Source organism: Vulpes lagopus, chromosome 2 (genome assembly GCF_018345385.1).
Source record: "Vulpes lagopus strain Blue_001 chromosome 2, ASM1834538v1, whole genome shotgun sequence".
NCBI classification, from domain to species: domain Eukaryota; kingdom Metazoa; phylum Chordata; class Mammalia; order Carnivora; family Canidae; genus Vulpes; species Vulpes lagopus.
In genome coordinates this window covers 168,970,376-169,036,413 of record NC_054825.1, presented here as the reverse complement: position 1 = coordinate 169,036,413, position 66,038 = coordinate 168,970,376, and the positions used below count along the sequence as shown (strand labels likewise).

The following is a 66,038-nucleotide window of genomic DNA, read 5'->3' as shown; positions in this document are numbered from 1 at the left end:
CAAGGGACCAGATTTACTTCCTTCTGATTTTGTTGCATCTCAGTGTCCTTGGGATTTATGGGAGCCTGACCTTGGGGCCTCTTGGTGCCCTGGGTTTTATGGGAGCCCAGAGATTTGTGGGAGCCTGACTCTGGGCCTTTCCCTTATCTTTCCCTGCCTAGCCCCTAGCCCCTAGCCCCTTTGTCCTTAACTCAGTGATATGTTTGTGGTATTCATTAAATTGTACTCCATAAGGACGCCTCGGTGGCTCAGTGTTTGAGCGTCTGCCTTTAGCTCAGGTTGTGATCCCATTGTCCTAGGATCGAGTCCCATATTGGGCTCCCTGCGGGGAATCTGCTTCTCTCTCTGCCTCTCTGTGTCTCTCATGAAAAAAATAAATACAATCTTAAAAAAAAAAATAAAATTGTAGTAAGAATAGATAAGGGAATGCACAGAAAATGCTTAATCTACCATAAAAGTATCTTAAGTTCCCATCTCCTCAAGTCCCCAGTTCTCAGTGGGAAGAATTAAACTGAGATCACATATGGAAATGGTGGACTCTCTTCCCTATCCCCGACCCCTACTCCCACTCAAACCACACCTAACTTGTAGACTTGCATATGCATAGTGGGATTATCTGCTTCCCCCTATGGCCATATAGAGGAATTACATTGCCCTCCTTCTAGGAACTTGGAACCTGAGCTCTGAGTGAAAACCAGCCACCGCCAGCAGCACTCCTTCTTTCCCCTTTATTTGCCAACTTACACATAAAGACAACTATTGGGCAGAGGAAAGCAGCCCAGGTCTCCAAATTTCTCAATAAAATTCCCTCTGCAGGGATGGAGATCTGCAGGGAAGGCAAGAGGAAATCTACTTTGGGCAGGTAATTTAACCTCTTAGGGTCAGTTTCTTCTTTGCAAAATACCTATCTTACTGAGGTCTTCTGGGGATCAGATGAGATCCTGTATGTAAAACCCCAGCACAAATACCAGCACAGTATCTGACACTCTCAATAAGTGATCCTATTTAAAAACCACCCTGAAAGGTGGCTTAGTTAAGCGTCTGACTTCAGCTCAGGTCATGATCTTGGGATCCTGGGATGGAGCCCGTGTTGGGATCCCCACTCAGCAGGAAGTCTGTCTCTCTCCCTCTGCCCCTCCCCCCAGCTTGTGCACGCACTTGCTCTTTCTAATAAATCCTCTGGTGGTCTCTCAAATAAATAAAATCTTCTTTAAAATCTTTTAAAAAATAAAATAAAAACCACCCTGATGAAACTCTACTTCATAAAGTCTTTCATTTTAATGGGGAGGAAATTGAGGCCCAGAAAAGGGGAGAGATTTGGCCAGAATCTCTTGAGGTGGCTGAACCTGGCTAGAGCTCAGGTCGCCAAAGGGAGGGGAAGGAGAAAAGAAATATTGGTGGGGGGGAGGGGCGTCTGGCTGGCTCAGTTGGAGGAGCATGCAACTCTTGATCTCAGGGTCATGAGTTGGGAGTCCCACATTAAGTGTAGAGGTTACTAAAAAATAATACTAATAATAAACTTCAAAGAATATTTGGGGTCCTCCTGGTTGCTGGGCATGACTGTCCCTTTGCCAGTGACCCTGGTCCCCACCCACCTCCTCCTCACTGCTCCATGCACCCTGCCTGCTGCTGCCCCTCCCCTCCACTTTTCTGGATACGTTTGGCCCCCTTCCCAACTTCCACACCTCCACCACCCTCATGGACCACAGGACAAAGCAAAAAGGCAACTCCGCGACTTTACTTGGTTACTGGAAAGGGTTTGTCCAAGGCCGGCTAGACGGTTAGTCCCTGAAGGCAAGCAGAAGACTGGAGAGGATGCTCCAAGCAGGACTATGGCTGGAGCTCTCTGCACTAGCAACCTGGGCCTTCTCTAAGATGTTGAGGACCTCAGTTACTCTGATGTTTCCAATATGGTGAAAATCTGATAAAAGTTTGTGATGTCCACGAGCACAGCCCAAGAGGAGGAAGGTGGTATTGAGAAGCCCTGTAAGCACAGCAGACGAAGAGGAGAAAGGAACACTTTCCAGATGCAAGCACACCCTCCTTCCAGACACCCCTTACAAACCAGAACATCAGCTCTCCCACCAAAAATGTGGGTACCAGCCACCTGAGTCCTTCTTCCCTGGAATTCACCCACCTGCTCCTCCCTCCCCCCACCCGCTTTGGCCCCAGTCCCCTCTCAGATTCCACTAGCCTGGGAAGGCACTAAAGCAAGCTTCTCTTCTCTCACCTGCCTGGAATTTTAAGGTGGAACTGTAACACTTAGAGGCGTCGTAGGGGCAAAAATCAGTGGTGACAAAATTTGGGAGGCAAGACTTAGAGTGTTCACCCACACAGGTGGGGCAACTGTGGGAAGAAAATGCTGTCGACTTAGGAGTGCCGGCCTTGAGTTTCACAAATGGATCCAAGTTGGTGAGGTTATTGCAGAGATATGTGCGGCAGACACGGCTATAGGAGGCAATGGACAATCCAGGTGGCGAAACAAGGTAGGAGACTTGCGGGGGGTAAGATGAGGCTGGACTGCAGCCCTTAAAACCCACAACTCCCCTTCTGGTCCCTGAAGAGCAGATAGAGAGCTCTGATCAGATCCCTTGGCCACACCCAAAGGCCACCCTCTCTCCCTGCACCCTGCTCTTTCAGCTCACTCTGCCCCATCCCCAACTGTGCCAGGATAGGTCCACTCGCTGCAGCTGCACAGATCCCAGGGTCTCCCCCTTGCTCCTCTCTCCTCTGTGTCCCTTTCTTTTCTTCTCTCCCAGATTGTCGCCCATCCATCTGTGATCTGCCTACTTCCTTTTTTTTTTTTTTTAAGATTTTATTTATTTGAGAGAGAGAGAGAGACATCATAAGTAAGCAGCGGGGAGGAGCAGAGGGAGAAGCAGACTTCCCCCTGAGCAGGGAGCCCAATGAAGGACTCGATCCCAAGACCCTGGGGTCATGACCTGAGCCAAAGGCAGACATTTAACTGACTGAGCCACTCAGGTGCCCTGCCCTCCTCCTTTCTGCCCTCCTATCCAGCCCACACCACATCCAGCCAGGTCCTGCCCCTCTCCTGCCAGTGTCTTGACATTATTCCCAAAGATATAATGGAGTAAATGTTTGGAACTCGAGTCCAGAGTCCTGGGTACTGGGAATGGAGCTGGGGGTCAGAAGAGCCATCCCCCCTAAAAGTATCAAAGCCACTTCCCTTCACCTGTCTCGATGAACACCAGCGTCTCCTCACAGCCCTCACTCAGCTTACACACCATGCTCCTCATCAGAAGCCATTTCCAGTCATGGAGAGAAACAGCTCTGAAGAGTGAGGACGTCGCTTCATAGCATAAAAGAGCCGCAGCCCCTAAAGAGAGAGTGCCCTTCCAGGCATGGGCCCCTCGCATCGCCTTCTAAGCCCCCCAAATTGCTAGTCAAGAACTCAACCTCCACAGATCCTATCCCGAGGAACCCAGATATCCAGCCCTCCTTCCCCCAGATAGGTGAATCCGGCCCCCCACCCTCCAGAGGTCCCAAAGCATCCAGCCCTGCAGGACATACGGGGAAGAGTAGAGATGGCCCCTAGGAGGCAGAGCAGCTGCGCAGGGCTCAAGTGCTGGGGTCCCATGGTCCTGGGTCTGGGTCTGGGTCCTGAATGCTAGAGGTGAATCTGGAACCGATTTCAATCCAGGTATCAAGCTCAGTTCTTGTCAGTATCTGGATTTTCTGTTCACCTGCCTCTGGGGCTCTGTTTCTAGAGCAGAAAGTTGATTGTCAGTTTTTGTGACATGGGCTCCCTGAGACCTTCAGGGACTCAGGTCTTCCCATATCCATAGTTTGCCCTCCAACCTGCCCCAAACCCACCACATTAGCTTCTCAAGTCATGACTCTCACTCTCCTGCTTAGGTTTTCTCATTGGACATGGTGCTGAGCAGAGCTGACTTAGTCATTAAAGAATCACTGTTACACAGGCTATGCTCCAGCCAGAGACAGTAAGATCAGAACAACAAAGATGTGTGTGGAGGTTAACGGAAATAATACTAAATAACTCTTGGTTCAGAAAGGATCTTTAAAAGTATTTAGAAGTGAATAATAATGAACATAGTACATCTCTCTCTCACACACCCACACAAGTGCATGTACAATCTGGTGAAAACTAATTAAGGTCTATAGTCTAGTTAGGAGTCTCGTGCCAATGTCAAGTTCATGCTTGTATACTACAGTTACAGAAGAGATCCCTGTGGGGATGTGGGAAGAAGTGTTAATGGATTTACAACTTTTGCAACTTCTTATGAGTCAATAACCACTTCAAAACCAAGGTTTGTTTTTTTTTTAAACTACACGTCAAAAGGTGGGACCCAACTAAAGCAGCAGTTACAAGTAAATTTATACTTTCAATACATTTGTCAGGAAATGGGAACATTAAAAAAAATGGTCATGAATTAACTTCAGAAGTTGTACAAGGCACAACAAAGCATCCCCTGCCCCCTCAATAAAGGATAGAAATCAACATAATTGCAGAAATCAGGGAATTAAAATAACAAAATTACAGAAAACTTAACATTCTTTGACAAAATCAATGAGATAATTCTCCAGCAAATCTAGTCAAGAGACAAACATGCAAATAAAATACCAAATTAAAAATAGGAAGTAACAGACAGTAGCAGTTAAAAAAAATAAAAAAAAGTATCTGGATGCCTGGGTGGCTCAGTGGTTGAGCGTCTGCCTTTGCCTCAGGGCGTGATCCTGGAGTTCCCGGATGGAGTCCCACACCGGGCTCCCTGCATGGAGCCTGCTTCTCCCTCTGCCTATGTTTCTGCCTCTCTCTGTGTGTCTTTCATGAATAAATAAATAAAATCCTGAAAAACAAAAAAGAAGAGTATACGCAATGCCTTAAAGCAATGAAAATGGCCAAGGATCTCTGGCAAACTGACAAGAAGGGTAATTCCAGTAGGACAATGGGCCAAGCATATGAAGAAGCAATTAGAAGGACAAACCAGAAAAACTAAGAAACATGCAAAGAGACACTCAAGCCTAAGGATAATCAGAAATGCAGCCTATCAAACTGCCCATATATCAGACTAGCAAAGGATTAGAAAGCTGGAAAAAGGTAAGTGTTGGCGCCAATGTGGTTGGTGATACAGATACAGGGACCCTTGTATACTGCTGCTCATGAGGTTGCTGAGAGGTGGGGGAAAGGATCCCCTTCCAGACTCTGAAGAACAGTTGTGAGTTCTGATCGATGTTTCAGGCCCAAAGCAGCATTGCGGGGAGGAGTCTAGCAATACTAAGTCAAATTAGGTTTACAAATACCCATTTCTAGTATATTGTAGGTGCACATAATAGAGATTTCCACCCTCTTCTACAAAAGAACATAGACCAGGATGCAGCATTACTATGGAGATGGTGAGTCGAAGGCATAATTCCCTGAGACTTAGTGGACACACAACGTGCAGAGGATGCACACCACAGAATACTGTTCAGTAATTAAGAGAAACTGATTAGATGTACACATAACATGTATATGGATGGATCAAAAAAGCACAGTGCTGATTAGCTTAATAGTAAATATCACTTGCAAAAGTTAAAACCACATGCACAGGGCCGCATTGATGGCTCAGTCGTCTGAGCGTCCAGCTCTTGATTTCAACTCACGACTCACTCACATACTAATCTCAGGTCCCTGCCTTGAGCTCTGCCTTTAGGGTGTGGAGTCTGCTTAAGACTCTCTCCCTCTCCCTTAGCCCTACCCTCCTGCCTGCTCTCTAAAATAAAAAATAAGGGGGCAGCTCCGGTGGTGCAGCGGTTTAGCGCCACCTGCGGCCCTGGGAGTCCCACGTCGGGCTCCCTGCATGGAGCCTGCTTCTCCCTCTGCCTGTGTCTCTGCCTCTCTCTCTCTCTGTGTCCCTCATGAATAAATAAATAAAATCTTAAAAAATAAATAATAAAATCTTTAAATATAATAATAAAACCACACGCACAGGGGTGCCGAGCTGGCTCAGTAGGAACAGTGTGCAACTCTTGATTTTGAGGTCATGAATTCAAGCCCCACGCTGGGTGTAGAGATTATTTAAATAAATGAATAAACATTTTTTTAAAAACCACACAGACATAAGACACTACACATCTTGCAAGAATACACATGAACCAAAAGATAGGCATTAGCCACCTGAAGTAAGGGTCTACAGGAGAGTTAGGGAATGAAAGTGGGAAATGAGGATTACTGGAAATAATAAAATGGTGTAGGTGGTACAAAAATTCATAGGTTTTAAATTCAGCCAAGTTCAAAGGCTGAAAGGTTGAGCAAGGTTAGAATCTTTATCCCTCCATTTACCAGCTGTGCAATCTTGTGTGAGTTGTTAAGCTCATTCATAAAATGGATTAATAATACATCTCATAAAGTCATTGTTGAAAATTAGTAAGGCCATTAATATAAAGTGCCAGGCAAGTGCTAAGCTCTCCATAAATGTTGGCTCTCCAGTCTCTCTCTGTCTCTCCACTATCTAAAGGATCAAGGTCAACCTCTTTAGTAGGCAGTCAAGACTCCCGCACCCCACATCCCCCATGGCTAGATTGGCCCCAAACAACCTGTCCAATTTTGTCTAGCACTGCTCCCCTGCACAGCAGTCCAGCTAGAGGTCACTTCTGCCACCCTTTACTGTCCGGAACACCTGGCACACAGGCTCCGTAACACAGAAGCCCGTGGCAAACAAAAGGGCTGAGAGTCGCAGAAAAGATGGGACACAGGACAGGGAAATGGGCTGACAAGGGATCACACAAAGGGATTGGGCCAATCAGAGAAGATGGCGTGCACCATCCTGGAATGCAAAACGACAGGACCCCAAAGTCTGAGCACGAGTGGAGGTACAATCAGCAAAGAGTGGGATGAAATTCTCAGGGGAGAAGGATGAGGAAGTGGTCAGAGGGGGTGCTACCCCTGCAAAAGAGAAACCATGCAGAGGAGGAGGAGCAAAGGGATGGACTGGAACCTTGCAAGGAGTCAGAGGTCCGGCAGCAAGAGTCCAAAAGGTAGGGCAGGAAAATGAGGCCTAGGGCACAAAAACGCAGCTGGAGAGGGGTTGGGGGAGGAGACGGGGCAGGAGGCACAGAGAAAAAGAGGACAACACAGAGAGGGTGGGAGGGAGAGGCACCGTGAGACACGGAGAAGACAGGTGACAATTACAGAGTGGAGCCCAGATGGGAGGGAGGGAGATGCACACAGGGAGTGGAAAGGGCCGAAGGGACAGAAATATTATGGCGGCTTCTCGGAAAGGAAGCAAAGAAAAGGGGGTGGGGTGGGTGGGGTGGGGGGACAGGGCCAGGCTATTCGGAAATTAGGGAATCCTGAACGTAGGGGAAGGGGTCTGGAAATCAGCAGGATGTACAGGCGGACAGCAACCCCGAGAGAACGGGAAAACCAAAGTTAGGAAAATCAGCACCTAAACGGACAGGAAGAGAGACACGGAAAAGGAGGCGCGCACCCTGAGGTGGGGTAAGCGAAGGAAACGGGGAAAATCACAGGAGGAGGAAAGCGTACAAGGAGAAGGGTAGATTGGGAGATGGGGCACAAGGAAGAGAAACACGAGCGTCCACGCAGGCAAGAGGAACCGCCAGAGCGAAGTCGCCGCCAGGGACCGAGCGGCAAGACCTGGCTGTGCAGGCTAGTAGAGGGCGAGACTGCGCGTGCGCACACCGGTCCAGGTCAACGCCTGGGCGGGGCGGGGGGGGGGGGGGGACGCGGCAGCCGTTTCTAGGGGGCAGGGCCAGTCTTATCCTGGGAGCAGTACTCGACGCCCCATTGGCCACTTCTCCCAAGAGGGCAACCACAATCTAGGAAGTCAAGCCACAGGGGGAGGGGTAAGGGGGGGGACGAGACTCAACTCGACGCGCTATTGGCTGGCCGGACAGTCTGGCGCGAGGAGAGGCGGGCTGGGGGTAAGGGGAGGGCCGTCAGTGTAGGATCTTGAAGCGCATTGGTCGCTTGCCTCTGCGGCGTGAGGCGACGCTCAAAGCTCATTGGTCCGTGTGAGAAGGGGCGGGAAAACCGGCGCGAGCGCAGCCGTTCCTCACGCCACTTCCTCACGGCGTCCTTTCGCGTCCTCCTGACTGAGTCCGGCTTTGCTCGCTCGAGGCTGTGGTAACCGCGGGCCGGGGACGCGAACACGACCCCGCCCCTCCCTGTCCCTTCTCCCCCTCTCAGTGGCGCTGGACCCCCTCCCCCGCCCCCCCCCCCGCGCTCCTCGCGCCCCTCTCCTCCCCTCCCCGACGCCGGGGCCCCTGGGCGCCCTCCCCGTGCCCCGCCCCCGCCGTGGGACCCTGGAGCGAGGCGAGGCCGCAGGCCCAGCTGCTGAAAGGGGGTGCACGCGAGTAACAGCCGCGCGAGGCGGCGGTGCGCCGTGAGGAGGTGGGCTGCGCGATGCATGATTCGTTGCTGGGAATGGGCAAAGGCCGCTCCCCACCTCGCCGAAGCGCAGGGCGCGGCGGCCACCGCGGGCGGGGTTTGCCTCGGGGTTTGGAGGGCATGTGGGTGCAAGAGGGGAATCCATGCCATGAGGGGGCCTGCGGCCGTGGTCGGGGCCTGGCACCTGGAAGGGGCTCAGTAAACGTTTGTTGAGTGAATGAAAATAATTCTTGAGTGGGGCAAGCAATCCGTGAGAATAAAGTAATCGCGGGGTGGGGGTGGGGGGGCAAGAGAGTGTTCTGGTTTAAAAGGGGGGCAAGGGGGATGTTGGTGTGCGGGAGGTACCTGACGCTAAAAATTGACCGGGGAGCAAACACGTAGTTGTAGGAATTGGATAAATGCAGGAGGGAAGGGTGGTGGTTGCTGGACAGTGGCAGGAAGAAACAAACCATCGGAACAGGGACATTGGGGGAAAGGGGGTGTAGAGTCCCTGGGGAGGGGAGCCTGAGTGCACGGCTAGGAGCATGGGACTTGTGCCCGGGAAAACACAGGCCAGGAACAGAAAACAGTGTTTGGTTGAAAGAATACATAAGAAGGGAAGGAGGAGGCAGGTGGTGGGAAGAAGGCAAGCCTTCTGGGAAGGAGGCTCCCAAAGGGAGGCAGTGAGTGAAGAAGGGAGAGAGCCGTGGGGTGGGTAGCAGGGTGAAAGCTGAGTCCACAGATGGGTACCGTGGGAACCCCTTCAGGTGTGGCCTCCTAAGGGCAGGAGGGCTGGTCAGGAGAATGCCCAGGTGGCCACCCTGACCTTCCACCCCTGCCTCTAGATCCATGGATGCCAACGAAATGCCCACTGCCCAGCACTGTGCCTCTGACTCTACCACAGGGGGTGAGACCAGAGCCCCCCCGGGCATGGAGCTTATCCCCAAGAGAGCTGTCAGCCGCTCTCCAACCTGTGCCCGCTGCCGAAACCACGGAGTCACTGCCCACCTCAAGGGCCACAAGCGCCTGTGCCTCTTTCAGGCTTGCGAGTGTCACAAATGTGTCCTCATCTTGTGAGTATGATCCAGGAAAGAGAGGAGGATGGGCCTCATCTGCACCGTGGCTGACTTTTGACCTGCAACCCCCATTTTAGGGAGCGCCGAAGGGTCATGGCTGCCCAGGTGGCCTTGCGTCGGCAACAGGAGGCACAGCTCAAGAGACATCTGGCTCAGGGCCTGATGAGGAGAAGGACAGCTCCTCCCAAAGCTCCTAGCCATGTCAAGAAGGGAGCCATTCGACCAGGGGTCCCCTGTGAGTGGCCAGGGATGCGGCAGGGTCTGGGGCGGAGAAAGCATAGTAGGAAAAAGAGCCTCAGACCTGCCGTTGGAATTGGTGTGTGACCTCGGGCAAAGCATTTCTACTCTCTGGGTCTCTGTCTCTCCAACTTTAAAATGCAATCGGGTGTTGGGAAGATGTAGTGAGATCCATGGGTAGCAAAGGGCCACAGGGAGATAAGAACTCAGTTTGCAGTTGGAGTGGGAGAGGGGTCAGGAGAAAGGGTTCATTGAAGCTCTCCCTGTTCCCTCACAGCTGGAAAGGAGAACATAGCACCCCAGCTTCAAACACCCCATGGGACAGCCCCCCTAGCACTGACGCCCCCTGGGAAGGTAAGGAGAACCTCAGTCCTGGGGAAGTGACTCCTGTGTAGCCTCTGCCCAGATCCCTTCCTCTCTGTGCCTTCAACATGTGTGTTCTGGGTCTAGCCCTGACTTGTAGTATCATCCTGGGCAAATCACTTCTCTTCTATGAGCAAAAAACAAGAGGGTGGGATTTTATAGCCCTCCCAAGGCTAAAGTTTTGAGGTCCTGCCCCCACCCTAGAACATATTCATTCTTTCCCCAGCCTTGTACCTGACTCCGACTTGTGCTCTCTGCCCTTGCAGGATAACTCCCGGGGGCCTCTGCTGCTCAGCGGTCCCCCAGAAGCCTTGCCTTTGTCTTGGACTCCAGTGCCTCCGGGCTCTTGGGCTCCTGGACACTGGCTGCCTCCAGGCCTTCCCATGCCACCTCCAGTGGTGTGCCGCTTGCTGTGCCAAGAACCTGCTATCCCTCTGCATCCCTTTCCTGGTGAGATGAATTCAACATTTGTTCAACTGATTATTTGAATGCCATTGTACCACTGTATCAGAAAAAGAAGAGGATACAGGATAGGAAGGAAGATGGAAGCCGTGGCCTTTTAACACCTGTACACTTCTGCATTCTCTTACCCTCATTAGGCTTTGACCCTGGCACTTCCCTCCTGCTGCCCACTCATGGGCCCCTCCCAACCTGCCCAGGATCTCACCCAATACTGACGGCTCCTATTTCTGGAGAATCCCAAGGGCCCTCTGCCTTGCCCCGCACGTGAGTAGGGAGGGAAGAATATATGTCTATAATGTGCCCAATCCTGTCCTGGACATCGCAGTAGATGATAGAGAACACCAGGTCCCAGGTGAATGGGTGAGGAGGAACTCTCCTAGCTCTGCCATTGCCTGACTGGGAACCTTTTTAGTATATGTGCTGCTGAAGCGAGCACAACTGGGAACCTTTGTACAAGTGTCTTTACTTCTTTGAACCTGGTTTTCTTTCAGTCATTTGGAGACACAATTACCTTTTTTTGCTTTGTCTTGAGAATTAGTGATAATATATGGAATACACCTAGCAGAGGCCCTGGTCTTGGACAAATAGTGGCTATTAAATCCTCTTAAACAGATAAGATGGAATCAGATTGCCTGCTGAAAGGGTGGGGTAGGGTGTGATGGTAAAAGACTCAGGCCTATTGTAGAGGCCATTAGAGAAAGCTTCTTAAAGGTAGGCCACGGGCAGCCCCAGCCCGGGTGGCTCAGCAGTTTAGCGCCACCTTCAGCCCATGGTGTGATCCTGGAGACCCGGGATGGAGTTCCACATCAGGCTCCTTGCATGGAGCCTGCTTCTCTCTCTGCCTGTGTCTCTGCCTCTGTGTGTGTGTGTGTGTTGCTCATGAATAAATAAATAAAATCTTAAAAAAAATGCCAAACTGCTCCTCAAGTTCCATGAGGATTGGGGACCTAGGGGAGAGAAACTAGACTATAATAGGGCAGGAATAGCCATCCCAGCCCCTTTCGCTATTTGATATGTTTTTAAAAAACTGACACCAGTGACTTCACAGTAGTTCTGGAGGAAATAAGCTGGCAGGATTTTCACTTTATAGTAAACAATGCCACCCAAGACAGGGGAAGGGACTTGCCCCATTCCACGAAGCTAATGGCCCAGCAGGCCCTGAGATTCCCATGTGTACATGTCTGTCCATGTGTTTCATCCCATTGGCATCTTCTCTCCTTGCTTCTAGATGTTCGACTCTGATACTCCAGCCCTGTGGCACTCCAGACCCTCTTCTGCTACAGCCACAGGTCCTGGGAAAAAAGTGGGATCCAGGACCCTGGGAGGAAGTTGACCATGGGGAAGAGAAAATAGGGGATAGTAAAGTACCAGAGGCTGAGAGAGTACTTGGAAGGTGGGCAGAAGTGGGGATGCCCAGTCTATTTCTTTCCTTTTGCAGGCCCCTGGAGCCTCTCGTCTGGCCTGGTCCTCTGCCCCCTCAGAACGGCAGCTGCAGCGGGAGGCAGCTGAGGCTCTTGTGGGTCTGAAAGACTCTTCCCAGGCTCCCCGCCTGACCTCTTCTGTTCCCCCCAATCCTGCGTGGATCTCCCTGCTCCACCCCTGTGGCCCACCAGGTAACCCATTCCCTGAAAGGGACAAGATGGGATAAGGATAGTTGGGAAATGGAGGTACCAGAGTAAGTAGGGACTAACCAAGGAGATCGGGATCAGATGGTTGACCATCTTCAGTGGTGTGCCGCTTGCTATGCCAAGAACCTACTGTTCCAAGCTTCTCAATCTGTCTCATGGAATTGCAGTTGAGAGTTGTTTGATAAATTAGTATTAGTAATTTTGTGCACAAAAGTAAATACCTGGTGCCCTGATGTCAAGGAAAAGGAGGCCCTGAGAGAGGCAGGAACTTGCCCAAGGGCATATGGCAACACAGTGGCAAAGCCTGATCTCCTCTGACCCTAGCCCAAGGCTGCCTAAGGTCTGGAGAGGGGCTGAAGAAGGAACAAGGGTCTGGCCTGGAAGGACATCTGATAATTACCTTCCAGGAGCTTCTATTCTACTTGGGAAAATGAGATGCCTTCACAAAGCTCAGTGACAAACCTGGAAAGAAGTAGAGGAATTTTGAGGGGGCAGAGAGGGAAGGCCAAGGATTCTCCTGTCCAAAATGGTGGATTGGACATGGTTTGTGGGTGAGGAAACCTACTTGGAAGAACTGCTGGAACAGAAGGAGATGAGACTGGAGGGACTTCTGATCCTAGAGGTCTGGCGTTCCAGGCTTAGGAGTCTAGACCAGCAACTGCACATAAAAGGGAGCCAGGGGATGTTTCTGAGCTAAGCAGGAACATATCCAGAGACCCAGAGCTTTAGATAGCCAAGAATGGTGGCTGTTATGGAAGGACTGAAAGAGATAAGACTGGAGGTGGGAACATCAGTGGCGGATAAGTGTTTGCTTTAACCCAGGTGAACAAGGATGAGGCCTGGATTGGATGGGATAAAAAAGAGGTGATTTCTGGGAGAGGAAGTGAATGTGACTTGTTCTACCCCCTTCCTTCCTGCCTATAGCTCCTGCTGGAGGAAGAGGATTCCAGCCTGTTAGCCCTTCTCTCCGACCCAGCCCAGCCGCCTCGGTGGCTTTGCATATTGGGCGTCTGGGCTCTATCTCCCTCCTAAGCTAGAAGCTCAGAGATGGAGGCCTCGCTGGGGCAAGAGGTAACAGCCTTTGGGTACTGCATATTTGGTATTTTACTTCTGGATTTATGCATGGAATTTTATTTAGTACAAGCTTCTGGCTTTTTTTTTTTTTTAACCTTTTAGGTGCCTCAGTAGATTTTGGTTCCTTTTGTAGTGTGGGCATTTCCTAGACTGAAAGTTGATTCTCTTATTCACTTGGGTCCTGGGACATTTTTAAATCCCCAACAAAATGAGAGTTGTGCAGTTTAAGCTAACCAGTGTCTAAATAATTTTTTGCATGAGTTCATGTTCCAGAATATTTATTTGACATGTGATTCTGTATAAGCCTGTGCACTCATGTCTGTCTCCATGCATGTAAAAACAGGAGAGTATTTTCATTTTGTGTCTACATTTGGGTGAATAACCAAGAAATAAACCTTTGTTGTAAGCCACTGAGATTTGGGGGTTATTTGTTGCCACAGCCTAATCTAGCCCATCCTGACTGACACAAAGGACTTGTTCAATTTATTTTTCTGTACCACAAGTAAATACAAACACATATTTCTTATAGCCAGATAAGAAAGATTGGTAGAGGAGGATAGTGGGAGATTCACTAATTTGATAATTAAAAATATGTGCCAGGCATAGACCATTTCCAACTGTATAGAGGACTACAAATTGAAATGTGAACAGAGCCAAGCACATCCTATAAATGAGTAAAGAAAGCTGGATGGGCCCTAGAAAACTGAGAATGCATGCCCTACCTAAGGGAGCAGCTTATTTTGGGCCTAGTAGATTATTGCCATTATTGTCACAACTTCTGATTCTTCCAAGAGAAGCTGGAAAACTGAATTTCTATGTAGAACATCTCAATTTTCAAGTGATGAGTCAGTTTTCTTCTTTAAATCCTACGTGAGCCGAACAAAACATATCTTCAGGCCAGCTTTGGCCAGTGGAGTGCCAATTTAATGCTAACCTAAAATAACATTGTTCAAATGGGGAAACTGAGGGCAATGAGAATAGGAAGAATCAAGTTAGCCTTTATCAAGGGTTTTTTCTTGAACTATGAACTAAGTTTTGAAGGGCCTATAAAAGGTAAGAGACAATTATTATCGTTTATTGAGTACACCACTATATATGAATCACATATATCCTCGCAGCAACTCTGTAAACCGTGCGTGATTACTCCTGTTTTACAAATAGTAAGTTTGAAGAGAAAAATCGACTTGCCCAACTATTTTTTTTAGGATTTATTTTTTTTTTTAATTTATGATAGTCACAGAGAAAGAGAGAGAGAGGCAGAGACACAGGCAGAGGGAGAAGCAGGCTCCATGCACCGGGAGCCTGACGTGGGATTCGATCCCGGGTCTCCAGGATCGTGCCCTGGGCTAAAGGCAGGCGCCAAACCGCTGCGCCACCCAGGGATCCCAAGATTTTTTTTTTTTAAGATTTTATGTATTTATTAGAATACACAGAGAGGAGAATGAGAGAGAGAGAGAGAGAGGCAGAGGGAGAAGCAGGCTCCATGCAGGGAGCCTGATGTGGGACTCTATCCTGGGTCTCCAAGATCACGCCCTGGGCTGAAGGAGGCACTAAACCCCTGAGCCACTAGGGGCTGCCTAGTGGCTCACTAGGGGATTTATTTATTTATTCGTGAGAGACAGAGAGAGAGAGAGAGGCAGAGACACGGGCAGAGGGAGAAGCAGGCTCCCCATGCGAAACCTGATGTGGGACTCGATCCTGAAACTCCAGGATCACACCCTGAGCCAAAGGCAGATGCTTAACCACTGAGCTACTCAGGTGTCCTTGTCCAACTATTTTAGGGGAAAATTTCTGGGCAAAAATAGGGGGAAGTATCTCTCTCCTTGCCAAGCCCCAAATCAACTAGGTAATTTTTATAAACAGAGTGAAAGGGATCCCTGGGTGGCGCAGCAGTTTGGCGCCTGCCTTTGGCCCAGGGCGCGATCCTGGAGACCCGGGATCGAACCCCACGTCGGGCTCCCGGTGCATGGAGCCTGCTTCTCCCTCTGCCTGTGTCTCTGCCTCTCTCTCTCTCTCTGTGACTATCATAAATTAAAAAAAAAAAAAAAAAAAAAAAACAGAGTGAAAGAGTCAGGACTCCAGAAGACAGGGACGAGCCCAGGGGTTTTTCAAAAAGTCTTTTATTTTTCTACTCAAAATATCCATAAGTGATCATGAGATCTTACCTGCATTCGTTTCTTAGTCCCCCGCTGTCAAGTTCTACTTGAACCATTACACAATATGAAGACCTCTTGAGCTATTCCAAAGATATGAAGATCCCCACCCCCATTCCCAGCCTTAGAAGGGACAGACAGCTCAAGGGACATGTCTGCTCACAGATTCTTTTTCCTGATGCTACCTACACCCCTCTTTAAAAAACAAAAAAAAGGTATTTGAGAGAGAGTGCATGTGCTTACATGAGTGTAGGCGGGGCCAGAGGGAGAGGGAAAAGCAGGCTCCCCACAACACAGGGCTTGACCCTGGGACCGTAGGATCACGACCTGAGCCAAAAGTAGACGTTTAACCAACTGAGCCACCCAGGTGCCCCTTTATGCCTCTCTGTCTTTTTTAAAAAGATTTATTTCTTCATGAGAGATAGAGAGAGGCAGAGACACAGGCAGAGAGAGAAGCAGGCCCCACATGGGGAGCCCTCTGGGGAGCCGGATGCGGTACTAGATCCCAGACCCTGGGATCATGCTCTGAGCCAAAGGCAGACGCTCAGCTGCTGAGCCCCACCCAGATATCCCTACGCCCCTCTTTTTATTCAAGCTTTTTGCTGGTGATGAAATTTAGTCATAGCTTGTTCCTTCCTGTCTGGGGCCTTGAGAAGGTAGGCTTCTTCTACTTCCTAGCATTACAGAGAGCAAATGTGCAACACTTCTCAGGACTCGGCCCAAAATAATCAAAGGAGGAAAGTCTTCACGTTTTCTTTCCTCCTCTTATAACTTAGGTATATGATTGCCCCTTAATAGACCTGCCTAAGCCTTGCCGTGCCATACTCTCTCAAGTGACAGATGATTAAGTCCACATGGTCACGGAGGAGGTTTGCAATATGAAACATGGCTGAGACCCTGCTACTCAGGGCTGACCAAAGGTCCCAATACACCAAGGTCACACAGCTGGGAAGAGTAAAAGAGAAAGTATAATTTGGGATTAAAGGATGACATGAGAAGGTGGAGGAAGAGATGAGGACTAGGCCAAGGAGCTAGGGGCAGGCCCCACTTTGCAGGCCCTTCTCATTTCTCAGCAGCCCCTTATAACTTCAGAAGCTCATTTCACATTCTGCCCTTTGGGAATCTATGCTTTCTTCACTTCAGCTCCCTTAACTCCAGGAAACCTGGTCCACTCCTGACCACACTTCTTGTCCAGTGTAGAACTAACATCATGCCACCCAACCCTAACCCGTTTCTACTCAGACTCTCATTACCTGGCCCTTATAGGCCTCATTCTGCACCCCTGTCCCATTGTGTAGCTGTCTCCGTGGACCCCAACATATGTCTTCATAGACACAGTTCTATAACCCTTGTGAGATCCTGAGCTCTTCCCAAAAGCAAGTCTCTATTTAGGGGAATCTTCTTAGTATCTCCCAGAAGCTCCTCAAGCAGAGTGCCCTACATTCCTACTTTCACAAGCCTGATCACCCTGAGCAACCCCTGGCTCTGTGCATCGGTTTCCTCCTCTGAGAATAAGCAGTCTCAGGGCGCAGGATCTACACTCAGTTCCTCTCTGGGAACTCAAGAAATAATTAAACACGTTCTGTCTGATTCCTTTGGATTTATTTTTTTCCGACAATGTTCACACACTCCAATGCTGCCTCTCCCCTTACCACAATATGAAGAACTTCCTGTCCTCAAATCATTGTTTTAAAGTTTGTTTTTTAGAGCAGTCTTGGGTTCGCAGCAAAATTGAGCAGAATGTAACTGTTCCCATGGTCTCCTTGCCTCCAGGCAAACACAGTCTCCTCCGCTATCAACATCCCACACCAGAGTGGGACATTTGGTATAGTTGATGAGCTACACCGATGTGTCACTTCCACCCCAAATCCATAGTTTACATTAGGGTTTGCTCTTAGTATTGTACATTTTGTGGGTTTGTACAAATATATAATGACATGTACTTACCATTATAGTATCACACAGAATAGTTTTCCCTGCCCTGATTTCTCTGTGCTCCACCTATTATTTATCCTTACCCCCACCAACCCATGGCAACCAATGATCTTATTACTGTTTCCATAATTTTACTTTTCCCCCCAGAACATCATATAGTTGGAATCATACAGTATGCCTTTTCAGATTGCCTTCTTTCACTTACTACCATACACCTAAGTTTGCTCTGTTTTTTCTTGGCCCAATAGTTCTTTTTAGCACTGAATAGTATTCTATTGTCTGAATGTACCACAACTTCCTATCATTTTTAAATTCTGTCTATAGAGTTCTTGGAAAACGTTGGAGAGTCATTACTTATGGATTCAAATCCCAGCCCAGGCTTTACCCTTATCTGAGCTTGGTCAAGCGACTTGACTCTCTAAAACTCAGTTGCCTGGTTTGTAGCCACCTTAAGAGTTGTTAAGATTATGAACCTGTAAAAATGAACACCAAGGACATAGTACTGAGAAACCATGTTATTTAAAATCATAGACTGTCAGAACGTTTGCTCTTTGAAAGCATAGTAATAATAAGAAGGGGACATCTTACTGTTGCCTGGAGAGTCACTTTAACACAGAGAATCAGTTATGATTTCCAACCCACGTGCAGAGCTTCAGAGGGAAGTTTCTGGAGATGACACTGCACATTTATCTTAATCTTATAATTTCCCAAAAAAACCAGGACCTTGTGTCTGCTGCTCAGCCCAGACATGATGTTGACTCCATTACATCAGATCTGCTTTGCCTTGAGTCCATCAAAGCTCTGCTTAATGCAAATTTTATCTAACCTTCATTCTTCCCCAAAACTTATATTAACCTTGTGTCTTCCTTTGTTTGGTGAGTGACACTACACAGTTCCTCTAGAGAGCTTTTTCAGAAAAAGAAATATTTAGTAAATTGACTCAAGTGAACTAAGCTTAAATGATTCAGCACTGATAGTAGAAACATATATCGAAAACGTATAAAAGTGGGATGCCTGAAGTGGCTTGGTGGTTGAGTGTCTCCCTTCGGGTCAGGGCGTGATCCTGGAGTCCCAGGATCCAGTCCCACATCGGGCTCCCTACATGGAGCCTGCTTCTCCCTCTGCCTGTGTCTCTGCCTCTGTGTGTGTGTGTGTGTGTCATGAATAAATAAGTAAAATCTTTTTAAAAAATTCGTTATCAAAAAAATAAAAAAATAAAAGTGAATATAAATTACCTAAGTATAGGATATTTATAGTTACACATGCATGCAACTTAGGTATTCAAAAACACATATATTGATTCAGGGGGAGGGGTGGAATCTGAGATACTAAAACTTAAGTTTTCAAGACAGTGTGAAATAGGTTTCAACAACATTCTGCATGAATGTGAGGTGCTCTAATCTAAATACATGATGCTAGAAACATGGTTTATGTTCTAGACTGAACATTTGTGTTACCTCCCAAAATCCCTATGTTGAAAACTAATTTCTACTTGTGATGGTATTTGGAAATGGTGCCTTTGGTAGGGATTAGTGCCCTAATAAAAAATTCCCCAAAGACCTCCCTCCCTCACCTTTCTGCAAGGTGAGGACATGGCAAAAAGATGGTTATGAGCCAGGAAGCACATCCTCACCAGACACCAGGTCTGCTGGCACCTTGATTTTGGACTTTCCCAGCCTTCAGAACTATGAGAAACAAATTTGTTGTTCATAAGCCATTACCTGTGGTATCTTGTTATAGCAGCCTGAACAAACTAAGATAGTTGGTTTTAATTTTTTAACAGTTATTGGTATAACATATTGGCTTATTAATAGCTAAGGCATTTTGCATACACAGTATCTCTGGAAAAAAATATTATTCGCTCTTATGTTTTAAACTCTGTCCTTTCAACATAATAATAGCCACATGCATTTATTATTTTTGTAATATTTTACTTATTCATGAGAGACACAGAGGGAGAGGGGCAGAGACACAGGCAGAGGGAGAAGCAGCCTCCATGCAGGGAGCCTGATGTGGGACCCGATCCCAAGACTCCAGGATCACGCCCTGGGCCGAAGGCAGGTGCTATCGGCTGAGCCACCCAGGCGTCCCAGCCACATGCATTTAAATGTCTCCTTTTGCAGCGAGTTAACAATTTTATCAGACAAGAAGTGTGTCCTTTCTATTCTCGGTTGTTGGCCTTTACAAGGATTTAACTATCAGGCATGTAACACTACATAACGTTTATCTGTGCCTCGCACAGGGTAGGAACAGACACAAAAAAATATGTTGATAGAATTAGACACACCAAGTACAGGAGCAGTCACTTAAAGGGGGCAAATAAAACAGGATTTCAGTGTATCCATTTAAATTGTATTCTTTTCTTTAATGGGGAAAGCCTGGAGTGTTGATAGGGCAGTGGACAGCTTGGACTCGCACAGGTCCGGGAGGTGGACAGATTTTAAGCGGGCAAAGTAAGCCCAAAGCGCTGAGCGAATAAGATTCAGGCACTAGGAGGCAGAGCTGCACTAACTTCCCCGAAGGTCCTGCCTCCGCCTCTTTGTCCCTGCCCGGATCTCCTCCCCGCCAGCACTGCCTCATTCCCGCTGCGGTCGCCTGGACCGTGATGAAGCAGTTTCCGCCCTAACAAGGGTGGTCCGCCTCCTCCTGCTCTCGCGAGAACCGGTGGCCGAACGCTTTCCTTCCTTGCTCCACCGCTGGGTCCCCCATCACAGTTCCGCCCTTACTGCCCCCACTTCCGGCACGAAAAGCCGCTTCCTCCCGGGGGAGGGGGGGTCGCCCCGCTGGGGGCGCGGGCAGTGGTCCCGTCCCGCTTCTCTGCCCCCCCAAGTGCCCCTCAGCTTCCGCCACCACCGTCTCCGCCGCCGCTGTTCCTTCCGCCCCGATCAACGCAAACGAAGCCACTTCGCCACCCCCAGCTCAGGACCGGAGCTCTGTTTCGCTCCGGGAGAGGAAAGGGTGGGGAGGAAGCACACCTCCACCCCCGCGTGCCCTTGGCTTTTCCTCTGCCAGCCCGCCCCCTCGCCACACACCCTCCCATCTCCACCGAGGCGAAGCCGCTTTCGCCCTGAGAGAGGCGGAGCGGCTCGTCTGGTCCCGCTCTCGCGAGCTCTCGCACCTCTCGCGAGACTCGAAGCCCGACTTGTGCGCCCGGGAAACCCCGTTGCTCCCTTTCCCCTGGCTGGCAGCGCGGAGGCCGCACGGTAAGGCGGGCGCTCCGGTTCGTGCTGGGCGCTGGGCGTCAGGGCCCGGCCCTCCAGCCGGGATCGCGTACCGGGAAGGGCTCCGAGGCGACCGCGTGGGGCCGCCCCGCCCCCTGGAGCCGCAGCCACGTGCGAGCGGCAGGCCCGGACATGCCTTGGACCGCGCGGTCCGGGAACCGAGGCTGGACCGAGTGGGCGGCGGAGATGCGGGAGGCGCCCCCGAATCGGGCCAGGGTCGTCTCCGTGTCCATAGCGGCGCCAGACCGTGCTGGTGCGACCCGCAGAGACCGTGAGGCGCGGTGAAGTGGAGCGCCCGCAGGCGCCGGGGCCTTTAGGGCCCAGTTCCGAAGTGGGGCCTTGGGAAGTAATGGGAGTGCGGCGGTTTCGGTGTCGTGGGGGCCGCACCCCGTCGCCTGTCAGTCGTCTGCCCGGGTCCTGAGCTCACATGCTTGCTCTTTTTTTCTTCCAGATGCCTGGAGTTACTGTAAAAGACGTGAACCAGCAGGAGTTCGTCAGAGCTCTGGCAGCCTTCCTCAAAAAGTGAGTGTGGGGATCGGGGCTCGCGGCCTGTGGGGGCTGTGGTCTTTCCGGGCTCCTGGGCGGGTGTTTCTCTCCCCTGGTGGAGGGAGGCTTGTGTGAGGTCTCTGGAGTCTGCTTGTCTGCCTGAGGCCTGGCTCTGGCTTGTAATTGGGTTTCAGATGCTTTGTATTCTGGGACACGTGGGGCTCCCCTTAACCTACAGTTATGCTGAGCAGAGGGGATTTGGGGGACGGAATTTGTGGAGACTCCTGAATCGTGCCTCTCTCGCTGTTGATCCCAGGTCTGGGAAGCTGAAAGTCCCTGAATGGGTGGACACTGTCAAGCTGGCCAAGCATAAAGAGCTTGCTCCCTACGATGAGAACTGGTTCTACACACGAGCTGGTGAGGAACTGGGGCCTCTGCCTGGGTAGTGGGGGCCTGGGTGACCCCTGGCACAAACCATACCTCCCCATTCTCTGAGCCCAAGATCGGCAAGAGAGGTGAAACTTTTTTAAATTATAGTTGACCTACGGTGTGAGAGGAGAAACCTCTGACGGCCCTTGCGTGCTTGTGTGACACTTGATATCTTCACATTCTGAATTTGTTTTCTTCGTTTGTAAGAGGGTTAAGTGAGGACCTGTGGCTTCCTCTGAGCCTCCAGGGAAACCCAGGGTCAAGTGAGTGTTCATATTTTACTTAGAGGTGGTGTGTTTTAGAGGGAGGTATTTATGTTCATGGGGTCTACACTCTCTGGGTTCAAATTCTTTACTGCTTAACTGTGGCCTCCCCATCTGCAGGTGCCTCTTGTTCTCTTCTCTAAAATGAGGCTGATGGAGATGCCTGGGTGGCTTACTGGTTGAGCATCTGCCTTCTTCTCAGGTTGTGATCCTGGGGTCCTGGATCCTCCACGAGACTCCATATCACATCAGGCTCTCCTCGGAGCCTGCTTCTACTGCCTGTGTCTCTGCCTTTGTCTCTCAGGAATGATTATGTAGAATCTTTAAAGAAAAAAAATAAAATGGGGCTAATGAATGTACCATTGCAGGGTTGTAGTGGGAATCAAATGAGTTTACAACTGTTAAAATGCTCTGAAGTTTACTTGTGGCAGTAATCCTTCAAGAAAAGTCTTTTGTGTGTGTGTGTGTGTTTTAAGATTTATTTATTTATGATAGACACAGAGAGAGAGAGAGGCAGAGACACAGGCAGAGGGAGAAGCAGGCTCCACGCAGGGAGCCCGATGTGGGACTCGATCCCGGGTCTCCAGGATCATGCCCTGAGCCAAAGGCAGGCACCAAACCGCTGAGCCACCCAGGGATCCCCTCTATTGTGTTTTTTAATGTTTAGATTATCAGACTCACTTTCTCATTGCCTCTTTAGTAAGTTATTCCTAAGAGGTTGGGGTCTGGCCAGATGATTCCTTTCTCTAAATCTTGGTAAGTTCCAAGTGCCTGAAAGAAAGCCTTATGGTCTCCCTGTAACCATTGCCAGTCCCAACTATTGGTTTTCCAGTGATGACAACTTGGAAGGAATGACAAATGTAGTACCTGATAGCACAGTGCTCATTTTCACCTGTCCTTGACATTTCAAGTTTCCCCACGCTGTCTCCTCATGAAGGCCTAATTTGGGGATGGGAGTGGTGGTGGTCAGTGCTCAATTGTTCTAGGTGGCAGCCCCTGCACAGGCCTTCACTGAGGGCCCTCAGCCTCTACAACCTTCGATCTTCCTCCATGACCTAGGGGCTCTATCCTGGCCAAAGCTTGTCTCCTGATAGGAAGTAGGTGGGAAGCAAGGTTTGAAATTGAGAAAACCTCCAGATGACCTTGAGGAGAGTTGACTTTGGTACAGATTGCCTTAGTGCTTTGGAATATGGACCGTTTCATAGATTGGTGGTGCACTTGTGGATTGAATTATCTGTGAGGTCCACTCTTCATTGAGGCCTACACTGGGCACAGGGGCAGCAGCCTCAGGTCTCTGAGGTTGAAAAGGTCAACTCAGGTGGGAAGGGTGGGTGGCATTATGGTGGGAATCACTGCTGTGCTTTCAGGAGGAAAATGGGGTTGGTGAAGGAAAGCTGATGTGACTTGCCTGGGCACATGAATGAAGAGGTCTGGGTGAGACCACCACCCCATCCACCCATCTAGGGAAGAAAGCAAGCCTGCCCGATCCTGAGTTTTTTGGCAATGCCCCAAGAATCCATTGGTCATGGCAACTTTGGATCTAAGATGAGAATTTGAGGTAGCTTTTCCTGTACGGTTAGGTACACATGCATATTTTGCTTAATCTGCCTTATCAAAAACCTCCCAGGTAGAATTGGTGGTTTCTGTTTCATGGTTGTTGTCAGGAACCTTAAGTAACTTGCCAGCTAGTGATGCCACAGTCCACCCCACCTGTGCCATCACTTCGAGGAGGGGGTCTCCAGCTCTCTTCCCTTAACTACATTTCATACTTTATTTTTGGAGGTGGGGAGAGATTAATAGGAAATGAGAACAAGACTCTGGGCAGTACACACAGATGAGCCTTGCTGTAGGTGTGGCCCCTTTCTGCCTACCTCATCCCTCCTCTGACAACTAAGTGTGTGTGCTCTTCTGGTCTCCCTTACTCAAGGTTCCCAGATTCCTTTTATTTTGGCGCGGGGGTGGGGTGGGGTAAGATTTATTTATTCATGGAAGAAGCAGAGACCTAGGCAAAGGGAGAAGGTAGCCTCCCTGTGGGGAGTCTGATGCAGGACTCGATCCCAGGACCCCAGGATCACTACCTGAGCCAAAGGCATACACTCAACCACTGAGCCACCTAGCTCCCCCCTCCCGCCCCCATTTGTTTTTTACCTCTATTTTCCAGCTGCCTCAATGGTATATAGCCTGGTGATTCTAGACAGGTCTGTTGGGTACATTTTTGTTGGGATACTGCTACGCCTGTTTGTTTACATCCACACCAGAGGTAGAGTTGTAGTTGTCCCAGACCACATGGCCTACAAGGCCAAAAATATTTACTCTGACCCTTTACAGGAAAAGTTTGCCAGTCTAGTTAGAGTTCTCCCATACTTCAGACAAGTCATAGGAGATACTCTGCTATCAAAGAGGAAACTAAGGTGCCCATGGGGTGAAGTGACCCTGGGAGGGCATGGCAAGCTAACTCCAAAACAGTCTGCTGTATTTGCTTTTTTCTTTATTTGGATCATGAGGCCTTGGCCTCTTCTCTCCTTGGAGATTTGGAGCCAAAGCACAGTAGGACAGTGGCCTGTTCTGGTAGGCTGAGCTCTGGCAGTGGGTGGGTGGTGTGGGACTTGACTTCTGGAGGCATGTTGATAGAGCTATTGTGGAGTGAACAGGTTTTGATCTCTGGTGGAGGCAATAAAAAGGTATTTGGCAGAGCCTTCCTGAGGACTCTGAAGAGGGACAGAGCTAGAGGAGTTTAAGAGATCCCAAGTCAGTGGTGAAAGGTGAGGTAGGGCTAGAAAGAACCTGTCAGGAGCTGCTCTAAGAGGAGGGGTGGTGTCCAGGAAAGACCACCTTTAGGGCTTTGGGAGGGGCCTTGGACAAAGTCTTAATCTCTTGATTTTTAGAGGGGAGGTGAGAATCCATTGTCTCGTCTTGACAGTGAGTGACTGCTGAATTGGGACATTGGAGTGCATTTCATTGTAGGATGGAACCTGGTTGTCTCTGACCCCTGCTCGGGGCTGGGCAGTCACTCATGTTGTGTTACTGGCAGAATCAAGACCTTGGAGGAAGAAGATAAGGGGTGACAATGTCAGAAAGTCATTTTTGTCTTTAAAAGCTTAGCAGGGATCCCTGGGTGGCGCAGCAGTTTAGCGCCTGCCTTTGGCCCAGGGTGCGATCCTGGAGACCCGGGATCGAATCCCATGTCGGGCTCCCGGTGCATGGAGCCTGCTTCTCCCTCTGCCTGTGTCTCTGCCTCTCTCTCATCTCTCTCTGTGACTATCATAAATAAATAAAAATAATAAAAATTTTTAAAAAATAAAAGCTTAGCAGAGGAGGGTTGGGGGCAAGATGTACATGAGAGGCTTCCTTTTCCCACTTTGTGACTCGGTAGATGAGGATGGGGTCACAGATCTGAATTTAAACAAGCTGTTGAGATGCTGGCTTGCAAAGACACTTGTGCAATTTCCTTGGTCCGCCAGGTGCTCCAGTGCATTCTGACCCTCTTCTCTCTGGTGGCCCCATGCTGCTGGTCCTTCCTTCAGAGTTGGAGGCACCAAGTGACTCCTGGATACTTGGAATAGGATTTCCCCCAGAGGAGTGGAGCAGAAAGCCTTTAGAGGGACTTGAGAAGCCATATGACAGCATTTGACTCCCTGTGGCCCTCATAAACAGCATCTAGGATGGCCTGGATTTGTGATGTTACAACTCCACTTCAAAAGAGGTTGGGGGCTGGGTCTTCTTCAGGGGTGGAGGGGTGCGAAAAATTGGTCAATATTTCGTAGAATTTGTTTATTTTGACTAACAACTTTCATTTTGTGGAGTTAGTACTCTTCAGGAGAATAATTAACAAGGTGAGGGGGGCACCTCGGCTTGTGATGTCTGACACCATACCAGATAGTTTCATGCAGCTTTAAAAAACAAATTAGGGGCACCTGACTGGCTTGGTTGGTGAAATGTCTGCCTTCGCCTCCGGTCACGATCCCAGGGTCCTGAGATAGAATCTGGCATTGGTCTCTGCTCAGTGGGTCTGCTCAGTGGGGACCCTACTTCTCCCTCTCTCTGCCACTCTGCCTACTTACGCTCATTTGCTCTGTCAAATAAAATTTTTTTTTTTTAATTTATTTATGATAGTCACAGAGAGAGAGAGAGGCAGAGACACAGGCAGAGGGAGAAGCAGGCTCCATGCACCGGGAGCCTGACGTGGGATTCGATCCCGGGTCTCCAGGATCGCGCCCTGGGCCAAAGGCAGGCGCTAAACCGCTGCGCCACCCAGGGATCCCAAATAAAATATTTTTTTAAAGAACTTTAAAGCAACCGCCACCCCACCATTTCAAAGAAACTAATGGTTGGACTTTGCTGGAGCTTATTCTCTGCCACTCATTTCTCAGGATTTAAGTAAGTCTTCCCCTTTAGGTACCATGACCCAGACCACCTGAAACGGAAATGGACTCTCACAGCTGATGAGGAGTAGTGTTGGGATTCAGACTCTTTGGTATCAGACAGTTCGGGTTTAGGTACCCCTTTTTATACAGAGCCCACATCGGGTTTGGGCAGAGTGTTAATCCTCTCTTGGCCAGGCATCTCCTGGGCAGCTGTGTGCTTAGGAATATGCATCTCACCCCCTTCCTGAGGCTGTCCTACTCTCACCCAGGCCAAGCTGTGGAAGGAAGGATGGTGGCTGTTGGGCATGTGAGCTGGTAAAGTCCGGAGTTCTACAGAGATGTGTCCCTGGAAAGGGAGTTTTGGTCCTGGAGGTGGTGTTGGGAGGGTAAGGAGTAAAGTGGGGATGGGAAGAACCAAGGAGAATGGTTTTTAAGGTGAGCAGCAGCCAGAAGCAGTTGTTCTAATAGGTGGTGAAGGGTTCATCTGTGCTATGGCTCCCAGAAGCCCACAGCTGTAGCTGGAGATCATGTTACTGGGGTGCAGGGGCCTGGGGAGCAAGTGGTGTGGAAGAGCTACTCTGGGAGGGACAGGCAGAGGGGTGGCATAGCCCTCTTCAACTGGTCAAGTCCCCGACCCCCAGGGGGTCGTGGACACGGCCCAGCACCCAGCTCTTCTGAGTAAGTAGTTACTGAGGAAGTGAGTCCTGATTGCCCCTTTGATCTGCGGGACTAAACCTGACTTGCTGGTCTCCGGGGGCCCTGGAATGACCTGGAGTCCTTGTATCTCGGGCCCCAATTCCTTAATGTGCAGTGGCCCCCTGAGGTAGAAAGCCAGGACAATCTGGAGGGGCAGTCTCTCAGGGCTGTGTGACTCCAGGCCAGTGAGTACTTTCTGGAGCCTGTTTGCTTTTCTGTGAAGGAGACTAGCCTTAGGCACCTGTGCAGTGCTCACAGCCACGCTCCTCTGAGGGACTGTTAACTCCTGGTTCTCAGATGAGGGTGAGGACTTGCCAAGGCCATGCCATCAGGCCAGGTGCTGAGGGTATCTTACTGCCTCATGGAAGAGAGTGAAAAGCAGATCGTCCAGTGCCTGGTGGAGAAGCGATTCTGTAGGACAGAACCGTGAGGGAGTGGGGACTTGCCCAAGCAAGGCTAGGGATAAGAACCTGTGTCCACAGAGTGGGTGACACCCGTTCCAGGTTGCACGGGGCATCCACCCTGACCCTGAGTTCTCCAGGGCTGAGGGGCTTGGGGAGCTGCACTCCGGTAAGCGGCATGTCCCCTCCCCTACCTTCCTGCCCCTTGGGCCTGGGCACATGGAGATGGACAGTTGTGGCTTAGGCATTTTCTAGGCTCTACCTACAGGTTAGAGTCCTCTTTCATGGCAGCATAGCTGTGGTGGGGCAGCTTGGTGGTAGGGGCCTGGAACTGGGCCTTGGTGCATCTTCGCAGTTCCCCCAGGCCATATGAAGGGAAATATTAGCTTCCATACGCGCACAGAATTGATAGGTGTGACCTCGAGCAAAGCCCTTCCCTCAGCCTGTCTCGGCTATGGAAAGGAAGGGTCCTCACATCTTCCACGCACCCCACAGCTTCCACAGCACGGCACCTGTACCTCCGGGGCGGCGCTGGGGTCGGCTCCATGACTAAGATCTACGGGGGACGTCAGAGAAACGGGGTCATGCCCAGCCACTTCAGCAGAGGCTCCAAGAGCGTGGCCCGCAGGGTCCTCCAAGCCCTAGAGGGGCTGAAAATGGTGGAAAAGGACCAAGATGGGTAAGTGGGAATGGCGGGTGATGGAAGAGACCTGGGGCCAGATCATCTGTAAGGAAGTGATCTAGAGCCATCCTTCCCCCTGTGGAGAGGTGTCCAGTCTGTCCTGCACGGTCTGCAGCTGCCCCTCAGGCAGGCAGGGGATTCAGCAGAGAAACCAACAGTCAGGGGCCTCACCCCGACCTCTCTGGCTGACTACCCCGAGCTCTAGGAAGGTAATTTAGCGACTGTCCGCTTTCATTAGCCTGCTCGTTAACTTTTCCCAATTGATTTTTCGGGGCTTTTGATCTAATGCTTGCACAAACGACACCCCAGCAGCTCTCAGGGGGGCTCTCACTCCTGCCCCCAGCTTGTTAGAATGCAGCTGACTGGGATCCCTGGGTGGCGCAGCGGTTTGGCGCCTGCCTTTGGCCCAGGGCATGATCCTGGAGACCCGGGATTGAATCCCACGTCCAGCTCCCGGTGCATGGAGCCTGCTTCTCCCTTTGCCTGTGTCTCTGCCTCTCTCTCTCTCTGTGTGTGACTATTATAAATAAATTAAAAAAAAAAAAAAAAGAATGCAGCCAACTAGGGCCCTCAGTGGGACTTGGCTGGTGTCGTGTGCTCCCATGGCCAGGTGCCTTCTTGGGAAGCCTGGCTCACATCCAGGAGGGGTCTGGCAGTGACAGGGCTGAGAGCCAGCACTGATGGGGGCACATGACCCTTCTCCCACAGGGGCCGCAAACTGACACCTCAGGGACAGCGGGATCTGGACAGAATCGCCGGACAGGTGAGGACTGGTGCCTTAGTCACTGCCTGGGCATTTTCAGAGCCCAGGCTTTGTTAGAGTTTCCTCCCCTGGAGGGCATGGCCTGGGCTGGTGGAGGTCAGAGAGGGCTGTCTGGGGTGGGGAGTGGGGGGCAGGAGAAAACATTTCTGAATTCCTGCCAGCGCTGGTTGAAAATGTGGGTGCCGGAGTGAGGGGACCCCAAGCCTGAGGTGCAGCCGGGTTGGTTTCTCATGCAGGGCATGTTTCTGCACACACAACTCCCTCTTCCCAGGTCAGCCTTCTTAGGATTCTGGCTGCAGTGTTTCCTCCTATTTTTCATGCTTACTGAGCACCAGATGGGACGGCTGTGGAGAGGGGGAGGCAAGCCAGCTCAGAACTCGGGTCTCCATCCACATGACTGACTGGCTGGACACCTTGGGGCAGAGTCCATTTGCCTGGAGCCACCCCCGTCTGTAGAGCGGTCTGTCCTTGCCCGCATCAGAGGGTGGTAGTGAGGGCTCAGTGAGCTACAGCAGCAGGAGCCCCCAGGCTTTCTTCTTCATGTTAACTCAGACCTCCTAGGAGCTCTGGAGGGGGCTCAGTCACTTAGTCAAGTAGCAAGAGAGAATAGAAGGTGTCAGCCCCCTGGGAGTCCCAAGGGTGGCCTGGAAGGAACCAGCGAACTGTGCCAGGGCAGGGCCGGGCCTTATACACAGACACCCCTGTGGTGACAGGGCAATGGGTGTTGGAATCCCCCTAATATGCTCAAGTCCCAGTTGACACTTCTGTAAAATGAGGGAGTACCTGAGGTGGTAGGGATCCAGGGATCCGATCGGCTGAACACCTGTCAGGCCACGAATCCAGTTGCCTGGTGTCCCTTGATAGTGAGGAGGTGCTCCGAAGTGCCGAACTCCAGCCCCACAGCTGATCTTAATTACTCTCCCATCTTTTCCCGCAGGTGGCAGCTGCCAACAAGAAGCATTAGAACAAATGCTGGGTTAATAAATTGCCTCATTCGTAGTGCTGGTCCCAGTCTCTTGATTGGCTGGTCCTCTTCAGTTTGGAGGCCCAAGGAGGGAGCACTGCAGCACTGCGCCGCACTTCCTTCCCTCGTGAAAGGGGGGCTAGGGGGCCCCTGGGTGGCTGCAGCACCAATAGCCAGTAAAACCCAAGGCCCAGCCTTGCCAGTTCAAGCACTTCTCCCACAAGCAACCGGGGTGGGAGAGACCTGGAGGCTCTTGCCCCTCCTCCCACATCCTGCCTTTGCAGTTTTCAAATGAGAAACTGAAAGGAGTGGCTGTGAACCACGGCCCCAACTGGGGCCTGGGCTGCAGAAGTGGCACTCTGCCCCCTGCTGGAACAAAGCAGGAGGGGCAGATGGCTTCTTCCCTGCCAGCCTTCACTCCTGACATCTCCTTGAGTGCCTCCTGACCAAGATGACCTGTGTGCACCTTTCATTGGACAACACAAGTGGTCCTGCCCCAGAGCCAAGATGGGGTGACATTTGCACCCACACCCACCACCACCCGGATGGAGGGGTGTGCGAGGTTCCTGCACTGAGGTTGAGCTGGGCACCACTGCTTCTACAGTCCTACATGGTGATTGCCTCTTGGTGCCAATGGGGTGGAGTTCTACCTGTGATTGGACCTTTGGTGTAGGGGTTGGAGATCTGAAGGACACCAAGTGGGCATGTGCCAGACCCCAGAAAGCTGAGCCTGAGCTGGTTTGGCCAAGATCTCCAGATATCCCATAGCCTAGGTGATTGGACCCATTTGCTTCCGGTGTAAAGCCTCCCTGAGCTTTGAACTCCAATGACTCAAGTTAACTTCCAGCTCTGACCCTAATGCTCTACAGTCTTGAGCAACTTAATCGCCCTCAGCTTTCCATTCCTTGTCTTTATCACTCCTGAGGGATCTTACAGAGGCCCTATATAGACAGGGCCTGACCAGCTCCTTTGTGTTGAGCATGGAAAAATCAAGAGTCCTGTATTGGGTGGGGGGTGAAGCTATAATCCCTCCCAGCTCAGCAGTCCATGCTGGAAGAGGTGCACTGAATAAGCAGCCTATCAGGTGCAAGGCACTGAATAAACCTCACTTGATAAACTAGGCAACCCTGTGAAGATGCCAAAAAGCACTTGTAGTTTGGTTATAGGGCAAGTCAGTCACAGATTCGGTGAGTTGCCTAGACACTACAACTAGGGGATGGCAAAGCAGGTACTTGAGCTTGGGCACTGTCTCCAGCACTGGGCCGAGCCACTGGGGTTCTTCCCTCCATAGGAAGGGAAATGGGGGAAAAAAGCTCAGAAGGTTACACTCCCAGGCATGGCCTCAGCTGGTCATTCCCTGTTTCCTTTGTCAACTGAGGATGAAGACATAAGAGTGGACATGACACAATGCAGCGAGTCCAAATGCCTGCTTGGCACCAGATGGCAGCGGTGCTGGGTAAGTGGCAGGTGGACTCCCCCCAAGCAGGCCCACGGGGCCTGAGGACCTGCTATCCAGCAGCTGCGCCCCTGCAGCCACTGGGGGGCGGTCGAGGGCCTGGAAACCAGTTCAGAAGAAGGAGGTGAATTCCTAGGGCTGCAGTTCTGTGCTGAGTTTCTAACTAGGTAGGGGGTCACAAGGAGAAGCTGAAGCCCAGAGGGGCTGTTGGCCTGCCACAGAGCAAGGATTGCAACTGAGCACCTGGGTCCCTTCCCTCCAGGGACCCAGGCCGCCAGGCCAGAGAAGAGTGACGATGTCCTAGGAGCTGCAACGACCTCACTGTCCAGGATACCTGGGTGGCTCAGAAGTTTAGCACCTGCCTTCGGCCCAGTATGTGATCCTGGAGTCCCAGGGTTGAGTCCCACATCAGGTTCCATGCATGGAGCATGCTTCTCTGCCTTTCTCTGTCTTTCAATAAATAAAATCATAAAAAAAAAAAAACCTCACTGTCCTACTCTTGCAGCCTCACAAGAAGGACAAGGGGGTTCCAGGGGGATTGTGCCCAGATTACAGGAGAAACCTAGGCCCAGACAACCAGTCAGTTGGCAGAGCTGAGATCCAAATACAGGAATCACAAACTTTTGGCCCATGCTCTACATGGGTGACAGTTGCACTTTTTAAAAAACTTATGAAATGCTTCAAGTATGCAGAACCGTTCCTATTCCTGTGAGAAAAACCCATGGACACACTACCCAGCTTAAAGAAGTAAAACAAGACCTAAGGGGATCCCTGGGTGGCTCAGCGGTTTGGTGCCTGCCTTTGGCCCAGGGCGTGATCCTGGAGCCCCCGGATCGAGTCCCGCATCGGGCTCCCGGCCTGGAGCCTGCTTCTCCCTCTGCCTGTGTCTCTGCCTCTCTCTGTGTCTATCATGAATAAATAAATAACATCTTTAAAAAATAAATAAAAATTAAAAAAAAATAAAACACCTAAAACCAAGATGGGCAAAGCCCTCTATCCCTCCCAGTCCCAGCCCTCCCTGCCCCCCCAGAAGGAGCCCCTCTCAGGAATTGGATGTCACTCCCCCGCACAGTTCACACCTCAAGTACAGGTGCACGTGTCCCTAACAGCACCCGATGTCGTTTCACCTTTTGGAAACAAGTCAACTGTTGCATACTACATGTTTTTTGTGATTTTCATGCTCTTTCTGAGATGCAGCCATGTTGACAAGTAGAGCTCAGCTTCTTCCTCTGCGGAGTGCTAGTCCATGGGCTGCCTACATCACAACGTGTGCATCCCATCCCGTCTCCCATACATGGACTCTGTTTCCACTTTTGCTACTAAAAATGTCCCTGCAGTAAAGTTTTTTCCTAAGTGTCTCCTTATATGTGAGCGTGATGGTCCCCCCACTGCTCACAAACATCTCAACAATCTCTTGTAATTCCCCACCCCCACTCCTCGGACTCAGTTTCCTTCCACATGACCTAAAATGATGCCCCCAGGTATGTGGGCACACGTAAGTGACTTTGAATCTCTGCTCCACCACTCCCAGGCTGTATGACACCAGGCAAGCAACGGCATCTCTCTGGGCCCGTTTTCTCTGTACAATGGGGCGGGGCCTACCTTGCCCACTTGCGGGGAGGCTGACTTGCCTCAAGAACCCTCCGTGGCTCTAACTTCCCAGGTGCTGGGAACATCATCTCATGTTACAACACCGGAGCTATTCTCATCCTCGTCTCTAAATGCTAAGGCTGGGGTGCCCAGCTGGCTCAGTCAGTAGAGCTGGTGACTCTTGACCTTGGGGTTGTGAGTTTGAGCCCCCCGTTGAGTGTAGAGATTACTTAAAAAAAAATTTTTTAAGACTTCATTTATTCATGAGAGACAGAGAGAGAGAGACACAGGCAGAGGGAGAAGCAGGCTCATGCAGGGAGCCCGACATGGGACTCAATCCGGGGACTCCAGGATCAGGCCATGGGTCAAGGGCAGGCACCAAACCGCCGAGCCATCCAGGCGTCCCACTTTAAAATTTATTTAAAAAAATTTTAATGCCAAGGCTCAGAACAGGAAGCCACCCCTAGTCATAGAGCTGGTCGACCTGCCTCATTTTTTTCCTCATGAGCATTAATAGTAACCACATTTTACTGAGCAGCTACTATGGGCTGGGCCCTGTGTTCAGAGCTTTGCTTGCACAACCCCTTTGAATCCTGGGTTCCAGCACCAAGAAGTGAGGACATGGAGGCTCAAGAGAGGAGATAAGCTTTGCCTACAGCCAGTGAGGAGCGGAGACCAGGCTCAGAAGCTCCGGGCCGGCAGATCACCAGCAGGCAAGAGACACCTCAGACTTTGGCTCCTTCAGGCTTCCTTCCCAGGGCTGGCCTGCGAGGAGCCAGGCCTCGACTGGTGTCTTTCCCCCACCCAGCAACCTCCCCTCAGGGGAATTGTGGCCACAGGTGCAGGGAGCGGTTTCTCTCCACTCCGGGCCTGAAGCACAGTGACAGGGGCTGCCCCCCCTCCTCCAGCCCACAGCTGAAGGGGCCCAGCCGTGGGGCCATTGGAGCCCATCTCCGGCAGGGCTGGGCAGGAAGTGGGGCGGGGTTTCGGGGCAGCCGAGGTGGAATCTGGTACCCCAGGACTGCTGCTCCCCAGACCAACCACCCCACTGGGAAAGATGCCTGGGGGTCCCGGACTCCTCCAAGCGCTGTGTGCCACCACCTTTCTCCTCTTCCTAATCTCTGCTGGTGGCCTGGGTACGTGGCTAACAGGCTGGTGCTGGGAGGTGGGGGCTGGTGGGGCGGGGAGGACTGAGGAGGCTGGAGAGAGGGCAGAGGCAGAGACGAAGGCACTGGGAGTGGAAGTGAAGAGCCAGCAGGTGTAGGGGGGTGCCGGGAAAGCCCCTAAAGAAACTGCATCCACCTGCTTGACCATCCTGAGCAGGCCGCAGGTCCGAGGGGAGGCTGCAGGGGACTCGGCAAAGTTGAAGGGGTGTCCACAGCCACATGGACGGAGAACAGGGCGACAGACGACTTCCCCACCCCCTCATCCCCACAGGTCAAAATAAGGAACTAAGGTTGCCCTTGACTGAGCTCCAGAGCTGGGGGCAGGAAGGGGACTTGGGGGTAGCACTCAGCTTCAGAGAGAAGAAACAGCTTTCTCCTTCTTTGCCTTGAATCTCCGTCACCCCACTGTGTAGGGAACCCCTTCTCAGTGCTGGGGAAGGGGGCTCCTCATCAAGACACTGCCCTCCTGGGGCTTCCTCCCCACTTCCACCCCATACAATGCCAGCTGGTGGGGCTGTGACTGTCCGGGTTACACACTGGGAGTGGGGCCGGGGATTGGCTCCCACACCCCTAAGGTTGCTGCTTCTTTCTCCACCTCTTCCTCCTCCTCTCTTCCTCACCTCCCACCTCCTCCCTCCAAAAGAAGCAGAGCCAGCCAGGTGGGTGGGCCGGCCTGGGGGACTGGGAGCTGGGGTTTCCCCAGCAGCCAACCACCTCGCTGAGGCCCTCCCCTAACCCCCACCCCCACCCTCCGTGCACCCAGTTGCCAACCTAACTCACTCCTGACCCCCAGGTCTACACACACAAGTTACAAAGAACAAGACGGGTTTGAGGTCACAGGGCAAGGTAGGCCCAAAGGCCTCTCTTGCTGCCCTGGTGATGCCAGGCAATCAACGCGTCCTCCTTGGGCCTTAGCTGTCCCACCTACAAAATGGGATAATGAGAGAACCTACCTCGAAGGGGTTAGTGAAGATTACACCAGATAAAGTGCCAGGTGCCAGGATGGGCTCGGGGCTGGGAAAGCGAGCCTGGAAGGCCTTCAGGAGGAGGAGGTGATGCCCAGACTGATCCTGGAGGTTGCTACCTGGTCCAGGGCACTCCTACTGCAAGGAAATCAAATATCCAAAGGCCACTGAGTTCTCTGGGGGCAAAGGACAGAGCGCAGGCAGGGAGGGAGGGTGGCAAGAGATGGCGCTGGTGAGGTGAGTGGGGACCCGCAGGGGTGTGTCACCACCCCAAGGTGTCTCACACTCCTCCTCAGGAGTGTCTTCAACACCCTCCACACATACACACACACAAGCGCCCAGGGGTGCTGCTGCTGCAGGGGCCAGAGCTGGGGCCCATCCACAGTCCCTGTCTCCTCCTCTCCACAGGCCCCGGGAGCCAGGCCCTGTGGGTGGACGGGGGCCCGCCATCGATGACAGTGAGCCTGGGGGAAACAGCCCGCCTCCAGTGCCTGCATAACCGCAGCAGGCTGTCCAGCAAGCTCAACATCACGTGGTGGCGCGTCCTCCAAGGCAACGCCACCTGGCCCGACATCTTCCTGAGCTCCGGCGAAGGCCCCAACGGCGAGCTGACCATCGACACTGTGAACAAGAGCCACATGGGCATGTACAGATGCCAGGTGGAGGAGAAAGATCTCAACCAAAAAGTCCTCAGCTCCCAGCAGTCCTGCGGCACCTACCTCCGCGTGCGCGGTGAGTGCCAGCCCCGGTGTGGCTCCCAGGCCACCCGGCCATGCTGCCCCATCTGCGCCACCACGATGGGGCCGCAGACATCAGAGGGTGGGGACAGGACTGGGAGGCCAGGAGGGTTGGGGCGGGGAGGTACCAGTGCTCTGAGCGGCACCCCCTCCTCCCAGAGCGGCTCCCCAGACCCTTCCTGGACATGGGAGAGGGTACCAAGAACAACATCATCACAGCCGAGGGCATCATCCTGCTGTTCTGTGCCGTGGTGCCTGGGACCCTGCTGCTGTTCAGGGTGAGCCCCCCGGTGGACCGGGACCCTCTGACGCTGAGGTCCCCTCCTAGCATGGGAGGGTGACAGCCCCATCCCAAGGCTGAGGGGCAAATGAATTAGCATCATGACAGGATTTTAAAGGGGGCAGGGGGGACTCAGCGGGTGGCTCAGCAGTTTAGCGTCTGCCTTTGGCTCAGGGCGTGATCCCAGCGTCCTGGGATTGAGTCCCACGTCAGGCTCCCTGCAAGGAGCCTACTTCTCCTTCTGCCTGTGTTTCTGCCTCTCTCTCTCTCTCTGTCTTTCATGAATAAATAAATAAAATCTTAAAAAAATAAATAAATAAAGGGGGCAGGGCCCAGAGGGGCCTCTTCACCCAGTCTCCCCTCAAGGTTGTCCTCATACCCCCCCAAGCCCCCCTCACCCAGCCATGGTGTCTCACTCTACCCCCCCTCCCAACCAGGAGCACAGGAGCCCTCCAGAGGTAGCCAGGGAAGAGGGGGGCTGGCTGTCCTCCTGGAGTCTCTGACCTGCACCAGCCCCGCCTTAGGCCACAGGACAGCCACTGCCATTTCTATGATAGTTGTGGCTCGTGCAAGAGCAGTGAGGCAGTAGAGACAGCCAGGGGGACATGGGCTTGGATCCAGAGACACCTGCCACTCACCCGCTATGTGGCTTTGGCCATACCTTACCTCCTCTGGTCAAGCACCTCTCAGCATCCAGGAGGTTCGGAAAACATCTTCTCCTCCCACCTCCCCTCACTGTGGCTCCCAATCCCTCCCTCCCAGAAACGATGGCAAAATATGAAGTTTGGGGTGGATGCCCAGGATGACTATGAAGATGAAAATCTTTATGAGGTGAGTGGGCAAGTGGGGACAGGTTAGGGGCGGGTGCGTTGGGGCTCTCATGGGGGTCCTTCCCGGGGTCATGTGGGGCCGTGGGTCTGGGCGTCAGGGTGCTGAGCCCCACCACCGTGTGTCCACGCCCAGGGCCTGAATCTGGATGACTGCTCCATGTACGAGGACATCTCCCGGGGCCTCCAGGGCACCTACCAGGACGTGGGAAGCCTCCACATTGGAGACGGGGATGTCCAGCTGGAGAAGCCGTGACCCTGCAGGGTGACCCTGTGGGCTGCCCTCTTCTGCTGTGTTGCCAGCTCTGGTGTCCCCCCACCCCTTCCTGTTCTCTTTTCATAATCTTTCCTGGAAGTGTCCTGACTCAACTTCTCCCTTGAGGGTGTCTGCTCTTCTTCCCTTTAGACTGTCCTCATCCCCTCCCCATGCCCCAATTCAGCACTCGTCCTGCTGCTTTTCCCAGCCACCGCCCCCCCAACACCCAGCGGGTAATGAGCCCTTAATCGCTGCCTCTAGGGGAGCTGATTGTAGAGCCTCGTTAGTGTCACCTCCCCCTCCCTGCTCTGTCATGGCCACTTAGTGATAATAAATCCTTCCCAACTGCAGACCTTGGCAGGAGTCATGGATCTCATGGGGATGCTCCCCTCTGGTGGGACCCAGGAGTCCAGGCCCCCAGCCCCCTTCTCTCTCAGACCCAGGATTCTGGGCCCGCAGCCCCTGCCCACTCCCCACAACGGAGGGCCAGGTAGCCAGTCTTAGCTGCTCTCTGAGAGAAATAGGAAGTATTTGGGGGAGGCTCTCACCCCAGGCTACGCCCCTGGGCAGGGAGGGGACACAGAAAGGAGCCAGGTGGCCACATTTATGTGCATTTCAGTCCCACGAAGAACACAGGGCCTGTAACAGGTTCTGGCTACAGCCAGGCACAGCAGTTCTCCGGGAATGGGCTTGTGGCAGGGGCGTCTGGACAGTCTGTGGCTTTCACCTGCGGATGGTGGGGCCCCCGGGGCGGGGGAGGTGCCATAGGCACAGGGATGCAGGGTTCCTGGGACAGGCGAGAGAGGCTGAGACAAGAGAGACAGTGAGGGACACCCAGAGCCAAGTGAAGAGAGGGACAATGAGGGGACAGGGAATCAGGGAGAGACAGAGATCCGGGGAAGAGAGAAAGCAGGAGACAGAGAAAGAAAAAAGGGTCCATAGAAGAGTGGTCCTGGAGAGGCTGAGCCCTGGGACTCCAGAGGAAGCAGTCGTTGGGGGGACGACCGAGGTGGCCATGTCTTCCCCCGGGGATGGGAAGACAGAGGAAGCGACGGTGGGGAGGGGCCGCGCGGAGAAGCAGGGCCCGGGAGCGGGAGGGAGGAAGCGCCGCGGACAGAAGTGCCGCACGGCGCGGCGGAGCCGGAGAGGCCCGAGGCGCCGGGCGGGGAGCGGACCGGGCTGCCCCCCCCTCCCCCCCCCAGGCGACGAGGACAGCCGCGGGGGCGAGAGCCCGACCCCAGCTCCGCGGACCGAGCGCCGACCGACCGCCGACCGACCGACCGACCGACGGACAAAGCCCGGGCGGGCCGGGAGGGGCCGGGCGGGGCCGGGCGGGGCGGGGCGGGGCGGGGCCGGGCGGGGCCGGCGGGTCCCCGGCCCGAGCGGGCAAAGGAGGGGCCGCGCGGGCGGCGAGAGAAGGGGAAGGAAGCGGAGGTGCCGGGCGGGCGCGGGGCGCGGGCAGGAAGCGGGGAGGGGCGGCGGGGCGGGGGCCTCCGGAAAAACGCCCCGACTTCCTGCCCCGCCAGAGCCAGGAAGCGGGAGCCGGGACGCAGGGCCCGGGATCGCTGAGCCCGACCTCGGGCGCCCCGCCGGCCACCTCCCCGCGAGGACTCCAGGTACACGGTCCCTGGCCCCGCCCGGCCTCCCGCCCCTTGGCCGCCGGGGGAAGTGGGGAGGAGGAGGGAGGGGGCCGGGGCGCTGCCGGCAGCGCAGGGGCCTCCTAGCGCCGCTCACAGCCTGCGGCCGCCCCTCCCTGAGCCTCAGTTTCCCCATCTGTCAAAGGGGGGCAAAGGGAAGGGAACTAATACCTGCCGAGTGCCCATAAGTGGGGATGAAGGGTGCGAGGCCGGAGTCGAGGCCTCCCAACTGTCCAGCAGAGGACGGATGATCACTCCCACTGTACGGGTGGGGAAACTGAGGCTCGGGGAGGGGAACCGGCTTGTCCCAGGCTACGCACACACACACCGTGGGGCCGAGTGGTGTTGGGATTTGAACTTGCAGGTGCTTTTCAAGCACCGTCCTCCCACCCCACATGCTTCAGGGCCGCCGAGAAAAGAAAAACGTCAATAACCACGCCGTAGGCCGCTGGGAATGAAGCTGAAAGTTGCAGAGCGCGTTTGAAAGCATTTCTGGAAAGCTCTTTGGCTGGGCCATTAATTACACCCTGAGAGATGGGCTGTAGGGAAGGGAGCTGGAGATCTTCCCCCATTGTACAGGTGGGAAGACTGAGGCTCGGAAAGAATTACTCTTTCCAGGTTACTTAGGCTCGCTGCAAGGTAACGCCGGAACCCAGTTTTGCTTCTCAGCCCGAGCGGAAAGCGTGCTGCCGGGGCGGTGGGGGTGCCGGGGAAATTAGCGTACGCCTTGGGAATTCGGCTGGTGAGGAAGTTAGGGAGTTAGGAGTCAGGAAGGCAACCCAGGTGGAGGGGGGAACCCAGTCCGAAGACTGAGGGCCAGGGGCGACCAGGAGACCGCGGATTGAGCCTGGACCCGGGAGCTGGAACCACTCTCCAGTCCGGCTGGGGGGCGGGGGCAGGGGGCGGGGCGCGGTAGAGTGACAGAGGCAGTCGAGATACGGAAACGCCAGCCCTCCAAGGCAGGCCAGAGCGGCCCTATCTGGCCAGCGTGGCGCAGCGGAGAGCTAGAGCGGCCGGCGGGAGGAGTAGAGTCGCCGGGGCCGGAGCCTGGCAGGAGCTGGGCTAGAGCGGCCGGCGGGAGGAGTGGAGCTGGAGGCAAAGGTAGACGCTGGGGCAGCTAGAGCGACTCGGCGGCGGGGGTGGGGGGACCCCGGAGCCGGCGCGCAGAGGCTTCGGTTGTGGAGGCTGCTGTGGATTTTCCTACGACCGGGAGCAGGTGAGGGACGCGGCCCCCGGCGGGCGTCAGACCCTGACTCCGCAGGTCGGCCGCATCATCCCTGGCCGTGCGCACCGCCACGTCCCCTGTAGAATTTGGGGCCCGTGTAGACCCGCCACGTCCCACGTAGCATTTAGGGGCTGGTGTAGATGCGCCACGTTCCATAGAAATTGCAAGGTCTGTAAGACCCCCCAGCTTCCTGCTAGCCCCCCGTGGAAACTCGGCTTCTTATAGATGCGGGGTCCCCATCTATAGGGTCAGTAGCACTCCCTAGAATCCTGGGCCCTGGGACCATCGCTTGCTCCTATAGAATTCTGGCCCCCCTTTAAGTCTCCAGAGCTCCTATAGACTGGCTGCTTTACACATGGAATCTTGATGCTGTGTGATCCTTAGCTCCGTGTAGACCCACCATGTGTCAGAATCTGGAGCCTTATACCTTCCAAGGGCACCTCATGGGCTTACCTGGACTACTCTGTATTTTAAGTTCTTCAAGGCTTCCGGAGGTTCTTGGGAACCAGGGTCATCCACTCAAGTGTCATAGATCAGAAACCTTGCATAGAATCCAGGCGCCCACGTAGTCCCCAATTGGTGCCTGCTTTGCTCTTGGATCCTCACCTCTTAAGAACCTTCTAAACCTTCCCTAACCACCACCACCCCAGAGTCCCCTCTGCTGGACCCTAGGCCTTTTCAGTTGCTTATAGATGCATCTGACAGCTTCAACCTATGATTACCCTTTGTGGCGCCCCCTCACCCTCTATCTCCTAAGCAGCCAGCCCCTGCCCCCCTTCCTTGCCAGAATGCTCTCTGAGCCCTAAGCCTCTGTGGAGCAGCCTGAGCAGCAACCTGCACTCCTGCCCAAGTCACAGTGCCCACATACTCCTGACTTTTCCAACACTATAAAGAGACCAGATGTGTTTCAGCTTTGGTTCAGATTTTAGTTTCCTAAAGGTTGGGGCGGGGGGTTCCCCATGCTCTGAAGCAGCACATTCTGGTTGTTAAAGTGCATAAACGCTGGGACCAGACTGCCAGGATTCAGAACCAGGTCTGCATCCTGGCTCTGTCCCTTGTCAGCTGTGCCTCGATTTCCTCTTCCGTAAAATGAAGATAGTTATAGAACTGACCTCCAGGGGTCATTTAGAGGATTAAATGAGCTAATACATGTAAAGCAGTAATGTTATGCCTGGTGTATGCTTAATGGCACTTAGGTTAAATGAGCTATTATTTTGTGTTTCCATGATGAGAAACGAAGGAGATAATCTGTGTCAAGTGCATGACATGGGACCCGTCTGGCACTGAGCATTTGCGCACATAACGTGTGTCCTCTCCTTTGCCCTTTGTGGAATCTCCCTGCCTCTTTTGAACCTTCCTGCCCACCCACCCCCCACCCCCTATGGGTTGAGCATGGTCCTTCCATGTGTGTGGTCATGTTTTCCAGCCAAGAAGTTGCAGCTGGTAGCCTGGTAAAGGTTTTCCACCTCAAAAGGGATTACGAGAATACTAATTGCATGGGTGCTTGTGGTTGTGAGCTTTAAGTGAGTTCATATGTGAGAAGCATTGGGGGCAATGCCTAGCACAATGTGCTAGTTAAGTTTAGCTTTTATAATAAATAATCACTTTGCTATTTTTTTTGTGTTGGTTTGCAAGTTTATTCACGTGAAGATTTAACAGTGCTCAAATCTTAAATTACCCACACTCAAAGTTGGACAGATACACCGTATGGAAGAGAATAAAAATGTGGTGTGCTCTGGGGAACCCGTGGGATGACACTTGGACACTCCAGAAAGCATCATTGTTTCATGATCGTAATCAAAATTGTAGCCACCATTTATTGAGTGTTAGGGAGGAGGCCTCTGGAGGAGGCAGGAGGGTGAGTCTCCAGTGACCAGGGTTATAAATAGCTTTGGACTGTGGGGGAGCTCCCCCACCCCACTCGTCCACCCCACCCCGACTCCACAGCTCCTTCCCGCCTGACACGGGCTCGAGTGGCATTAGTCAGACTAATTAAGGATACAGAAGATGGTGGTGGGAAGATGCAGGGGGAAGCAGAGACTCTACGGGAGACAAAATGGGAAAACCAGCAAGAGATGGGAGAGCGAGAGAGATGAGAGACAGCACGTGACACAGTGACTCACAAGGACTCAGAGAGGTGGCCGCAGAACCAGATGTGGGAAGAAGACAGGCAGAGACACCGGCTGAGGGGAAAGATACTTACAGAAGCAGGGTTAGGGCGAGGTGGCTAAGGGGGAGGGGAAGCAGAGATGGTGGGAAAGTGAGACTGGTCTGAAGGGAGGAGGGGGGGAGACGGAGAAGAGAGGCAAAGACCTGAGGCATGTTCAAGGGACGGCCCGGCCAGAGAGCTGGCGGGACAGATGGATACAGGGTGAGGGAGGCAGACACACCTGGGGCTGAGCTAGCTGAGGACTGTCCCTTGCTTTCTGGGATTGGAAGCTGGGGAAGATGCCAGGTCCCCGAGGGAAAGAAACTTAGGGTCTGGGGAAAGGAGGTTCAGATTTTTGTTTTCTTATGTGGAGAGGGTTGGGGGTTGGGGGATTTGCCATTAGATTTCCTGTCACAGGAAGTGGGGCTGGTGGGTTCAGAGGCAACATCCGGCCCCAGGCCTGTCAGGTTAAGGAGAGCCCCCCCACACCCCACTTATCTCCTTTCTACCTTTCCTTTAACCTTCCCATCTCTATTAGCCTCCAGGCCCTGCCTCCCTAGGATCAATCCTACAGTGCCTCCTCCCTCAGACGGAGGGGTCCAGGCCCCCAGCCCCTCCTCCCTCAGACCCAGGGGTCCTGCCTCCAGCACCCCCCCCTCAGACCTCCAGCCCCCTCCTCCCCCAGACCCAGGAGTTTAGGCCCCAGCCCCTCCTCCCTCAGACCCAGGGATCCAGGCCCCCAGCCCCCTCCTCCCTCAGACCCAGGGATCCAGGCCCCCAGCCCCCTCCTCCCTCAGACCCAGGGGTCTAGGCCCCAGCCCCTCCTCCCTCAGACCCAGGGATCCAGGCCCTCAGCCCCCTCCTCCCTCAGACCCAGGGGTCCAGGCCCCCCAGCCCCCTCCTCCCTTAGACCCAGGGGTCCAGGCCCCCAGCCCCCTCCTCCCTCAGACCCAGGGATCCAGGCCCCCAGCCCCGTCCTCCCTCAGACCCAGGGGTCTAGGTCCCCCCCAGCCTTCTCCTCCCTTAGACCCAGGGATCCAGGCCTTCAGCCCCCTCCTCCCTCAGACCCAGGAGTCCAGGCCCCCCAGCCCCCTCCTCCCTTAGACCCAGGGATCCAGGCCCTCAGCCCCCTCCTCCTTCAGACCCAGGGGTCTAGGCCCCCAGCCCCCTCCTCCCTCAGACCCCCAGTCCAGGCCCCCTCCCTCCACCTTCCTCAGAACCAGGGGTCCAGGCCCCCAGTCCTTCCTCTATTACGGACCTCAAATTATAGGCTCTCCTGGCCAGAGCTCTCTTATGGACCCAGGCTCCTGGGCCTCCACCCCCCCCCCCCCACCAGGGCTCCCTGTCCTTGGGCTCCCCCGCCCTGACTGGCCTCTGAAGGGCTCTTTGTCGCCACACAGAGGCCCCATTGAGCTGCAGAGGCTGGGATTGGCGGGGAGGCTGTTTACTCACCTTCACACCTGGGCCAGGAATCTGTGAGTAACCTCCCTGTGCCGCTGCCTCCTGCCCCCCCTAACCATCGCCCCTCCTCTTCCCCAGCCCTGTGGAGCCCATGGAGGCAGACAACGTTGCCCGAGGGCTGGTGAGTGGAGAGAGCCTGGGAGGGGGAGGGGACTGGGGGGCTGCGAGGTGGGTTTGCACCCTGAGCTGAAGCCATATCACCTCTTCCACAGACACCAGGACCACCGCGGCCTGGCCTGGTGCCAGTCAGCATCATTGGGGCTGAGGACGAGGATTTTGAGAATGAGCTGGAGACGGTGAGGGGGAGATGGGGTGGAAAAGCTTCTGTCCCAGTCTCCCTCGTCCCAGCCCTCAAGTCCCACCCTCAGTGTCCCCTCCCTCCTTAGGTCCATGTTGGATGCTGCTTCCTGCCTCCTCTTACTTCCCCATTCCTCTTTCTGTTATCTGGGTACCACCATCCTCATCCCCTACTACTTCATCCTCGATGCCCCATTATGACACAGACTCCCACCCTTGGGTGCTCTAACCTTGGTTTTTATCACCACCCTCCTTAATTACAGCACAGATCCCTCCTCTGTCTCCTAATGCCTGTCCTCATCGCCCACCATTACCACATTAAATCTCATCCACCTTCCCTAACACCAGCCCTGGCCACCACCATGACCGCATAGACACCTCTGCCAGAAAGGGGAAGGGTCGACCCCCATGTCCCTCCTCTGCTCCCCGCTCTCTCACCCCCATCTCCACCCTCAGAACACAGAGGAGCAAAACAGCCAGTTCCAGAGCCTGGAGCAGGTGAAGCGGCGGCCTGCCCACCTCATGGCCCTCTTGCAGCACGTCGCCCTGCAGTTTGAACCAGGACCTCTGGTGAGGGCAGGGCTGGGTGGGCAGAGGGAGGGGTTCGGTTGGGTTGGGTCAGGCCTCAGTACTCAGCGACATAGACAATTGAAGACAAAGGAGGGTCCAGAATCAGATCCAGAACACACAGCGCAAGATCTAGAAATAGAGAGCCAGAATGCTAGCCATGTGGCCTCTGACAAGATTGCAGGTTCCCCGCGTAAATCTCAGTGAGCAGGGAGTGCAGATGGGAGAGTCCACACGGCAGGGTCACGCAGAGAGCAACGGAGAATCCAGAAGCTGGCAGAGAACATGCCCCCCACCGCCCTTCCCTGCCTGTGACTGGGTCACCTGTCAATGACAGCGCCTTCTCCCACTGGTCCCGGAAGTGGAACCTCCTCTGTGGCCTCAGCAGCCGCCACCAGTCATTAATTCAGGGCCAGTGCGTGGGAGGAAGCCACTGGCCTTCCCAGGTCTAGGTAGCACGCCAGGCCCTGGCCCAGAAACGAGGAACGCCTGCAAGCAGCCCACAAGGCAGAGCGAACATAACTCCTGACCCACAGACAGCAGGCAGAAATTACCTGGGCCACGGCGGGTGCAGGACCGTGCTGTCCGGAAGCACCTGCAGAGTCTAGGGAGCCCAGCAGGTGACTTAGGAAGGAAGAGGCCACTGCGCGGGCTGGAGTGGGGTGCTCTGTGGACAAGGAGCTCATCCGAAGAAGAACCCAAGAACACCCTACAACTGGTGCATAGCCCAGAGCACTGGCCTGGCACGTAGCCCAGGGATGGCGCTTCCTGCCGTGTCCTCTGCCAGATGTGGCAACAGGCCTGACAAGGGTCAGGGGCTTGGCCGAGGTGACCCCGATGGCCCCCAGCTTTGGAATCTCTCCTGTGGCCCCCTCACCTCATCAGCTAGGAAACCGTTCGCCTCTCGTGGAGTTTTGTCGTGGAGTCTGGGGCTGTGCCGAGGTTTGTTCTAAGTGTTTACAGCAGAGAATTAGAGTCCTGCGCCCACCAGGCTGAGTCCTTAGCACACAGACCATGTCACTTACCTGTCGAAAGAGGCCAGGAGCCAAGGCAGGTTGGAGTTTGCAGTGCATTGCCGGCATCACCCAGCATGGGGCTGACACGGAGGCAAGCTCAGGGAGTGAGTGGTGAATGAGCGAGCCCCACTCGTCCACCTGTTTATTTACCCAGCCCCCACTGCACTGGGGCACAGATGAGTCGGAACCTCACATGTGTGTGCTCACACACACAAAAAAACCTTCACATTGCTCACGGTATTTCTAGGCTGTCTAGATTCTCTTTTTTTATTTTTATTTTTCTGCTGATAGAAGCTTCTTTGCTTTTTTTTTTTTTTTTGTATACTTTTTTATTGGAGTTCAATTTGCCAACATATAGCATAACACCCAATGCTCATCCTGCCAAGTTGCCCCCCTCAGTGCCCGTCACCCATCACCCCAACCGCCCCCCCTTTCCACCACCCCTTGGCTGCCTAGATTCTAATCCCTGCTTTGCCACTAACTAGCTGTGTGACCTTGGGCAAGCTTCTTGAGCTCAGTTTTCTCATCTGTAACATGGGATGATGATAGTGCCTATGATTGACCAGGTTAATGTGGGTAAAGCGTGTAGAACAGCATCTGGTGCAGGCCTAGCTTTTTTAACAGTAGCTGGCGGTGGCGGTGGTAGCGATGGTGGTGGTAGCCCTCTTAGTGTAGCAGGTGACAGCAGGAGACGGAACCACAGCCATTTCACAGGATAGAAAATGAGCAAATGCTCCCAGTGGTCACAGGGAGGCCAGGAGAGGCAAGGGCCGGGGTGTGGGGTGGAGATTAGGGAACGCTTCCCAGAGGATGTGAGCCTCAGGCTTTTCAAGGGAAAGCGTGGTGTGGGAAGGGGGTGGAGAGGACAGGTGACGCTCTGTCCCCTCAGCTCTGCTGCCTGCACGCGGACATGCTGAGTTCCCTGGGCCCCAAGGAGGCCAAGAAGGCCTTCCTCGACTTCTGCCATTGCTTCCTGGACAAGACGGCGGTGAGAGACACCTTCAAGGGGCCCCAGTCGCCCCACTCCTTGGTCCTGGGGAGACTCTGCCCACCTGGCCCTCCCTCCACTGCTCCCTCCCCTCAGACCAACCATTCCCAGCTGCGGCCCCAAGAGCCCATCACTGCCCAGTCCTCCCCTTCACTCCATTCTCTGTCCCAAGCAGGTTTTGCGGGTGCTAGTCCCTCCCGCCGTCGCCTTTGAACTTGGTAAGGAGAGGGAAGGGGACTGTGGGTGAGGGAGACTGGTGAGGGAGAGGTCTCTGGCAGGGGTCAGCTGTCCCCGAGGGCGCCAGGGCGGGAGGTCACACTCTTCTGCTCATGCGGTCACACTCTCCTGCTCATGCAGACAGCACAGATTCCTTCCCCCCTGGCCATAGCGGCCCAAGGAAGTGTGGCCCAAGGAAGTGTGGCTGTCGCAATCCAAGGGTAGGTGGAACTGGCCCCCAGCCCCCTGCCTGTGTCCCCGCAGACCGCACGCGGCCCGAGGTCATCTCCGAGGACTTGCAGCGGCAGTTTGTACAGGAGGTAGTGCAGAGCCAGCAGGCAGCTGTTAGCCGGCTGCTGGAGGACTTCCGCTCCAAGCGGCTCATGGGCATGACACCCTGGGAGCAGGACCTGACCCAGCTGGAGGCCTGGGTTGGGCGGGACCGTGCCAACTTTGAGGCCCGGGAGCGGCACCTGGCTGAACGGCTGCTGGCCCACCTGGAGGAGATGCAGTGAGTGGGGCCTGCCCCTCCCCAGCCCGTTCCCTGCAGCGTCAGGGTTCATTCCTTAACATTTGGGCTCTGCCTCTGACTTCTGGGTTTCCCCAGCCCTGGCATTTTAATTTGCCTGGTTTTGTGTTGTCTGTTCTTGGTTTTGGGGAACGCTCCCAGTTTCTAGGTCTTTCCGCGGTCTTGTGTTTGGGCCTGGTGCTTGGGTCCTGTCGCTGCAGCTCCGAGCTGCCTCACGAGAGACACTCCTCCCTACTGTGATCCTCCTTCTCTGTAGCCTTGGTATTCTTCCTCTCTGCCTCTCCTTGCTCCTGTCCATGCTTCTAAGGGGACAGCAACCCGGACATTTGTGCTTAAAGGACAGGGACCCAGGCTTAGCAAGTTTGTCATAAACTTCTTTCTTATTTTTGCAGACACACCATCTCTAACGATGAGGAAAAGAGGTGATGATGGAAGCAGAGAGGACAGCAGGAGAGGCATTTAGTCCCCTGGGCCCTGGGGAGGAGGATTGGGGATCAGGGTCCTGGGCACGGAACAACATCCTGGTCCTGTCCTCTGGAGCCCTCTCCCCCTTCCTCAGACACTCAGCTGGAAGTGGTTGTGGGGTTGTGGGGGGAGCAAATGAGGAGGGGAAGGCTCAGGAACAGCAGTGTCCCTGCAGCCATAGGCGTGTGTGCGTCCACGCACGTGTTGGGGCCCTCACCGTCCCCTCCCCACAGTGCCGCTGTGGTCAACGCCATCAGCCTGTACATGCGCCACCTTGGGGTGCGGACCAAGAGCGGAGACAAGAAGTCAGGGATGAATTTCTTCCGCAAAAAGGTGCCTCCCTGATCCCCCAAATCTGGCCCCTTTCTCCCCGAGAGACCCTCAGGGAGTCCCGTGACTTGCCCCTGGGGTCTGATTCTGCTTTGTTGGGTCTCAGAGATGCTTAGCTCCCTCTCTGCTCTCCCTACTTCCCTCAGGTGATGGGGAATCGGCGGTCAGATGAGCCAACCAAGACCAAAAAAGGCCTGAGCATCTTCCTAGACCCTGCTCGCTGGAACCGGGGAGAGCCTCAGGGTGAGGTGCCCCACCTCAGGACCCCTGCCCCATGACTTCCCCACACAACCCCCGCCTCATGGTCCCATCTCTTGTTTCAGCCTCGGATTTCCGACACCTCAAAGTCGAGACTGATGGTAATGGTCCTACCTGAAGCCCGGGGTGGCAGTGGGGGGCGGGGGGCTGGAGATTGGGGGGGCTAGGGGTGGGGGGGAGGGGACAGGGTGTGCTCCTGGGTGGAGGGGAGGATGGGGCTGGGCACAGGCTGCTGTGGATTAGAGCAGCTGGGCTCTCATTTCCCCCTGTTCCCTGGATGTCTCCCTAGCTGAGAAACCAGGCCTTACGGAAAGGAAGGGAGGCCTGGGGGTGCCCTCCCGGGACCGGAATGTTGGGGCTCCTGGGCAGGATGTCCCTGGAGTTTCTCTGCACCCTCTGCCCGGGGACAGCCCTGACCGGGAACCAGGTGAGTTTCTTGTCCCCCATCCCCACCCCAGAGAGACTACCCCTCAGTTCTCCACTTGTCCCTCCCTGTTCCTGGTCACCAGTATTATTATTTTATTTTTTCAAAGATTTTATTTCTTTATCATCAGAGACACAGAGAGAGAGGTATAGACATAGGCAGAGGGAGAAGCAGGCTCCCTGTGGAGACCCTGATGCGGGACTCGATCCCAGGACCCCAGGATCACACCCTGAGCTGAAGGCAGATGCTCAACCACTGAGCCACCCAGCTGTCCTGCGGTCACCAGTATTATTAATAACCACCCCCCTTCCCTCAGTTCATCCATTCCACGGCTTTCCTCAAGCTTGAGTCTCTATCCTGGTGATGCATAGTGCACCTCCTTGGACTACATTTCCCATCCGCCCCCACGGCGTCATTTGCCAGAACCCTCTCTGAGTACATTGTCAGTCACCCCATGGATCTGAGACAGCAGCTTGGCCAACCCTGGCCTTGGTTCAAGTCCCAGCTCTGCGGCTTACTTGGGTTATATCTTGGAAGCCCTGCCTGAGCCTCAGTCTTCTCATTCCTAAATGGGGTCTACCCTCTTCCTGCAAGTCCTGGCTTAGGTTGGGAGAAGGAAGGGACGTGGAGGCATCACCCAGAGCACCCAGTCTGCCCTGGTTCCGTGGCTTCTTCACCCCCTGGCCCCAGCTGCCCACGGCCATGTGCTCTGAGGCCTTTCCATCAGTTCATCCCCCACCCAAGTGCCAGGCAGCTGCTGGTGTCAGCCAGGCACTGGATGGCTTTAGCCCCCGTCCCCCATTCCCTGGGAGGAAATGGAGGCCCCAGAGTATGGGTCTTGCCCCTGGGCCCCGGCAGCCAGCCCTGCTCTCCCTCCTCATCCCCACAGGTGTTGACACCCCGCCAGAGCTGGGGGACCCACCCCCCCAGGGCCCGGCCAGCCTGGAGCCCCCGGGGCCCTCGGAGAGCACCGAGGAGGGTCCTGACACAGAGAGGTGCCCAGGGCTGGGTGCGGGCGGTGGGGTGCGGGTACTGGGTGCAGAAATGGGCTTGTCAGGCTGGGGAGGCGCGTGCCGGGGGTCGCGCTGCCATTTGCTCCTGCTGTCCCTGAGCCATCTCCACTCTGCCTTCCTCCTCCCTCTGTCCATTTTCTGCCTCTTTCCATCCTCCACTTTTCCTTTTCTCATTTTCTCTTCCCTCTTCCTCCTCCTGCACTCTTGGCGCCCTTCTTCACCCCTCCAGGTTTCCATCCCCTCCCCTCCTCTTCTGAGCCACTGCCCTGCCCTGCGCCTTGCTCCTGCCTCCTGGTGCCCTATCCTCCATCCCCCACCCTCTGTGCTCCAAGCCCGGGGGCCCTGTCCTCCTCACAGTTGGGGGGCAGGCTCTGCCCCCTGCCTGTCCTTGTGCCGCAGCTTTGGGGGCCCTTTGGGGGGGGCGGGGGAGGTGAGTTGGGTTCCATTTGGGTCCTTCTCTGACCCTGTGCCCCTCTCTCCCCAGAAGGTGGAAGAGGTGGGTGCCTGGGCCCTGGGTGGGGGGAGGGCTAGCCCCTCCCCCCATTTCTCCCAGCCCCTCCCCTCTCCCCATGGGCCACCCCCTCCCCTTCACCCTGCAAGGGGTGGGTGGGGACATCACCCTCCCAGCAGAAGAGCTAAGTATTGAAATCTCCTTACCTCCCTGCTCTGCGCCCCCAAGCCCCCAACCCCGTTGCCTCAGGGAAGGGAGGGGTCAGTCCTGTGCTCCATACTGGGTTTCCCTCCCCACCCCCAACAAGACTCCCTGTCCCTCCTGACCACCCCCACTGCCCCAGCACCCCGAAATCCCACAGCTCCTTCTGACTCTCTCCTCTCTTCTGTTGCATGTTTGATCTCTGTCCTGGTCTCCCCTACCCTGGTCCCCCGTCTGTCCCCCGTCCTGGTCTCTCCCTGTCTGTCCTTGACCTGGTATCTCCCCACCTGTGTCCCGGACCTGGTATCTCCCGGTCTCTGTCCCTCTCCTGGTCTCTCCTCAACTGTCCCTGTCTTGGTCTCTCCCCGTCTCTGTCCCTGTCTTCTGTCTTGGTCTCTGTCTTGGTCTCTCCCTGTCTCTGTCCTTGTCTTGGTCTCTGTCCCTGTCTCTGTCCTGGCCTCTGCCTGACTCTGTCCTTGGCCTCGGGGTCCAGGCTGTCGGGGCGTCTGGGGCGCTCGGAGAGCCTGCGGGTGAGTGACCGCCGCCGGCCTTCCCGGGGCAGCCTCGGGGCTAAGGGCCGGGGTGGGGGCCGCTCCCGGAGTGACGTGGACATGGACCCCAGCTCTGCCACGGCCGTGCTTGGCCCTGCCCGACGAGCCACGTAGGTCATTCCTCCCCCACCTACTGAGGCAGCCTGGAGAGTCAGGAGGATGGTGGGGGAGGGGTTGTTGCCAGATTACAGGGAACTGGGTATTGGATGCTAAGGTCACTGAGGCCACAGGAGAGGGATGGGACTCTTCTTTCTAGAGATTTGGGGACTGCTCTCCAGCATAGGCTACTTTGGAGGTGTCCAATGCCAAGGCCATGGGATTAGGGGGATGGGGTCGACACTAGGAATGGAAGTCTCCTTCCTGGGATGCCCCAAGCTGGGGCCCTAACAAGGCCTCTGTCTCACAGCCCTGAGCCTGGAGACGAAGGGGACCCTGGGCGGTCAGGACTAGAGCTGGAACCAGAAGAGCCCCCTGGCTGGCGGGAGCTCATCCCCCCAGGCACCCTGCACAGCCTGCCTAAGAGCCAGGTGAAGCGGCAGGAGGTCATCAGCGGTGAGTACCACCCACCGCAGCCCACTGTGGCCAGGGACACCACCCACCCAGTGCTGGCAGAGACAGGGAGCTGTCCATCCCGGGCAGAACTTGAAGGCAGCCAGTTTCCACCGAGGGCCATTTGTTATGTAAACTGTAGAACAGCAACTCACAGAACTGGAACGTGGCTGTCAGTGTCAAAGTGACATTCCCCGCGAATTTTTCATAGTGTAGGGCAATGCTGGTAAGAGCTGGAAAGGGTATATAAAGTTGTATTTCTAGCGTAAATCTTTGTTACCTTATTTGGGTAGTAATAGTCCCTGCCTCAAAAAACTGTCATGAAGCTGAGGTGATTCATGCAAGGCGTTTAGCACGCTCACTGTAGGGCCGGGTAAGAACATTCCAGTGAAACTGTTCTTACTGTGATCTTAACCATTCAGGGGCAAAAAGAGTCCCACGGGAACAAGTTTCGGAAGATAATGAATATATTATCAGTGCTTGCCTCTGGGCGGGTGGATGATGGAAGTATTGTTTCTGCCTTGATTCTCGTCTGTGATTTCAAATTGTGTGTGTGGAGGCCGTTTGGCCAAAGTAGGACACTTTTTTTGGAAGCTGTGGTTTGGGAGTTTATTTACAAGTTGTTTAATAGTAAGAAGGGCACTCATTCGGAATTGTCAGGGCAGTGGGTGAATACTTTTTGTGTCGGATCCTTCTAAGGATACGAGCAAAATAAAACAGTGTTATCTGGTAGAATTTTCTGGAATGATGAAAACATGCAATATCTGTGCTGTCCAGCGTGGTTACCACCAGCCGCGTAACAGCCATTGAGCACTTGAAATGTGACAATTACGACTGACAACTGAATTTTGTATTTCGTTTCGATTAAAATCTGAAGGCCTGTATGTGGTTAGGGGCTACCGTAGCAGACAGCACAGCCATTTCTCTGATCAGAAAAATATTTGTAACACAGAATTGTGCATTTGTCTCCAAGCACTCCTGGGGCCCCTGAAACCCAGGCATGTTCCCTCTGGGTGTGTGGGGGGAAATCCCTGGATCCAAGGCTATCAACATGTGTGTAAAGGGTATCATTATTCCAGAAACCAAGGCCGGGAGACTTGCTGGACGCTAAACACACTTGCAGGCTTGCTGGTGGTGGTGCAGCCAACTCATCCCACTTTGCCTGGGACTCTCCCAGTTGAGCACTGAAAATCCCATGTTCCGAGAAAGACCTCGGTGCCAGGCACACAGGGACTGTTGGTCACCCCAGCCGACGGCTGCAGCCAAGGAAAACCGGCAATAGGTTAAGGAATCCTTAGTGGCTATCTCAGGGCTGAACGATTCCATCCAGAGAGAGCCATCCCTGTCCCCCATCCCCAGCCTGCCTCTGAGACTGCACCCCATCGTTTGCACCCTCCGCAACCATGCTTTCTGCTCGGTGGCCTCACAGAGCTACTGGTGACAGAGGCTGCCCATGTGCGCATGCTCCGGGTGCTGCATGACCTCTTCTACCAGCCCATGTTGGAAGGGAACTTCTTCTCCATGGAGGATCTACAGAACATCTTCCCCAGCCTGGACGAGCTCATCGAGGTGCATTGTGAGTGCAGGGCCATGGCCCACCGTGTACCCCACCACGGGCTCCCTCCTCCAGGCTTTTGGCGGCTCAACCTGGAGCCTAGCACCTTCTCCTTGAGTGCCTGCTATGGGCAGCTTCTTTTTTAGCCCTGGGGCAGCCCCAGACCCCCCAGAGCTCACATTCCAGGGGGCACATCAACAAGCTCATGGCACTGGGGTGGGGGTCGCGGGAACAGCCCATTGGCCCCAAGGATCTGACAGGCACACTTGCAGCCCAGCCTCTGCCACCTGCTGGTTAGTTCTACAGACAACCTCGTGGGCCCTGATGGAACACCCCCTTCCCTCACGCTCTCCACAGCCCTGTTCCTCGATCGACTGATGAAGCGGAGGCAGGATAGTGGCTGCCTCATTGAGGAGATCGGAGATGTACTGCTGGCCCGGGTGAGGGCGCCCAGCCCCTGCCCCACCTCAGGTCCCCTCCTCCCAGCCAGGGACCTGGAATCCAGGCCCCCGAAGGCCAGGTGTCAAGCCCCTCCCCGATCAAGACCCAGGGGTCTGGGCCCCTCACCCTGTCCTCCTGTCTAGGCTGCTATTCCCATGTGAGGCCATGCTCTTCCCAATCCCACCTGAGACACCCTCCCTGGCCTGAATCTCGCTGTAGTTTGATGATGCCGAAGGCAAATGGTTCCAGAAAATCTCCTCCCGCTTCTGCAGCCGCCAGTCATTTGCCTTAGAGCAGCTCAAAGCCAAGCAGCGCAAGGATCCTCGGTTCTGTGCCTTTGTGCAGGTAAGGGGGAGGTCTGGGCCCCGGCGTCCCAGGGGAGGAAGGGGCTGGTGTCACAGTCCCAGAGGCGGGCTGTATGGGCCACCTCAGCACCGCTCTGCCCCCAGGAGGCCGAGAGCCGCCCACGGTGCCGCCGCCTGCAGCTGAAGGATATGATCCCCACGGAGATGCAGCGTCTGACCAAGTACCCCCTGCTCCTGCAGAGCATTGGGCAGAACACAGGTGCCAGCCCCCAGAGCTGCTGGGCCCCGGCTCTCCCATCTCTAACCGTGGCTGTGGGAGCAGGAGCTTCCTCGTTGGGGTTTCACCAGGGCTGGTTTCTCCTTTGCCACAGAAGAGCCAGCAGAACGGGAGAAAGTGGAACTGGCAGCTGAGTGCTGCCGGGAAATTCTGCACCATGTTAACCAAGCCGTGCGTGACATGGAGGACCTGCTGGTAAGTGCTGCCGAAATCCTGGGCCCAGGCTGATGGGCGTCCACATGCGGAGATTGGCGGGCCCTTGTCTTGTCTACCTTGGGGCCACTTCTCTGGAGGTCAGGCCCGGTCCTCGGCGTGTCCCCCTCAGGGTCACTGTGGGTCAGGCCCGGCCCTCGGCGTGTCCCCTGACTCTCCCTTCCCTGCCCCAGCGGCTCAAGGATTATCAGAAGCGCCTGGATTTGTCCCTCCTGCGGCAGAGCAGCGACCCCATGCTAAGCGAGTTCAAGGTGACCCCTGCCTGCCCTGACCTCCCCTCCTCTCCCTGGCCTCCGCCTGCCCTCGGCCAGCCCTGACCCTCCTGCCCAGGGAATCTCTGATAATGCACCCAGGGAGTGAGAGCCACCCCTTCGCCCTGAACCCCCTCATTCTCTGCGGCTTGCCCATCCTGACCCCTGCCTACAGTCCTGCCCCCACGGTCAGCCCCACCCGGCCCCACCCTCGCCTATGCCGACCATGACTCCTTCCTGCCTCCAGAACCTGGACATCACCAAAAAGAAGCTGATCTACGAGGGTCCGCTGACGTGGCGGCTGACGAAGGACAAGGCTGTAGGTGAGCGCTGGGCAGTGAGTGGAGCCTGGGGGTGGGATGCTGGGGGTGGGGTGGCTACTGAGCACAGGCCTTGCTCTGCAGAGGTACACGTGCTGCTGCTGGATGACCTGCTGCTGCTGCTCCAGCGCCAGGACGATCGGCTGCTGCTCAAGTCCCACAGCCGGACGCTGACACCCACACCCGACGGCAAGACCATGCTGCGGCCGGTGCTGCGACTCACCTCCGCCATAACCCGCGAGGTGGCTACCGGTAAGGCCCTGCCCAGTGGCCCCAGGGGCTTCCCCTGCCCATGACCCTTCCAAACGCACACTGGCACCGGGAGGCGGCTGCAGAGGCGGAGGAGTGGGAAAATGTGAGAGGGGCCCTGGAGCTGGGTACGGCCCCCCGGCCGGGAGGCTTGTGGATCTTAGGATAGGAGATGGGCAACCCCCCAGGGGTTTGCCCAGAGGAGCAGCCAACCCTGACCTTAGGGAAGCAGGGATGGAGGCTGGAGCCCAGTGAGGAGGGGCTTGCAGACATGCTGCCAGGAGGCCACACCAGTGGCTCTGGGGTTTTTTTAGGGAGAGCCAGACTGGGAACCTGCTGACTGATGGATTAGGGGGTGAGAGGGTGAGAGGGAAGCCTCTGGAGGATGCATGAGAGGGATGGGGTGAGCTGGGGGAGCCTAAGGCCACCACCATGGGGCTGCCTCAGCTCAGGGGAAGTGCACACCGGGGTGACCCTGGCTCTGAGCCCCCTCTCCCTCCCCTTGCAGATCACAAAGCTTTCTATGTCCTTTTTACCTGGGACCAGGAGGCCCAGATATATGAGCTGGTGGCCCAGACGGTGTCGGAACGGAAGAAGTGAGGGGGGTCTGGGTTCTAAACTCGGGTGGAAGAGGAAGCCCAGGCTCCTGGGGCTCTGGGGGCAGGCCAGGGGTGGGAGGCCCTGGCACAGGATCTGGGGACTCTGACTGCCTGCCCTGGGGGCTGACCTGTCTCCCCAGCTGGTGTTCCCTCATCACTGAAACTGCTGGATCCTTGAAGGTCCCTGCCCCCGCCTCTCGCCCCAAACCCCGGCCCAGCCCAAGCAGGTGAGGGAGGACATCGGAGGGCTGAGGGGCCAGGGGAGTGTGTGTTTCCAGAACCTGAGCTCTGGCCCTGTGTCTGTGTACGGGTGTGTGTGCAGGTGTGTGCCACTCCACCACAGCTCATCTGGCCCCTGTCCAGGCTCCCCGTGTATCCCATCTCCCAGCTTCAACTTCTGTTTCTGTCTCTGGACAATCCCCCCCACCACCCCATCTCCTTCTGCTGTCCTGCTGCTGCCTCTTGGGGCTGGGGGGGGGGTCACCCAGTATTTCCTACCCACAGCACCCGAGAACCCCTGCTCAGCAGCTCAGAGAATGGCAATGGTGGTGGCCGAGAGATGCCCCCAGCTGACGGTGAGCCTTTGAGGGGGTGCAGAGTGGGGGCAGGGTGTCCCCAGGAGGCCAGGCAGGAACTGAGCACTCTGTCCGCTCCCCTACCTGCCAGGCCAGACGGAGAGAATCCTCAGCACCCTCCTGCCCTACTGCAGGCCCCGCCCTGAGGGCCAGCTTGCTGCCAAGGCCCTTGAGAAAGGTAGGTTGGCACTGCTCACGAGGGGCTGCTACTCCCCTCCTGCCCCGGCCCTGCGCGAACCAGGTCTGCACCCGCCTGCACCCTCGTGGCCCTGACCCCTCTTCTCCTGCAGCCTTTGGCCCTCCCTTGATGCCCTCCATCCTCCACGCCCCCCCCCACCTCTCCTCTGCACCCCCTTCCCATCCCCCAGCCCTACCTTCAACCTGGCTCCCACCTTCCTCTCCCGGTCCCCTGCAGCACCCCCCCCCTTCCAGCCCTGCTTCTCACTCTGTCCCCTTGTCCCTGCCAGTGCTGTCCCTGAAGCAGCTCCTGTTTCCCTCGGAGGAAGACAGTGGGGCAGGGCCTCCCCAGGAAGGGGATGGGGTCCCTGGGGGTGGCCCCCTGAGCCCGACACAGACCCACACCCAGGAAATTCGGGAAAAGCTGCTCAGCCTGGAGGAGACCATGAAACAGCTGGAGGTGGTGGCCTGGGAGAGAGGGGCAGGGCAGAGGGGAGGATGGGGCTGATTTGGAAGACGGACCCCTTTCATGGAGGACTCCCCCACCAGGAGGTGGAGGAGGAATTTTGTCACCTGCGACTCCTCCTGTCTCAGCTTGGGGAGAACAGCACCCCCCAGCCTGGGTGTACATGAGGCTCCTTGGGCCAGGCAGGTAAGAACCAGAAGGCCCTAAGCTCTGCCCGGAGGGGAGGGACTGGAGTGGGCATCTCAGGGGCTCCCTTCACAGCCCCAGAGTGCTCCCTCCCTCCCTCTTAGCCTCTCTGCATCTCAGGGTTCCACCTCCTAGTCTCTCTCCTCCTTTGGCTCTTCTGTGCCCTCTCTGGTCCTCCCCCTCTCCTCCTCCTCCCTCCCCCCCTTCCCTGTTTCTCTTCATCTCTCCCCATCTCCTTTCTCCTACATCCCCCAGGCCTTTTGCAAGACTGAGGGCCACCCGCCGCCACCGCACAGCACAGCTGCCGCAGCATCTCCAACCCCAAGGGTCCGAGGAGAGGGAACCGGGCTGCCAGGGGGGCCATGCCTGGGGGGGCCCAGCTGGGATCACTGCCTCCCCCAACTTCCCATTGGCCTTGGCCTTCTCTCTCTCCTGCCTTCTGCTTGGGGGACTCAGGGCTTCATTCTGGCAGGGGGGAACCACAGTGACCCTCTCCCATTCCCCAGGCCATCTCAGTATTGCCTGGGGGGGGCACCCCTCCATTCCCCACCCCCAAGTGCCTTTGCTCTGTTTTTATACCCTGAATTGGAGGTTTATTTTTTAATATATATTATCTAAGGAGAGGTCTGTGTTTGTGAGGTTGGGGTAAGGGCGTAAGGGCCCTGGAGTGGCTTCTGGAATCCTCGGTGACTCTCTGGCATCACCTTTCTGGGTCTATCCCCCCTGCCTTTCTCCAGTTCTCCCTTCCTTCCTTCCTGTGCTTTGACAGTGACACCCCAGGTGACCTCCCTCCCTCCCTCCCCTGCATCCCAAGACCCCACTGTCACCCGTGACGCCGGGCTCCCCCATGGCTCACACTCCTTTCCACTCTTTTATTTTTGTAGTAAACTCTCTGGGGGTGGTGGAGAGCTGGTGGGGAGGGGGCCCTCCTGGGCAGGGGCTGGGGGCGGGGTTATTGCTCTGAGCTCCCTGTCCCCAGGGGGCCTGTGTGGGGAGGGTGTCAGGACTGGGGCCGGCACAAGGGGAGACACAGCCGCACAAACACGCAGGTCACAGCACGGGGGCGGGCAGGAGAGGCTGGGCGCCATATTGCACTTTGGGAGTGGGGCCAGGCGGGGACCCCCCTCAAACTGGAGCCTGGGAAGGAGGCTGGAGGCCATCACGTTCCCTCCCCCTCTGGAGAGGGAGGTGAGCCCCCCCAACCTGGGGTTAGGGAAGGAGGTGGGCAGCCACGTGCCTGGTCCTGGGAGGGGCCAAGGGCTGGTCCTGGCCTCGACGGTGAGGGCAGACCAGGCCAGAGGCCTCGGCAGAGGCTGCGCGGGCGGCCGCCCCGGTGCCCCACACTGGTTCAGCTGCCGAGCCCCCCTTTGCTCGCCTTGGCCTTGGGGGGCACGGGGAGGCCTTCGTCGCCCTCGCTGTCAGAGCTGCAGCCGCTGACGTCAGTGATCTCCAGCTCCGAGTCGCTGTCATCCTTTCCGCCCAGCGCAGCCTCTGGTCCCCCAGCTCCGGGCAGTGCCAGGCGAGGGGCTGCTGCCAGGCCCGAGGGGCGCTCGGGGCCCAGGCCCTCCCCTGCTGCGGCCAGTAGGGGCGAGGCTGTAGGGCCTCCCCCAGCCCCCGCCCCTGCCGAAGGCAGGTGACCCAGGGAACTGGCCAGAGGGTTGGGGTAGAAGTGTGGGGGGTACAGAGAAGGGGGCAGCTTGGGGAAGGGGCCGGTGAGGTACGGATTAAAATTCCAGGGGTACTCTGGGAAGGCGCGGCCGTAGGGACCCAGCAGGCCAGGGGGCTTGGAATAGCCAGTGGCACCTGGGGAGCATGGGGTGCGTCAGGCTGGGCACAGCACACCTCCACCCTGGGGCTGCCTCCCGTGGATTCGCGCAGCCTGTACCTTGTCCCGGCACCTTCCACCCGGGTCTGCCCCTTATCTCTCCCACGCAGCATCCGCCCACCACCCACGCTATGTGGTTTCCCCCACTTCTGCCCTGGTGTCCCCAGTCCTCTGGCACCCTGAAAGCCCTCCTCCCTGCCTCTCCCTAAACCCTCCTGTGGCTTTTAAACACACACAGGCGTGCGCGCGCGCGCACACACAAACACACACACACACACACACACACACAGCCTTGCCCCGGGCCTCCTTCCTGCATCCTGCCTCTCCCCATCTTTTCCCATCCTCTTCCCTCCGACACAGCAGTGTGCACCACCCCCAACCAGCCCCATCATCCCCACCTGCAGGTCCTTACCGGAGCCCAGGAACGGGAAAGGGCTGTCCAGACGCAGCTTGTCTGGCTCAGGGGTGAACAGGGGTGCCCGGGCCCCTGGCTCTCCCAGGCGAGGGGCAGAGAACAGGGTCTGCAGGGTCTGGAGAGGGAGGCAGCACCACTCAGACTGGCTGCCCTGTCCCCAGGGGGTTGATGGCTGGGGAGGGGACCACCAAACACCTGGTTCTGGGACCCCAGAGTCCTAACTCACCTCGGGGGTAAGGGGAGGAGCATCTGGCCCAGGCGTGCCCGCAAAGGGACCAGGGGTCAGCAAGAGTGGGGAGCCCGTGGTGGCTGCTGCCACATCCAGCAGCGGGTAATTGACAAGTACGACTTTGCTGAAGTTGAACTTGTAGGTGAACCTCTTCCCTTTGGTCTTATGGAGAATCCGCTTGTTGTAGTAGTAGCTGTGGGGAGAGGGAGCAGGAGGGGATGCTGGGGAGGGGCACCGAGGGAGGGAGAGGGAGCCCCTGACTCCTGTTAGTGCACAGAATGCAACAGTTTGGGGAAACAGGCACACAGGAGTCCCTGAACCAAGGTCACAAGGCACGGCAGGAGCCGGGATCCTGACTTCTGGCCACCTCCTTGCTTCCCTTCCACTCAAGGAATCACATAGTAGCCGCCCCACTCAGATCCCTGCGCGTTGGGACCCAAGGGACTCTGCGCCAGCAGACTGAGGGCAAGCACCGCGGGGTGCAGGGTCCAGAGGGACGGTGAGGGGAGAAGGAGCAAGGTGGGGGCCGGCCTCTCCCTGCCCCTCCTCACCGCAGGGCCCTGCTCAGCTTGTCATAATTCATGTGGGGCTTGCACTTGCGGATGCCCCAGAGCCGAGCCACTTCGTCGGGGTCCTTGATGACGAATTCCCCGTAGTCCCCCTGCCAGGCGATGACACCCTGGTACTCCTCCTTCTGCAGCAGCTCCAGGATAAAGTGCCACAGCTGGATCTGCCTCGAGCCAGGGGACGACTCCGGCTTGTAGGCCCAATCCGGGAAGGCAAAGCCTGGGGACAGGGGACAGGGGAGTGGCCCCGGGTCAGGATGCCAAGTCAGGGGCACCAGGACCCACGTGGACTTGGGAACCAGGAGACATCCAGTCTTCCCCTGAATCCTGGACTCTGATGAGCAGCTACCCAACCCCAAGCATCTTTAGAGACCCAATTCCTATTCTCTGTACCCTAGCTGGTGTCAGTCCCCAAACTGTCCAAATAGTGGCAGAGAACTCAGTTGTCCAGGGACCCTGGGGTGGCACCTCCAGCCTCATCCTCTACCTTGGCACAACTCTCCCGGGTTTGGTGTCCCTGGATAGAGCGTGGGAGGAACCAGTTTCCTGCAGCCTTGGCTGTGGGGAGGAAATGGGAGGGGACAGCTTATGGGGAAGGGCACCCCCTCTGCATCGATAGCCCTTCTGGGAGGCTGCTCTCCTCTCTGGGACACTCCTGACACTTGCTGTCTCCCCTCTGTGGCCTTTGCCCCCTGCTCACTCTCTCCCAGAAGCCCTCCATGGACCAGGCCAGGCCCATGCCCACATGTCTCTGCCCCTGTCCACATCCATACACCTTTCACATCCCGTGTCCCGCCCCCCACGTCTAAGCTACATCAGTCTGAGCACACTGTGCATAAGCAGATATCCCCAGCATACGTGTCACACAGGTGTCCACTCACGTACAAGGGACGCCCAGCCACACCACAGACCATGGACGCACGAGAGTGCTGCGCTCCTGCTGGAGCGTAACACCTCACGCACAATGTGCCTCCACGGCAGACACGCCAGATACCCGGCATCACACATCTGTCCCAAAACCCCGTCACACATCCCAGGCCCCTCAAAACTGGGACCCCCTAGCAACACAGCCATGACAGGAGACACACAGGACCGCAAAGGCCCAGATAACAAGGCGCGATGGAGCCGGTGAGTGTGGCATCAGGATGTGTGTCAGCCTGACGGGCACACACAGGGTAACACCATGCCTGTAAAACAGCCTCCCAATCCCACAACACACAGGCGCCCACGCTGCAGGACCCACAGCTCATTCTGGATTTTGAGCCCTCAGAGGGTGTCCTGTGCCCCATTGGCCAAACACACCAGGAGAGCTGGATGGAAGTGGGAGGGTCTCGCCCACCCCTAAATCTTACCTCCCATCTGGGAGGCCCCAGGTCCTGGGTCCCACTTCTGGGCTACGTCCTCTGTCCCCTCTCCCTCAGACACCCTGGCCCTACGCATGAGAACAGCAGGCGGGGTGAGCCTGTAAGGAACCAAGGCTGGGGAGAAAGACAACCCCGAGCTGGGAGACCAGCCACGTGTCTACTTGCTGTGTGGTCCCAGGGCAGCTCCTTGCCCTCCCTGGATTCTTAGAATCTCTGGGTGGGAGCTGAGAAGCAGCAGGGTCCCATCTGGGGTGCCTGGAGTATCAAGGGGGGTGCTAACGCCTCCCTGCCGAAGGCTCCGAGGCCGGGCAGCTTCCTCCCTGAAAGGAGAACTTTTCTCTCAACCCCATCTTGGGTCTTTCATATTCCAGGTGACAGGACTCCATTAACTCGTGAGCTCTGGCCCATTCCACACCCAGACCACACCCTAGTGGGGAAGTTAGTGTATCACGGACACACTCAGACGACCCCAAACACAAGAGCACACAACTGGCCATATACGTGCAGATACACGACCCAACCTAAACCACCACCTGTCCTCAAATATATTGTACCTGCTAAGACACTAGAGAGGACACACATAGTGAAAGCCTCCCACATTCAGTCACACTCGGTGACACACGGATGCAAGAAACCCCGACACAAACACATACACACACACCCAACACAGAGGCCTAAAGCACACCGCGACCTCCATTCTGGACCAGACACCGACCCAGAAGTAACAGTAGCGGGCTCCCCACCCCACTGAGGCAGGCACAGACTTAGTGACCCGGCACTACCACCTCCTCCCAATCCTAGAATGTAAACAGGCTCAATATTCTAAAGAAACTCGACCCGCCCAGCCCAGAGACACTCCGGTAGCTTCCCGCATCTGTGCAAGCAGGCACGCCAGCTCACACAAAGCCAGATGCTGCACGGACATACACTCTCCCAGTGTGACCCCTTCTTCCAGAAACACAAGTGTGACACAGGGACGCATCGAGACCCCACACATAAGCAGGCACAGGGTCCCAGTCTGCACGCACGCATGTGCATATGTAGACACGTGTGCACGCTCACCACACACACACACACACACACACACACACACCATCTGTGGGGCATGTGACTTGGACTCAAATGCACATCCAACCAGTCTTACTGTCCACATCCCCAGCTCTGAGTGTCCACTTCTGAGCAGGCCGTCCTCTCCCAGGGCTCCGGCTGGCTGGGCCGTGTCTCCACGTCCCCTGCCCAGGCAGTCCCTGTCCATTTGTCCACCTGCACCTGGCCTGGTGCCCACTCTGGTCCCGCCCCTGCTCCATCAGTTCCTATCCATCTCCAGTCTCCTTCCCTCTTTTTTGCCCAAGGATTTGGGGGAGGAAGGGAGCAGATGAGACCCCACAACCTCAGACCCCTGGATCCAGTCCTTTTCAGACCCCAGTACCTCCACCCTCCAGAAGACCCTCCCATCCCAGCAGGCAGGTGGCAGGGACATCTGGCTGTAAAGTTTTTAGTCAAGTTTTCCAGTGGGGGGTTGCATTCAGGGGACTGAGAGAGAGATGGGGCGGAAGAGGGGCAGAAAGGAGGAGCCGGCTGGCTGGGAAGGGGCGGGAGGTCCGGGCCAGTTACCAGGGGTCCAGAGAGCCGGCAGGGCGGGCGGGGCGAAGAGAAGGTCGGAGACGCAGCTACAGTCCATGGTGGAGCCAGCCCTGCGGAGAGGCCGGGACAGACGCGGGGACAGGCAGGGACAGGCAGGAGAGACAGACAGGGGTCAGTGGGGTGGGCGCTCCTCCCAGGCCCACCCGGCCCGCCACCCGCCTCCCTCTCCATCCACGTCTGGCCGACCTTCCTCCCCTTCCTCCCAGCCTCTCCTCCCTCCTCCTCCTCCTCCTCCTCCTCCTCCTCCTCCTCCTCCTCCTCCTCCTCCTCCTCCTCCTCCTCCTCCTCCTCCTCCTCGCTCTGTGCCTCGATCACTACCCACGGGCCGGCCTCCCTCCCGCTGCTCCCACTCGCTCCCACTCGCTGGCTCACCACCCGCCCGCCCCGCACCAGCCCCGCCGCTGCCGCCGCTGCCTCTCCGGCTCTCGCACCTGACCTCTCATCCGTCTCTGGGGCTCTGTCCCTCTCTCTGGCTGTCCCCATTTGTCTCGCTCTGAACCTTGCCCCCACCCCAGCCCCGGCCGCCCAGCGGACCCTGGGGCTGGCTTGTCTGGCTTCCAGGCAGCCCCCAGCTTTCATCTGCTGCCCGCAGTGGGCCAGAAGCGGCTACGGGGCTGCACCCTGCAGGAGGGCTCCCACAGATGCCCCCCCAACCTGCTGCCCAGCCCTCAGACCCCTGCCACTTGCACCTGCCACCCCCCCCACCCTTCAGACACCTTCTCCTAGATCTGCCTCCCCCCACCAAACAGCACCCCAGAAACCCCTTCCCCTTAGATCCGCCTCTCCCTGAGACAGCCCCCCCAGATGCCTTTCCCCCTAGATCTGCCTCCCCTAAACCCCCCAAACCCATCACCCAAGATCTGTCTCCCTTCATCAAACAGCACCCCCAGACACCCCATCCCCCTAGATCTGCCTTTCCCTGAGAGCCCCCCTAGATACCCTTCCCCTTGGTCTGCCCCCCTCCATGGCCCTCTCAGACACCACTTCCTCTTAGGTCTTCCTTCCCCTCAGAGAGATCTCCCCAAACATCCCTTCCTTCCCCTACATCTGCCACCCCCACAGACAGCCCCCCTCAGACACCCTTCTTCCTTGAATATGCCTCCCCTGGAGACAGCCTCCCTCAGACACTCCCTCCCTTAAGATCTACCTCCCCCAACCCCAAACAGTACCCCTCAGACACCCCTTTGCCCTTGGATCTGCTTCCCCTCTCAGACCCCTGCTCCTTCAAATACCCCTCTCCTCAGATGCCCCATCCCTATGCCTCTCACACCCTTTACCCTTCTGCCAGCCCCTCCCCGTCAAGCACCCCCCTATCTCAGACACCCCCCCACCCATACCCGTAGACATCTGCTTCTCGACACTCACCCCTCAGACACATCTTCCCCTTAGATACTTCAGCCCGCCACCACTCCCACCCCTCGAGACCCACCTCCTAGAGGGAGCGCTCTCCTCAGGCCCCTGGCTCAGACGCCCCCCCCCCACACCCTACCCCCATTACGGGCTTTCGCACACAGCATTCATCTCAGACACCGCTCTGCCCAAAGATCCCCAACAGCCCCCATAAACCCCACCTCACCCCTCGGATGCCAGACAAGACTTGGCAGATGGCCCGTTCCCTCCAGACCCGTCCGATCCCCACGGACATCCAGGCGGCCCCCCCACCCAGTGCCCATCGCATCTCTCCCACACGGTCCCCTCCGGCACTCAGGCCCCCTGCCACCTCCTCTGCCCCTTTGTGGGGCCCCCTGCCTGGCCCCTCTGCCCCAAGTCCCCTCTGCCTCCCGTCCAATCTCCCCAACTTTCTCTTGATCTCCTTCCCTGTCTCTTTCTCTCTCTGCATGCATCTTTTCTCCCTTCTCTGCCTCCCCACCCTTTTCCATCTTTCTGTCCCTCTTTCCTGGTCTCCCCCAACCCAGCGCCTCCTTGCACCCTTCTCCACCCACTCTCTCCAACCCCCGTGCCCCCCACCTCCCTCTGGTCTCCCCGATCTCTGGCTTCCCCGCGCCCCCTCTCCTCCCTGGCCCCGGCCCTTCCCCCGGCTCTCCCCTCTCCCCTCTGCCCCCCCCCCCCCTCCGCCCCCCCCCCCCCGTGCCCCGCCAGGGCTCTGTGCCCCAGCCCGTCCCGCCTCAGTCTCCCCCTCTCCCTCCCGGCTCCGCACCTCACCGGCCACCTCTCTCCCACCTCCCGCTCGCTCTGCCTCTCCGGGTCCCCCTCCCTCCTGCCTCCGCCCCCGCCCCCACCCCCATTGGCCCCTCTCATTTCCGTGTTGGTTTTGATTTCTCTTCCCGACGCTTTCAACTCCCCGCCGCCTCCTCCGGACACGTTATAACGAGGAGCCGTGGGATCGGCGCTCCGGGCCCTGCTCCCACGCTCCCCCCGCATCTCTCACACGGTCTCTGCGTCTCGCCATCTCTGCCTGCCCCTTCCCTGTTCCCACCTCTGTCCGGCGGGGCCCACGGGGACTGGGTCCCTGCCCCGACTGTCGGGGTCCACAGCGCCACGTCCCTGGGTCCCCACATCTCCCTGTCTCCACACCGCTCTTTTATGTCTCTGGGTCTCCATGTCTCTCCTCCCCACATCCTTGTCTCCGCACCCCTCAGTCTCTTGTCTCCATCTCTGTCTCCACATCTCTGTCTCTGCGTCTCTGTTTCCGTCCCAGTGTCCGTCTCTTGGGGCCCCTTTGATCTCACCCTGCCCCTGGCGCCCCCCTGGCCCCATTGATCGCTGATCGACCGATGGAAGGAGCGGGCCTGCGGGGCCGGGGCTGCAGGGCCAGGCAGGGGCCCAGTAGGACGCTGGACAGACGGACAGCGGGCCCCAGACCTGGGAGCGGTGGAGGGGGAGCTGCTGCAGCCCCCCGCCCCGCCCCGCTGGTCCGCGCCGTGCGGATGGGGACTCCGGGCAAGCTTTAATTTTTAATTTTATTTTGCTTCCTCCACCCCCCCCCCCGCCGCCCCCCATCTCCACTGCCTGCAGCCATGGCACTGAATGTGTGTGTGCATGTGTGTGTGCGCATGCAGCAGTGTGCAGAGGGGCTGGGCAGGCAAGACACTGGCTCTCTCCTCTCCTTGCCAAGCAGACACACAGCCTGGGCACGCACACACCACACCGTCACACAACATACCACGGAGACCTGGGTCAACAGAGCCACACACAGCATACGGTCACACAACACACCACACAGACCCAGGTCCATAGAGTCACACACACCACACTGTCACAATACATCA

General features: G+C 55.7%; 6 protein-coding genes across 14 annotated transcripts; 4 read left to right on the top strand and 2 right to left on the bottom strand.

Annotated features, from left to right (window-relative positions):
• Nucleotides 1-1,781: 1,781 nt before the first annotated feature.
• On the bottom strand, nucleotides 1,782-3,598 carry LYPD4 (LY6/PLAUR domain containing 4). Of its 2 annotated transcripts, XM_041736207.1 has the most exons (4): nucleotides 3,532-3,598; nucleotides 3,194-3,337; nucleotides 2,231-2,557; nucleotides 1,782-1,984 (listed from the first exon to the last, which is right to left on the bottom strand). In XM_041736207.1, the coding sequence occupies exons 1-4, from the start codon at nucleotides 3,596-3,598 to the stop codon at nucleotides 1,782-1,784; spliced, it is 741 nt and encodes a 246-aa protein (XP_041592141.1). The 2 variants fall into 2 exon arrangements, with proteins under 2 accessions (XP_041592141.1, XP_041592150.1); XM_041736216.1 differs by lacking the exon at nucleotides 3,194-3,337 and having other exon boundaries at nucleotides 2,231-2,550; nucleotides 3,492-3,598.
• Nucleotides 3,599-9,199: 5,601 nt separating this feature from the next.
• On the top strand, nucleotides 9,200-13,153 carry DMRTC2 (DMRT like family C2). The gene is made up of 8 exons (XM_041746431.1): nucleotides 9,200-9,423; nucleotides 9,504-9,661; nucleotides 9,941-10,017; nucleotides 10,293-10,476; nucleotides 10,626-10,752; nucleotides 11,717-11,777; nucleotides 11,927-12,101; nucleotides 13,041-13,153. Exons 1-8 carry the CDS (start codon nucleotides 9,200-9,202, stop codon nucleotides 13,151-13,153), a joined length of 1,119 nt encoding a protein of 372 aa, XP_041602365.1.
• Nucleotides 13,154-20,353: 7,200 nt separating this feature from the next.
• On the top strand, nucleotides 20,354-29,582 carry RPS19 (ribosomal protein S19). 2 transcript variants are annotated; one of them, XM_041746184.1, is made up of 6 exons: nucleotides 20,354-20,481; nucleotides 20,951-21,021; nucleotides 21,302-21,402; nucleotides 27,634-27,817; nucleotides 28,529-28,583; nucleotides 29,521-29,582. In XM_041746184.1, exons 2-6 carry the CDS (start codon nucleotides 20,951-20,953, stop codon nucleotides 29,545-29,547), a joined length of 438 nt encoding a protein of 145 aa, XP_041602118.1. In that variant the 5' UTR covers nucleotides 20,354-20,481; the 3' UTR covers nucleotides 29,548-29,582. The 2 variants fall into 2 exon arrangements, with proteins under 2 accessions (XP_041602118.1, XP_041602120.1); XM_041746186.1 differs by lacking the exon at nucleotides 20,354-20,481 and adding an exon at nucleotides 20,680-20,752.
• A 3,990-nt stretch (nucleotides 29,583-33,572) lies between these two features.
• CD79A (CD79a molecule) lies at nucleotides 33,573-37,172 on the top strand. The gene is made up of 5 exons (XM_041744592.1): nucleotides 33,573-33,729; nucleotides 35,133-35,456; nucleotides 35,621-35,739; nucleotides 36,504-36,572; nucleotides 36,705-37,172. Exons 1-5 carry the CDS (start codon nucleotides 33,651-33,653, stop codon nucleotides 36,822-36,824), a joined length of 711 nt encoding a protein of 236 aa, XP_041600526.1. The 5' UTR covers nucleotides 33,573-33,650; the 3' UTR covers nucleotides 36,825-37,172.
• A 1,042-nt stretch (nucleotides 37,173-38,214) lies between these two features.
• Nucleotides 38,215-57,388, top strand: ARHGEF1 (Rho guanine nucleotide exchange factor 1). Of its 7 annotated transcripts, none has more exons than XM_041744822.1 (32): nucleotides 38,215-38,258; nucleotides 38,351-38,440; nucleotides 43,375-43,417; nucleotides 43,509-43,592; nucleotides 44,050-44,163; nucleotides 46,066-46,164; nucleotides 46,340-46,382; nucleotides 46,645-46,891; nucleotides 47,302-47,331; nucleotides 47,608-47,707; nucleotides 47,851-47,947; nucleotides 48,028-48,063; nucleotides 48,252-48,389; nucleotides 49,276-49,381; nucleotides 49,884-49,895; nucleotides 50,545-50,712; nucleotides 51,009-51,154; nucleotides 52,581-52,727; nucleotides 53,064-53,146; nucleotides 53,367-53,492; nucleotides 53,597-53,711; nucleotides 53,824-53,924; nucleotides 54,116-54,193; nucleotides 54,441-54,516; nucleotides 54,598-54,765; nucleotides 55,271-55,358; nucleotides 55,502-55,588; nucleotides 55,866-55,936; nucleotides 56,028-56,114; nucleotides 56,404-56,573; nucleotides 56,663-56,765; nucleotides 57,021-57,388. In XM_041744822.1, exons 3-31 carry the CDS (start codon nucleotides 43,388-43,390, stop codon nucleotides 56,744-56,746), a joined length of 2,931 nt encoding a protein of 976 aa, XP_041600756.1. In that variant the 5' UTR covers nucleotides 38,215-38,258; nucleotides 38,351-38,440; nucleotides 43,375-43,387; the 3' UTR covers nucleotides 56,747-56,765; nucleotides 57,021-57,388. The 7 variants fall into 7 exon arrangements, with proteins under 7 accessions (XP_041600756.1, XP_041600763.1, XP_041600760.1 ...); XM_041744823.1 differs by having other exon boundaries at nucleotides 38,227-38,258; nucleotides 43,236-43,417; XM_041744825.1 differs by lacking the exons at nucleotides 38,215-38,258; nucleotides 38,351-38,440 and adding an exon at nucleotides 38,696-39,677.
• Nucleotides 57,389-57,477: 89 nt separating this feature from the next.
• Nucleotides 57,478-63,015, bottom strand: ERFL (ETS repressor factor like). Its single transcript, XM_041744830.1, has 5 exons — nucleotides 62,779-63,015; nucleotides 59,786-60,020; nucleotides 59,232-59,427; nucleotides 59,003-59,120; nucleotides 57,478-58,568 (listed from the first exon to the last, which is right to left on the bottom strand). The coding sequence occupies exons 1-5, from the start codon at nucleotides 62,843-62,845 to the stop codon at nucleotides 58,114-58,116; spliced, it is 1,071 nt and encodes a 356-aa protein (XP_041600764.1). The 5' UTR covers nucleotides 62,846-63,015; the 3' UTR covers nucleotides 57,478-58,113.
• Between the last annotated feature and the right edge of the window lie 3,023 nt (nucleotides 63,016-66,038).

Excerpts from the sequence above, each read along its gene's own strand:
- LYPD4 (XM_041736207.1), bottom strand. The coding sequence starts at position 3,598 with ATGGGACCCCAGCACTTGAGCCCTGCGCAGCTGCTCTGCCTCCTAGGG. Across the intron at positions 3,338-3,531 it reads GGCCATCTCTACTCTTCCCC|GGGCTGCGGCTCTTTTATGC; the intron begins GTATGTCCTGCA and ends CTCTCTCTTTAG. Across the intron at positions 2,558-3,193 it reads GCTGGTGTTCATCGAGACAG|GGACCAGAAGGGGAGTTGTG; the intron begins GTGAAGGGAAGT and ends TCTGCTCTTCAG.
- DMRTC2 (XM_041746431.1), top strand. The coding sequence starts at position 9,200 with ATGGATGCCAACGAAATGCCCACTGCCCAGCACTGTGCCTCTGACTCT. Across the intron at positions 9,424-9,503 it reads CACAAATGTGTCCTCATCTT|GGAGCGCCGAAGGGTCATGG; the intron begins GTGAGTATGATC and ends CCCCCATTTTAG. Across the intron at positions 12,102-13,040 it reads CCACCCCTGTGGCCCACCAG|CTCCTGCTGGAGGAAGAGGA; the intron begins GTAACCCATTCC and ends TCCTGCCTATAG.
- RPS19 (XM_041746184.1), top strand. The coding sequence starts at position 20,951 with ATGCCTGGAGTTACTGTAAAAGACGTGAACCAGCAGGAGTTCGTCAGA. Across the intron at positions 21,022-21,301 it reads CTGGCAGCCTTCCTCAAAAA|GTCTGGGAAGCTGAAAGTCC; the intron begins GTGAGTGTGGGG and ends TGTTGATCCCAG. Across the intron at positions 27,818-28,528 it reads GTGGAAAAGGACCAAGATGG|GGGCCGCAAACTGACACCTC; the intron begins GTAAGTGGGAAT and ends CTTCTCCCACAG.
- CD79A (XM_041744592.1), top strand. The coding sequence starts at position 33,651 with ATGCCTGGGGGTCCCGGACTCCTCCAAGCGCTGTGTGCCACCACCTTT. Across the intron at positions 35,457-35,620 it reads CACCTACCTCCGCGTGCGCG|AGCGGCTCCCCAGACCCTTC; the intron begins GTGAGTGCCAGC and ends CCCTCCTCCCAG. Across the intron at positions 36,573-36,704 it reads AAGATGAAAATCTTTATGAG|GGCCTGAATCTGGATGACTG; the intron begins GTGAGTGGGCAA and ends GTCCACGCCCAG.
- ARHGEF1 (XM_041744822.1), top strand. The coding sequence starts at position 43,388 with ATGGAGGCAGACAACGTTGCCCGAGGGCTG. Across the intron at positions 53,147-53,366 it reads GAGATGTACTGCTGGCCCGG|TTTGATGATGCCGAAGGCAA; the intron begins GTGAGGGCGCCC and ends ATCTCGCTGTAG. Across the intron at positions 53,493-53,596 it reads GGTTCTGTGCCTTTGTGCAG|GAGGCCGAGAGCCGCCCACG; the intron begins GTAAGGGGGAGG and ends CTCTGCCCCCAG.
- ERFL (XM_041744830.1), bottom strand. The coding sequence starts at position 62,845 with ATGGACTGTAGCTGCGTCTCCGACCTTCTCTTCGCCCCGCCCGCCCTG. Across the intron at positions 60,021-62,778 it reads GCCGGCTCTCTGGACCCCTG|GCTTTGCCTTCCCGGATTGG; the intron begins GTAACTGGCCCG and ends CCCTGTCCCCAG. Across the intron at positions 59,428-59,785 it reads AAGCTGAGCAGGGCCCTGCG|CTACTACTACAACAAGCGGA; the intron begins GTGAGGAGGGGC and ends CTCTCCCCACAG.